The sequence below is a fragment of the Talpa occidentalis genome, unplaced genomic scaffold (genome assembly GCF_014898055.3).
Source record: "Talpa occidentalis isolate TD23 unplaced genomic scaffold, MPIMG_talOcc4v2.1, whole genome shotgun sequence".
In the NCBI taxonomy this organism is placed as follows: Eukaryota; Metazoa; Chordata; class Mammalia; order Eulipotyphla; family Talpidae; genus Talpa; species Talpa occidentalis.
In genome coordinates, this window is record NW_026555331.1 from 46,658,756 (window position 1) to 46,730,844 (window position 72,089).

The 72,089-nt window shown below is 35.6% G+C and overlaps 1 protein-coding gene and 1 pseudogene across 1 annotated transcript; both read right to left on the reverse strand.

Annotated features, from left to right (window-relative positions):
* Positions 1-9,338: 9,338 nt before the first annotated feature.
* LOC119240442 (40S ribosomal protein S29-like) lies at positions 9,339-9,576 on the reverse strand. Its single transcript, XM_037504881.2, has one exon. The coding sequence runs from the start codon at positions 9,548-9,550 to the stop codon at positions 9,380-9,382; it is 171 nt and encodes a 56-aa protein (XP_037360778.1). The 5' UTR covers positions 9,551-9,576; the 3' UTR covers positions 9,339-9,379.
* Positions 9,577-17,036: 7,460 nt separating this feature from the next.
* Positions 17,037-56,221, reverse strand: LOC119249632 (suppressor of cytokine signaling 5-like; annotated as a pseudogene).
* Positions 56,222-72,089: the final 15,868 nt, after the last annotated feature.

Sequence of the window (72,089 nt, forward strand, 5' to 3'; positions counted from 1 at the left end):
TTTTTTTTTTTTTTAAAGATTTATTTATTTATACAAGCGCTGGGTACAGTCAGACGCGCGGGAGGGTGAGAGAATTCACCAGAGCCAGAGCGGGAAGCAAAGCAGGCAGAAGGACCGAAGTACACTGCTGAGGGGAGCAGCGGGCGGCAGGAGAGGTCTGCGCACCATGTGGGACCCTCTTCCGTTGGCCGGGGAGCAGCCAGGGATCGAACCGGCGCTGCAGAGGCTGCGGGAAGCTTCGCAACCCAGCGCTCAACCTCTGCGCCACCGGGGAGGCCCTGCTGTCATTGTTTTTTTATACTATTTATTAACTACATGCATATAACATTTGCATACCAAATTTTAAACAATCACCATGTAAAAATTTGGAAAACAAACTAATTCAATTTCCTTGCTCATTCCCTGGTTCAATTATCAGTCTGAACTAAATTTCCTCTCCATTTATTATAAATTGATTAATATATATTCATTCAAAAAATATTCATTGATACCCTATGTGCCAGCATTAGATATGCAGAAAATAAGACAGCAGAGTCCTCTGACCTAATAAAGTTTGAGAAAATTGTTTGTTGGAGAAAATCGACATTTAATTAATTTCAAGTATGCTGAGTGCTAATGAAAGGGAAACACAAGGTTTTGTGGAAGTGCAAGGCTAGTCAGGGTACAGAGACCAGAAGAAACATGGAAACAATTAAATGATAGAAACATGAGCATTGACCAACCAATCCTTAACCTTAATTTTCAAACATCACTTTTTACATTCTTGGCTGGGAAAAGCACTTGTATAATTTTGGAGAACGATGGTATCCTGGATGTTTGTTCTGAGTAGATTAATAACTTAAGTTCATGGAGCAAAAATCATCCTGATTTATCTATAATTATGGCATCGTTAGAGCAGTCTGATAATGAAACTTTATCTACAGTTGTCCAAACATCTTGGGTCTAGAAATAGCTGTAGGTCTCCAAACAAATCATTTCTAATTTTTATGTGGTAAATGTAATGACAACTTGAGAACTAGCTTCTAAATGAATAATGTCAGAAGATGTATCAGTGTTTCTAATTTGTGCTCTTCTTTTTCATTTGGCAGATAAACATTTTCAATGGAAATAATGAAATCAGTGCAGACAAGGCTGCTTTTATTTAAAAAGAGGAATGAAAAGCATGCTTTTTAAACTAGAGAATTGGCAAACAAAGTCAAAGGTTTTAAAAGATCTGGCTGTTCCTTACTGATTTAAAGGTATAGATGTCTAGAATTTGGAAAGCCTACTTTAAGTATTTTTTCAAATATGAAATTATGACAAGGCTTGATAATTCTCCCTTAATCACTATCAAGATACATAAACCTTTTGCCCTACTTCATGTCACAAGAAAATTCTTCATGTGAACTCTGCTTATGAGTAGAATTCTATGACAAGTCACATTTTAATGAAACAATATGAATGGTTGGATCTCTGTATAATACATGATTTAAGAAATGATTTTGAAGTTTATTCTAATGACTCAGTTTACCAATTTACAATATTGAAGCTTTTTATGATTTACTTAATAAGCTAAATTATTATGGTCTAGTCAAAACATAGTAGATAAGGATAGGTTTTGGTGAATTTCAAGCACTAGAGATCTCTTACTTATCCTACACCATCTTTAATTATACAATAATTCTATATATAAGATCATTTAAAATTTTCAGTTAATTGTAATTTGTATGTGTGAGTATATATGTATATGTAATCATATTTGTGATTAAGAGACAACAGCATTAAAGCCAAATTAAAGAATGTGCTTTTAACAACAAAATAAGGATATTGCTAGAATCAAGTAATGATAACACCTTCCATGGCAGAAAGAGAATGTAGTCTGAAAGTGCTAGTTAGAAACTGAGATCAAGAGATGGCAACCATTTCAACGATGAAGAGGAAATAAATGTAACTTGGGACTAGAATCCAGGTTTTATTATTTATTTATTTGTTCCACAATCATTAACTTATTCAGAGTTTGATATTTGCCATGCACTTTTCATATTAATCTGAGGAAACAAAGAGAGATGTATATCTCAGTTCTTGGTCTCTAGCCCTGAAATCTATAGTGACTCTACTCATCCTTATTTCAACCCATCACCTTTTTCATAAGAAAAAAACGATGTAAGTACACAATAGAAGAAATTAAAATAGGCCTGGAAGGTTAATTTGCAAAACTATAAAAAATACAACAAAAAGACAAAGAGCTGGAAAAGAGGAAAGAAAATTAGAAGGCCCATTTAAAAGGTATAAGATCTGGGTAATATGACTTTCAAGACAGAACAAGAAAATATAGCAGATCGAGCCTTGCAAGACAAAGGATACACATTTCTCTATGGAAAAGAGTTACCGAAGATAATGGAATAAATTAACCATATTATTTTGAAGTTAGGAATAATACTTAGAAGCAAATATATGCTTCCAATCTCTCACAAAAAAAAAAAAGAGAGAAAGAAGAAAAGAAATATATATATAGTACTAGGAATGAGATTTGCTTCAGAATTCTCAAAGCTAGATGTTAGATTGATAGGTTAATGTATCAATATTCTGAAGGAAAGTGAGATCTAATCTACAGTTTCATAATCATTCAAATGTTATTCAAGTAGAGGATAGAATTAAGAATCTCCGTACACAGAGATTCTGCACACAGTCTTAAAAATATTCTTCCCACACACTGTTACTCACAAAGCAAATCTATTAAATGCCTCATAATTAAGAGATAGCAAACCAAAAATGGAAAATGCAGAACACAGATATGAGGTTCAATCAGGAGAGGTGAAGGGAATCCCCAGATGATAATAAGGGCAGAGAGTAGCATAACTGCTGTGTCCTAAGCATAAAGAGATCCAGCCAGGATTTCAGCATGTTTATAAATGCATAGATCCTTATAGTTTAGAACTTCACAGCCATACCTTCTATTCTCCTGAAATGAACAGATTGGCACAATGAAAGCCGGTGAATCTCTTTTATCCATGAAATACAAAAAAGATATTGTTTTGCTAAGACAGAATAAGAAGGATAAAGATAATACTGGAGATGGCTTCTCACTTCTCTCTTCACAAGACTTCAGATCTTTGAAGACTGTAATTCAGAAAAAAACATAAATTTATTTATTATCTAATAAATAAATAAATTTATTATTATCTAATAAGAGTAATTATCCTCAAGACGGCACATGTTAACATATGCCTAAAATGCTCCTGGTAAATATCTAAAAAGCTGGTAACAATGATTTCCTTTAGGAAAGAGAAATGGATGGCTGAGGGAAAAATTTTAAGGGAATTACTTTGTACTTACCAATGATAATTTTGAATTTTGCACCGAGAATATGAATTATTCAAACAATGAATTAAAATGATGGCACTAAAATGTATCCTCCCTCCAGAGCCTTTAATTTTGTTAAATATCTTTGATGTGTTCACCACTTCCATGTAAGCAGGGTGATGCTGGTCCATACCTAGTTTCAAGCATGCCTGAGCCTCTGTGTCTTCTTTGCTATTGTAAAGTAATTCAGAAAAGGAGGTTTAAAATACCTGAGTGTAATAAAGGAAAATATACAAAATCAATTTAATTGGAACATAGGGGTTTCTCATATGGGGTATGACAGAGGAAGTTATATGTGTACCAAAATAATTTAAAATGCTGGAATAACTTCAAGCATTTATAATTTGCAAAATATGTACAAATTTTTTTAAGGGGTGGACAGTTATATTTTTTCACAGGAGACACAAAGCTCAGCTAATGGATTTTCATTTTCAAAAGTTCTTGTGTTTTTGTTTAGGAATCAATGTAAAACTCATTATTTTCCATTTCACTTATGCTAATTTAGAGAATTTTTTTAAATAAAGAAAACCAGAAGAAATGTGAAAATTGATAATTAAGCTTAATCCTGTTCATCGGGAAAAATTCGTGATGACTTGAGTTTCATCCGTTTTATCTTGACACAACTTTGTATCATTGAAATTGAAAGATCACTGTTAGCATTGACCAAAAGTGCTCTAAAAATGGTTCCTAAACAAATAGCAAATCTATGCATATAGCTTCATAATCTTTAATACTTTAAATTTTATACCATTAAGACTAGTTGTGAAATGTTCACTTGGGCAGCACCTTTACTACATATGGAATGGTGGAGAAATTAACAAAGTCATTACTGAAGTCTAGTATGCAAATTTATGAAGGTTTCAATATTTTTCTACAAAAAAATTAAGAGATTTATTTTGTTAACAGACTTTGTACTACAAGAATGTCTAAAGAACATTCTTCAGATAGAAATAAAAGGATAACAGACAGTAATTTGAATACCCATGAAGAAATAAAGAATACCAAAAGCGAATACAAAAAATGTATGAATGTATTTTTGTAATATTTTTTTCCATTTGGTTTAAAAGACTACTAAATAAAATAAGAATTATAAATCTATGTTGATGGGCATATAATATAGAAGCACAAAGGAGGTAGATGGCATGGAGTTATATTGGAACAATTTTTTATACTATTAAAATTAAGTTGGTATTAATCAAAACTTGATACTGATAAACTAGATGTTAATTTTAAGCCTTAAGGCAAACATTAAAAATATAATTCAAAATATGTGGGGATTGAAATGGTATACTAGGAAAGATTTGTTTGTAAATTTTAAAAAGTAATAGAGGACAAAGAATTAGAAAAAGATACGATACATGGAAATTGAATTGCAAATGTCAACCATAAATCCTATATGATTAGTAATTACATTCACTATAAAAAAAATAAACATTCTATCTAATGGAAAAATTTGTGGATTGACTGGAAAAAAAACCCGATCCAAACATCTTTTTAAAAAATGACACATTGGGGCCTCCCTCATGGTGCAAGGAATTAAGGCTTGACCTATGAAGCTGTTTGCAGCCTCTGCAGCATGAGTTCGATCCCCCGACCCCCCACCAGCCAGGGAGCAACCCACATGGCGCAGCAGACCTCTCCTGACTTGTCCGCTGCGCCCCTTAGCAGTGTATTTCAGTCTATCTGCCTGTTCTGTTCCCTATTCTGACTCTGGTGACTCCTCTCACCTCCCACACCTCTGGCCTGTAACCTAGCTCTTATATGCATAAATAAATAAATCTTTGAAAATAAATAAATAAATAAATGACACATTGTAAATTCATTGTATGTGGAAAGTAAGAGGATTGAAGCAGACATACCATAAGAACGGTAACACAGACAATAAGAAAATTGGTAGGGCAGAGCAAATATCAAACGGAATGTATTTTATTTTATTATTTTTTTAATAATACTTGCATTTTTTTAAAGATTTATTTTAATTTATTTATACAAGCACTGGGTACAGTCAGAAGGGAGGGAGGGTGAGAGAATTCACCAGAGCCAGAGCAGGGAGCAGAGCAGGCAGAAGGACCGAAGTACACTGCTGAGGGGAGCAGCGGGCGGCAGGAGAGGTCTGCGCGCCATGTGGGACCCTCCTCTGGTGGCCGGGGAGCAGCTGGGGATCGAACCGGCACTGCAGAGGCTGCGGGCAGCTTTGCAACCCAGTGCTCAACCGCTGTGTCACCAGGGAGGCCCAAATGGAATGTATTTTAAGACTAATATTGTTTCTAGAGACATATAAAGGCATTTATAATGATAAATGGTTGATAAAATGGTTAATTCATCAGGAATATATAGTAATTACAAACATATGCATCTGACAGTAGAACCTTATATGAAGCAAAATTGGGCACAATGAAAGGAGAAACAAACAGTTCTCTAACAGTTGTATATTTTAATACCCTGCTTTCAATAACAGAACAAACAGAAGAGCAATGAAATGGAAACTTTGAAAAACACTATAAATCAACTAGACTTAGAGATATCTCTAGAACATTCCATTCAACAGCAGTAGAATATACACATTCAAGTGCATGTGGAACATTATCCAGGATAGACCATATACTAAGTCATAAATTTATTTCCAATAAATTTATATCTTTTTCTTTTTCACTGAGGTATTTTGACATACAACATTCTATTGGTTTCATGTGTACAACATAATGATTCAATATTTGTGTATATTGTGTCGTGATTGTTACAGTAAGTCTTGTTAACATCTACTTGTTACCACACAGACTATTTTTCTTTTGTGATCAACTTTTAAACTTTACTCTCTTAACTTTTAATATATAATACCTTATTATTAACTGTTGTCACCATGCTACACCTACCATTCCCATTATTTATTTTATAACTGGAAGCTTGTAACTTTTGATTACTTTCACCCATTTCAACCTCCCTCCTACCCACTGTCTCTGGCAACCAACAATCAGTGGTTCTCTATGTCTATGAACTCATTTTTTTCACACACACATATGTATGTACTATGTATATTATATATAATACATATATTACATGTGTATTATGAATAAAATACACCACATAAGAGAAGGATCACATGTCTGACTTATTTCACTTAGTATAATGCCATGATTAAGGTCCATCTGTGTAGTCTCAAATAGCAACATATCCTTCTGTTTTATGGATGAATATTATTTCATATATTAACTAACTTTTCTTTATCCAATCATCCATCAATGAACAATTGGTTGATTCCATATATTGGTTATTATAAATAATAAAACAGTGCATTGGGGGTGCATATACCTTTGTAATTTTTTAAAGATTAATTTATTTATGCATACAAGAACTGGGGTACAGGCCAGAGGCGTGGCGGGGCAGTGAGAGGATTCACCAGAGACAGAGCAGGGAACAGAACAGGCAAATGTATTGAAATACACTGCTGAAGGGAGCTGCAGTTGCGGCAGAAGAGGTCTGTTGTTCCATGTGGGACCCTCGCCGGAGGCCCGGGGATCGAACCGGCGCCGCAGAGGTTGCAGGCAGCAGCCCAGTGCTCAACTGCTGCACCACCAGGGGAGGCCCTACACACACTGATTTTTAAGGGTGCATGCCTGAGACTTACATAATGTACTACTACAAAGTTACTTTAGCAACAAAATCTTTTTAGAAATCAATGGTGCTGCTGGGGACAAAAACAGCCATTTAAATATGTTATTTAAAGTAATAGAGACTTTTTTTCTGAAATTATCACTGCCGACAGTGTGATACAGGGGACTGGCAAAAGTTAAAGGTTTGCTTTGTATGTGTGTGTGTGTTTTAAACACAGTTATTAATTTTCTACTTAATGTGTCTCTTTAAACCATGTATGGGCACTGATATGATGAATGACTTAATTTTTCATTCTTTTAATTGCTTCTTATTCTGAAAATAAAAAGGCCTAAGCTCTACTTTCCACTGTGATTTTATCTTTGTGTGAGTAGTGATTTGAGAATGACCAGAACAATCAAGATATAGCTGCTGTCTCAGGAAGCAAATACTGTGAGACCAGGAAAAAAGCATGACCTAGAGCTTCTGTAACAAAGTACCACAAACTGGGTTTCTTAAAACAACAGACATCTATTTTCTAACAACTCTGAAGAATAGAAATCAAAAGTCAAATTGTTGACTTGGCCTTGTTCTCACTGCAGCTTCAAAGGGTGGATCGGTCTTTGCCTTTTCCATCCTCTGGGGGTGGATCAATCAGTGGAGTTCCTTTACTTGCAACTGCATTGCCTCTGCGTGACTATGTCTCTGTGTCTTCTGCGGATTCCAGTCATTTAGGATTAAGGGCCTACCCTATTCGTCTCAACTAATTACATCTGCAATGACCCTTATTTCAAAATATGGTTACATTATATAGTGTTGGGATTTCAACATAATATTTTGGAGGACACAACTTACCCATAAAAATGCATCGTGGCATTTATGAGTTCTTAGATTCAAGGGCCTTTGGAAGTCTGAGCCCATCAAACAATTGCCACTTTACACTTAGAATTTTTCCCTTTTATCATTACAATCTGTAATCCAAGCAGATTTTATATTATTTAATTATAAAATGTTTGATTAGATATTTGCAAATTGTATGTTAAAGTGTGTGTATTTGTGTGTGTGTGTGTGTGTGTGTGTGTGAGATTGATCTTAGCAATACAGTTTAAAATATATATATGTTTGGTGGTTCACATTTTTATTGGCAGATTAGTACCCAAATAAATAAATGGTTGGTTATAGGTGCTCCCTGGTAAGCCTGTTAAGGAGAGGGCTGTAAAGATCTTATCTGTGTTGTGACTGTGATTGTGTAAACAGGACCTGGCTTGATGATTGTTAATGCTGTTCCACCTAGAGTGGAGGCAGAGCCTGTTTCTAAAATCTCACACGTTGCCAAGAAAATTCCTAGTGCCCCATGTCCACTATCAGCGTGTACAATTCTTAGTTTATTAATAAAGACTTCTCCCCCCCCACATAGTCTCTAAGTGTTCAATCTTATTTTTGTTTTATTCAAAATTGATGAGATACAGTGAAAATAATGCCCATCTAGTGGGAAATGGATCTCTTAGAGTTTTGCTTTAGAGTATAAAAAATTAAGCTTTAAATCAGACCAAGATAGTTGCCCTCCTAACTGACCGTGGTTCTGTACTTTGTGTGTGTTACTGTGATTCAGTGTCCTCACCCTAGTGTTGCTCTCCTTACTCTGCTTCCACCTAACTTTTCCCTTTCAGGAATTTCTGTCAATTAAGGATAAACACATGGAGGAAGAAAATAACAGCAATAAGCACAAAATCCTAACAGGTTTCCTCATTAAAAGATCTAGTAGAAATTTAAGCAATAGAGTATCATGACAATTGCATAAATGTTTCCACAATGGAAACATTTATGAAAGGGACACTTTTTCCCTGTAATTACTATCAAAAGTAACAGAGTTCTGAAATTTCTTTGAAGATTTTGGCTTTATTAATAATATAATGTCCTCAAAAATACCTCAGTAAGGCCTCCCTGGTGGCACAGGGGATAAAGACAGTACTATCAAGCTATCGCCCACCACTGCAGCATGAGTTCCATCCCTGGCCAGGGAGCTAACCCACATGGTACAGTAGATCTCTCTTGCCTCGCACACTGCTCCCCTCAGCAGCTTATTTCAGTGGATCTGTCTGTTCTGCTCCCCACTCTCTCTGGTGAATCCTCTCACCCCCTGCACCTCTGGCCTATACCCTAGCTCTTGTATGCATAAATGAATAAATCCTTTAAAAAAAACCTCAGCAATTTTCAAATTATGGTTTTAAGTGGAGCAACATTGTTATTTAGCATAAATTAGAATAGTTATGTATTATGGTTTTAAGTGGAGAAACATTGTTATTCAGTATAAATTAGAATAGTTATGTATCTCTTCTATATAGTCTTTTTTTCACATTAAAACACTCATAATTGAAGTATTTTATGTACAAAGAGCTAGTTTCTGCTTTATGGTAGATTTCTCCACAGCCAATTCAAGGAAGATCATTTAGTCCAACATAATGAAGCCTATGTCTTTGGCGTACTGACGGAAACACTGGCGGCACATGTTGAGTCCATATTTCCGGATTAGGCCGTGTCGGTTTGAGCAGACTCGGCAAGAGCGAGAACCCTGGCCGAATTTTCTCGGGTGACTCCAGTAGAGCTGCTGGTGACCCATCTTGCTTTCTCGGAGGCAACGAGGCAAAAAGGCTCTTCTATATGTCTTTTGGTCAGTGATATATGCAACCAATTGTATTAAACTTAAAATAAACATGTGCATTTGTAGGAAATACACAGACGAGTAAGACAGTTACTGACTCCACAGAACTCTAAGTCATACTTAAAATTATATTGATATAATACTACAACAATCTGATTTTGATAGAAATGAACATAATTTATGTCATGACTGAGTGTACAAACTTCAAAATATTTGCTACACCAGTTTCAAGAACACATAGTGTTTAATGGAATCACTTTATTTAAAAGATGATTTTATTTTTAAATAACAAAACTCATGCCTACCTCCATTCTCCCCATACATATTTATGAAGGAAAGAGAAACTCCTGTCAGTTCTCATAAGAATGACCACCTGAGAAAGAATCTGCAAACTGTATTTTACTAGAAATGTTTCTTACCTAAAAATGTATGTATTAAATACATGTTAGTTAAATTTGTTAATACTTAATTAAATTAATTATTAATTAGATTTAAGCAATATAGTATCATGGGAAATCTGGGAAATTTGCCACCTAGTTTCCCTCTTCTAGAGGCATGTTCTATAAGAGTCAGAATGTTATATACCCATGAGTTTGCTGACATTATTTATGTATTTATTTATTTACTTATTTTTAAAGATTATTTATGCATTCGAGAACTGGGGTATAGGCCAGAGGTGTGGAGGGGCAGTGAGAAGATTCACCAGAGACAGAGTGGGGAACAGAACAGGAAGACTGACTGAAATACACTTTTGAGGGGAGCAGCGGGTGAGACAGGAGAGGTCTGCTGCGCCATGTGGGTTGTTCCCTGGCTGGCTGGGGATCGAACTTGCCCTGCAGTGGCTGTGGATAGCTTGATAGGTTGTGTCTCAATCCCTTGTGCCACCAGGGAGGCCCTGACATTGTTTATTTTATCCATAATTTGTAATCTTCCTCTAGAAAATAAAAACATACTATGTGCATAATATATAATAAATAACATGTATTCTGTTACTTCCTTAGCATATAAAGATTGATGTTTTAAGATTATTTTGAAAGAGGTTATCTTTAGTTAAATACTTTGGTTGTATTTCACTATTACTATAAAACATACTAACATATCACTCTGTTTCAGTAGTCTTCAGTTTTAATTTGTCTGAAAGCTACCATTTCCTTGTAGTTCAAAGAATGAAACAAATCAAATAAATAGTTGAATAAAATATTTTGCTCATCATAAAAATACAGGGGATCAATTATTAGGTCTCCTGTTTGAGGGCAGAGGAAATTAATATCTATACAATACCTAGAATTGTATACTGCTGCAACTGAGCAGTTGTTCAGTAAATACTATAAATTAAGTGAGGTCATCAGCTTATTTATTTTAGATATAGAAATGAGAAATCCCTAGCAACACCTATTGAATTAGCCATAATCACAGCAAAAACTGTAATCTAGCACAAGTATGTTTTCAGTGACCAGGGACAGAATGTTTCTTCTGTAAAGAATCCATCCACAAAAATCACTGAATATGTTGTGTGGTACCTATGTTTGGCCTAAATCCAATTCTCTTTCTTTTCTATTTCATGTTAATTCTATTCTACCTAACATCACTTTTTAGAAACAATTTTTACATTTGTTACATTCTTTATGTAAATATCCACACTAGTACAGAACAAACTTTTTCTTCTAGATTTCATACTTTTTCCATTTGAAGAATTATTTTCATATGTCACTCAGAATTTATCCATTCTCCTAGATATGCATTTTTCCTGCACATTTGAGCATTATAGGAAGATAAATTCTACCCTTGATAATGGTAGCCTAGTCATTGAGTCATATAAAGCTATTATTCCCACAATTTTTCAATAGTGAGTGTATTCTGTGGGGGTGGAATCAAGATTTAAGTATACCATTTTCCTACACTCAAATTAAGTTCTTCTTGTCATAGAAATTGACCAATGAAGTGTGATGCTGCCCTTTCAGACTCCATTAAGTTATTATGTATAACATTGGTCAGAAAAACATTGTGAATTTTTTTCATTTAAATTGTTTTCATTATACTGCTTCAAGATTTAGTTTCTTTATTGCCCTCTGGTGGTGGGTTACTTCAACTACATATTTAGAGATGCGGCATAGCATGTTTTTCTGAGCTAAGTAGGTATTCAACTGTTGGGTCTAAGCTGAAGAGTAGTTTTATCCCTTAGTCAACATTCAGATTTAATGAGATTTGTTAAGGAGGTCACTAACATGAGTGTTGGAGTGTCACTAATATAAAATATTCTTTTTTAATCAAATAATCATAGCTCATGAAATGCGATTATTTATCCTTTCTTGTTGGGGATAAAAGGCTATAATTGAAGACTTTCTTCATTTAGACCATTTTGTTTGAAAATATAGTTAAATTAGGGGTTGCACATTCCAAAATATTTTTTCAAAAACAAAACTCCACAAGTAAATCATAAGTATAATTAATTTTACCTTAATTATAAATGTCAATCTTCGCTGAAATATATACTGAAGTTTCAGATCTTTTTTTCCCTTCATATCTTCTTCCTTCACAACTGAAATACGTATTGAATGCCTACTATGAGTTAGGGAGCTCTGTGTGTTGTTGGTAAAGCTGAAATTGGACTCAGCAGAGGGAATTGCTGACTCTGAGTTGATGAATTTTCTTTAAGGGTGCAGAGCGAGGTCAAGCCTGTCTCTATGCTCCCCAGATTTTCACTGTCAACTGTCAATCTCTAGTATTTGAAATAACTTCCACAGTCAGAAAGTGAACAATATTCCTACAACCTACTACCATATTATATGAAGGAAAATCTTTGTTGGTAGCTGATGAAAAGGTGTATGAAAAGATAGTTGGCATGGGACCTAAGGGAATAATCAAGCTCTGCCAAAATTTGGAGACCTCATATTTTTGGAAAATTCACTGGGGCTAGTTTATAACTCTGTTCTGACAACAGAAGTAATGTCAGATTTGAGCACCAGGAATGAACATCAGAGAAAAGTCTTCTTCCAGCTCTTCAATTTTCATGTTTCTTTGCAAAGTTCAGCATATTTTTAGAATAAATAATTTTTAGAATAAATCATGACTATTTGTCTATAAACTTTCTGCTTTCTTTTTTTAATTTTATTTTTATATTCCTCATACAATTGCAACCCCCTTATTTTGATCCCTATCCCTCCTTTGCCCGCCCCCACCCCCCATGCTTTATTTTTTTCAAGGAAATGTTGACCTTGCTTCTATCTGTCGTATCACAAACATGCCATTGAAAAACAATTTCCTCTTAAATCTCTCTATGTGAAATCCTATGTACCTGCTAACTAAAAGGTACTAAGAATTACGTTTGATCACTTTATCAAAGTTTACATAAAATCTTTCCATTTCTAAAATTTCAAATAGAATTCCAGCTGATTCAGAATGGGTTATTTTCTTCAATAATAAGAGCTGAGTTAGGCCATTTCTTGCCAGTGGGATCTGTGCATAGAGGTTGATGTCTGATGTCCTTTGATCCTCACACATTATCCTGGATGAATATGTGGATAGGAGCGCCCCTGTGGCTCAGCCCACCTGATGAAGGTTAACAGCATGGCCACTTTAAATCTTACACAGCCAATTGCTGACATCTGAGGCCTCCTATCAAGTTTACTAGATCGTCCACAGCAATTCTACTACATAATATAAAAACACTGATATTGAGGGCCTCCCCGGTGGCACAGCGGTTGAGCGCTGGGTTGTGAAGCTGCCCGCAGCCTCTGCAGTGCCGGTTCGATCCCTGGCTGCTCCCTGGCCACCGGAGGAGGGCCCCACATGGCACGCAGACCCCCACCTGCCGCCCGCTGCTCCCCCCAGCAGTGTACCTCGTCACTCTGCCTGCTCCACTCTCCGCTCTGGCTCTGGTGAATTCTCTCACCCTCCCACGCCTGACTGTACCCGGCGCTGGCATAAATAAATAAATCCTTAAAAAAAAAAAAACACTGATATTGAGCTTAGGAAAGCATTTTATTTCAAAAACTCTGTACTACAGCCTGTGTAAAATGTGTGAACAATTACATTACAAATGCTAATATAAGTTACTCTAAGTAAACCTGCTTAAAGGGGTTGGTTATTTCAGAAGTTGTGGTCATTGGCATTGTCAAAGTTGTTAACTGAATTCATTAATAGCAGCAACTATCTTCTGCCAACGTATTCTTGGGGAAGCTTATTCCTTTGATGCTAATTTCCTTTATGAATATATAGGCACTATTATTGGCTTTTCCTTTCTCTATTCAGTGCACTGTTGCAGTTGTGTCCTCGCAACAGCTGGGTATTTATTACTGCTGTCAGCTAGAATCTGGGACAAGGAAGGTTAAAAATCAAAAAGGTAAACAAATGTTAGAGATTTTTATCATACAACTGAGGTGTTTTAATCTATTATCTTATATAATAAGTAAAATTGAAACAGGGATCTGGGAGCACAAGCTGAGGGGCAAGAACAGCCCTTCCTACCATGGAACAAGGGGCCGGAGCTGCTGGAAAAGTGGTGGCTGCGCACACGGCAGTTTGGATGCCAGAAGCTGCAGAGGGTGCGGGCATTTTACTGTCTGCCATTAGATTCCTCACTGGTGCTCAGGCTGCAGGCAGAGGCCGTAGTGATGGCGGGTGGCAGTGGCTCCTCTACCATGCTGCCCCTGGAAATGTAGCCCCTGAATCAGGGCTGCAGGGAGAATAGGACCCTGCTGAGCCAGCTCCAGCTTTGTGGCTCCCTTCAGCTGCAGGCAGTAGAGTGGCCATGGAATTCTGGACTGACATGGCGGCTCCCAGAGAAGCCCACCCTGCAGTGCTGATGCGGCCTCCTTTACTAATCAGGTGAGAGCTATAAGCTAATTAGTGCTAAATGGCCAATCAACCATAAGATTGAAAACGGTCCAATCAGAGTTGTAGGTGGTGGTGGGGGAAATGGGAGGGGGAGGCCAGAAAGAGGATATAAGGCAGGACAGGAACCAGCTTGGGCCTCTTAGAGGCTCACAGGAGGATGCTGTTTCTGACCTCCAAAGAAGAAAGCTGCAGCCAGAAGCTGACCTGCAAAGAAGAAAGAAGCTGAAGAGTTTTGCAAAGGCTGGGGGCGGCAGCTCTCCAGGCCTGCCATTGACTTCACTTGAAAGGAGCATCAAAGGCCTCAGGGCCTGGGGTCTCAAAGAGCTATTTGTTGTTGATGTGGGCCAACAACTCTCAAAGAACTGTTAACGCTGGTGTATCTATCTTACACTACCTCTGGTGACCAGGTGACCAGCACTACTGGTCAGTGCTGCCCAGCATTGTTGGCAGGTGACCGGCATTGTGTCTGGGTCACCTCTGAGAGCTGTTGTCTGGCACCACCTCCAGTGCTGCTACCTCCATTGCTGTCCGGTGGTGGTGTCCACCCCAACCTTCAGACTATTGCTGTGGGCTGCTGTGGCATCATCTCAGCAGCCCCACCTGTGAGCACCTATAGCTTTCATGAATTGGATCCTGCTTGCCCAGGCACCATGAGCTCCAGGCCCTCATTGATGGGACACCACCATCTTGGATGAGCAGCCTTTTCTTTGGGACTTCTGGACATTGTGGACACTGTCTGAGGTGAGATAGCCTACTTGTGGCTTCAGAAATGCTTTGTTTCTCCTGTTTGTAAAATAAGGCCTATTGTTGCTTCTTGAATGTAAGTGGACTTGGAATTGTCTGCATAGGTGAAAACCCACAGACAGCAACCTGTCATCTGCCTGGGCACTATCCTTTTAACACTCTAGCCCTGTCTTAATGCTATTTCAGTTACTTAGAGTCTAGTCAATAAGAACTTGTGCAAATGCAGGAAGCATCTATATTTTCATATAGTTAGTGTGATTTTCCTTGGTAGCTCTATATTCTTTTCACCTGCAACAGGAGGTGCATCAAAGCAGCTTTCTCTTTTCCTAACAGGTTTTTCTTATTTGAGACTTTGTAAGACTCACACATATTAGGCAGTGTAAGGCAAGGAAGGGATAGAAGAGTCATGAGAAGACACGCAAGATAGATAACATTTCCTGATTGCATTGCTGCCTCCTTTAGCGAAAACATCAGCATCCTGATCTTTGTACCCCACTAATTAGCACCACCTTGTCATTCTTAGGGAGCATTGATGATCATGCCAGAAACTGTGGTTACAGCTTGTACAACCAAAGCACCCAGGAAAGAAGCAAATATTCTTAATATAAAATGCTTATTCAATTTTAATTAGCCTTTGTTCCCTACAAGAAGTTTATTTCTGCTTTGACAGAGCAACTGAACTCAGAATCAATCCAAACCATAAAAAGGTTAGCATATCTCAGCTTTCATTCTTCCGTAAGATATGTATGAAAATTAAAGTTATTATCTAATTGCTGCTGTTTGGGATGCCTGAAGCCCATTAGCTGAACCAGTTAAAGTACAGCGTTAATGAGGATATTTTTCTTGTTTTTTTTTTTTTTTTTTTTCCTACCACAGCATGAGTCCTCATCCCAAAGTGTGCCCAATTTACCACAATGCAGGCAGGTGGAAAAGTATGTCTGTCTCTAGTGAACTCTGAGGCCACTACAAATATTTATCTCCACAGTTACGACTGATGAGTCTGTAGGAAAAAAAAAAAACTCATTTTGTAGAAATACAAAATACAAGTTGTAGTCTTAATTTCACTACTAGAAAAATGTTTTCAGTCAACCAACACCAGTAATTTTATTGGTCTTCTAGTAATTTTGGCAGTGTTTACAATATGAAGTGTTTCCAGGAACATTTTCTAGAAGTAGAACTCAGCCCCAACTTTTGAGAACTTAATACATGTCTCAAGATCAAAGTTTCCGTGCAAAAACCTCTATCATAAGATGTTAAGGTTTTCTTTCATACTAGTTTCCTGATGACACCAGTTTACTTTTAGGTGTCAGAATATGGTTATGATGGCCACTTGGGGAGGAAGTAGTTCTTGGGTAGGTGTCTAGTGACTATCACTGGTAATAAAATACCCATTAATTTCAGGGACTTGCAGTTTTCTTCTAAATGAATAAACTTAATAGGGCTTATGTAGCAATTAATTGAAAAGTAGATTTAAAAACCTACTTCTGAGCAATTTTCTTAATGTAATTATGGGTCATTTCTTTCCAATTGCTATCTCTTTTTGCAGAAGGAATCCCAGCACTTTGAACAATTAATACAGCAATCTTTGCTGTTTCTTGAGGAAAGAGGTTACCCTTTCTTTGGTGGAACTTTAGTTTGTAAAATAAAACTTATTAAAACCAGATCTAATGTTGAAAGGGGCAGATCAGTATCCTCTTTCGATTTTCCAGACTGGGTGGATGGATATATGTGGTTTGCTGTGGCTTGTGACGGGGTGCAGCTTAAGGAGATTCATTACCTGCTGTGTCATTTTGGCAAATTTAATTTTAATAGTAGATTGTGTTCTGCAAAAATACCATGGTCATTATTTTACTAATTATTAACTCTAAGGCTGCCATTGGTTCACTTTCTTCGTTGGATCACGAGCCTCCTCAACACTCTCTACCTCGATCTGAGTTCCAAAGCAGCAACAGGTGGCAACTGCTTCTGATTTCTGTAGTGAAAAGTATTCCAAGCCTGGCTTCATCACTTATAATTTAATCTCTAGACCTGTTGATAATTGACATTTTGCTTCCAATTTTTCCAGAGTTCTTTGCATTTTAAGAGAGGATTGTGTCTTAAGTAGAGGGAAGTGTGGTGAAAAGGAAAAACAAAAAAGCATACTTGGAGGCAGGGCTGAAATGCTGTAGGGTAAGGTAAAAAGTATCAGGCTTTTCTGCCCTCCCGCCATTAGGATAGATGATGGAACCCTGCAGTCCTGAATGCATACCTGATGGCGGGCACCAGGAGTAGGGTGTGGACATAGTAGGTGGATACACCTGGGCTAAAAGACTGGTTTTTATAAGGGTGCTGCAGCAGAGTGTGGTGTGGTGGTGCGGTGTCGAGGGTGAAGGAGTGCAGTGGAGTGTACGGAGGAGTAGGCTACCACAAGCAACGGTAAAGAGCATGTGGCTGCTAGAACCGTTAATAAACCTACCCAGAATGGGTTGGTTGCGTTACAAATGCAAACCACACAGAGGTGATTGCTTGAGGTGAAAGTAAACCTTCCTGAATATTGTCAGTAAAAGAAGAGGAAGGCAAGCAAATAAATTGTTCACTGAGTGTATTCTTTGAAAGTGTAGGATTTATAAGAAATTTTAATCTGCAATCTTGAGTTCCTTCTGTGTTTCCAGTGTTCTATCTTATTTAAGAATTATGGACACTATGTAGAAAAAGAGACTGAGGCTCAAAGACTTTAAGCAAGAGATGGGGTCCAGAACCATTGCAGGGTCTATTATACCTTAAGACCTGCTCTTGCTTCTGTTATTCATCTAGTTAGGTGTGTGTTTAGGATACTAGAAAGGTTAACTCTTTTTCAAGAGGCTTTTAACGTAGATTAGATAATATGGAAGTACAACTCACAAATAAAATGCTTTAAAGGAGAGCTAGAGCAAATGCTCATCTTTTAGTGTTTAAATCACCTTCAAGGTTGGGCCTCCCCAGTGGCACAGCGGTTGAGCACTGCCTTGGGAAGCTGCCCACAGCCTCTGCAGTGCTGGTTTGATCCCCGGCCACCGGGTGAGGGTCCCACAAGGCGTGCAGACCTCTCCTGCCACCCGATGCTCCTCTCAGCAGTGAACTTCATCAGTCTCCCTGCTCTGACTCTGGTGAATTCTCTCACCCTCCCACGCTTCTGACTGTACCCAGTGCTTATATAAATAAAGTATAAATAAATCTTTAAAAAAATCACCTTTAAAGTGTATTTTTGATACAGCATGCCTATGTTTCTTGCTATTTTCTTATTTTCCTAGTTCCTTTACTTAGGCCTCCTTTCTTTTTCTCTTTTTCCCATCTGACATGTTTATGGTCTCAAAAGTAATTACTTCTTAAAGAAAGTTTTCATGGATACTAAATGCTACCTAATGGAAGCCATAAGCATAGAGTCTGCTAGCATTTAGAGTGGCATAATACATATGCCATGTTGAATCAAATGGGAGAGAAGGTTAATCATTCTTTTAAATTGGCAGTGTTGCTGGAGGTGGATTAATATGCTTTTTAAATCCCTTATGTGCTGTAAAGCTCCTTGATCACAATCACTGTGTTCCTGGTTTAGGTTTTGAATTAAAGGTATCTCCTGTGGTCAGCTGGGCCAGTTCCCTTAATCTCTCTGGCCAGATCAAGTGATAGTTTTCTCATTTTAATACATGGCTGCGTTAGAGGGTACGCTGACTATGCCAGGTAATAACTTGGCACCCAGAGAATGAAAGAATCTTTATTGATAATTACACATTACTCTTTTCTTTCTGAATATTGTTCTTCCTGTATAAATGAAGGAATACTATGCAAAGTAGAAAGTTCTCATATGCCTGTGGAGTGCCCTTGATCTGTCAGCACACTGGCAGAGCAGGTTTTGTCCAGACACCAAAGAACAAAATGTGAAATTGGCACCAGCCAGCCTCTCCATCGCGCAGGATACCCCTATTTAAATTTGACAACCAGAACATTTTACAATTGGAAATTCCTGTCATCTGGTTTTCTTTAGTTTCTACTTTGGGAATGAAAGTTTTGAGAAGCTTGGTAAAAAAGTCTGGACTTGTGATGATGAGGCAGAACCAGATCTATCAAGTCATCAAAACCAAATATTGACCAAAGCTTGCCATTCCCCCAGGTGCTATACTAAGGAATGAGAGCCACCTCAGATAGTGGCCCTATTCACTTGCTGTATTTATTTTTTCTAAATGTAACTGAATCTCAGGTAAATATAATACATTGATTGGAGCTTGCAGTAATCAGATCTCACTGGGCTGATCCTTTCAGTTCCCAGAATTATTTTTCTCTCAAGTAGTAATTTTTCCAGTGCCATGGAACCAAGTCTTTCCTTTCTATTCATTTAACATTTTATCATTGTAGTCTTTGCTCCATTTTTAAAATTCATTTTGGCTTATTTAAAAAAATAGATGTAATTGACATAATATATTTTTTCAGGTGTACATCATAAAGATTTGACATTTGTATGATCTGCACACTCTAACTTCTACCACCCTAGATTCTTGTGATAAATTTTTAAGATGTGCTCTCTTAGCAACTTTCAAATATATGATACACTGTTATTAGCTATAGTCACCATGCCGTATATTATATGCCCAGGGTTTATTTATTTTATAGTTGGAGGTATGTACTTTTTAACCCCCTTCTTCCATTTTATTCAACCCCCACCATCCTTGCTTCCTTTGTTTTGAGTGAAGAAACTAGCATAAGACCCAAGCATATGCCTAGGTTTTATAAGTGTAGATAGTGGTATCAATACAATGTAGCTAAAGGCCAGTTCTGAATAGGTCAAGTATAACAGGGTATTTTTTTAAAGATTTATTTATTTATGCATAAAAGAGCTAGGGTGTAGGACAGGAGAGGTCTGCTGCACCATGTGGATCAGCAACCTGGTAGGGATCAAACTCATGCTGCAGTGGCTGCATAGCTTCATAGTGCTGAGTCTTAACCCCTTACGCCACCAGGGAGGCGCTGACAGAGGGTACTTTAAAAGTCATGTAGAAATGATTGAACCTGGTGCAATAAGGAATGGAGAGCTTCTAAAAATCTAACAGGTTGATTTAAAAACAAAACAAAACACGTGTCTGGCAGTTGTATACCAAATAAAGTATTAAGGGATGCTGCTGTTTCACGAGGACCAGTGAAAACTCCAACTTTGTAGGTTGCTGACCTGCATGTTTTGAGTGCATGTCCTTAATACTAGAAATTAAGTCAGGGTAGTCTCCAGTCATTTCAAATAGATATTCATAAAATATTGGTAAAATGTCTTTTTTCACTTTACCAACATTTGCTGTACACCTAGTATGTAGCAAGCACTGTGTTTATGGTCCAGAGATAAAAGAAAAATAAGCCAAGAGGAACTCAAAGGTAGTGTGAGTGATAAATAAATGACTCATTATAGTCAAATGGAGATACGCTATTCAATATCTCATAAAACATTGGGGCCTCCCTGATAGCACAAGAGATTGAGACACAACCTATGAAGCTGTCCGCAGCCACTGCAGCACGAGTTTGATCTCTGGCCAGGGAGCAACCCACATGGCACAGCAGACCTCTCCTGTCTTGCCCGCTGCTCCCCTCAGCAGCGTATTTCAGTCAATCTGCCTGTTCTGTTCCCCACACTGTCTCTGGTGAATCCTCTCACCCCCCACGCCTCTGGCCTGTACCCCAGCTCTTGTATGCATAAATAAATAAATCTTTAAAAAAATAAATATCTCATAAAACATAACTTTGTAAAACAGAAGTAGGATCAAGTAACCCTGGCTGGGGATTTTGAAAAGTGTGCCAGTAATGAGGAGACCTTTGAATTGGGTTTTGAATGTTAGTGAGAGTTTTTCAAGTGGAGGAAAGGTCAGGGGCATACCAGGTAGAAGGAATATTCTGGCATAAGAACATAAAAAGCATAAGAGATTGCAAACTTTTTTTTTTTTTTTTTTTGCCTAGAGCATAGGCTGTGTGTTATTGAATGGTAGAAAATAAAGGTAGTTTGGAATAAAACTATAAAGTGCCCCATTTTCCTAGGAAGAAGGATAGGTGTTTTCCTATTTTTAAAAAAGTTGTTTTAGAGACAGTAGTATACGACTTTGAAGAACACTAAAATGGAGCATATGGCTTACTGTTTGAAATTTCTGTATTTTATTTTCTGGGGTGGAGATAGTTAAAATCCTTTAACTGGCAGGGATCAAACTCATGCTGCAGTGGCTGCATAGCTAAGTCCATCTGGTGAAAATGTGTGACTGTTTTATCTTGGGAACTTTTACCTTACCTTTTTCTATTTAAAATGCAAACTGTAATCATTATGAAGTTTGGGTACCAAAATATGCCATCATATTCTTGACATAATAGGGAAAACTGAAAAATTACCTGTAATTTCATGAATTTAAATGGGTGCTGTCTCATTTTGTCATAGATGGACCCATTTGAGGCAGATTGCATAAGAATCTGCTGAGTGACTGGTTAAACTTAATTCTCCCAGATTCTGATTTATCAGGTATGAGGCAATTTCCAGGAGTAGGATACTCAGGTGATTGTAGTTTACAGCTAAATTTGGAAACCATATTGTGTTCTGCCAGGAATGCAAAGGTATCATAGATACCATGGTCAGAGAGTGGGAAAAGATTTCCTGCTAATTCAGATCCTATAGGTGGAATTCAGAAGAGAGTTCAGAGTTCCAGTTGAAATTATTTTCATCCATGCATCCATTCACTCAATCACATATTTATCCATTTAACAGATATTTCCAAACATGGCACTAAATTATGGTGGCACAGAAATATGAGGTGTTATCCCTGCCATTAGAGTTGATGGTATGTATAAGTGATAAGAAGGGGATATAATTGAATGTGCTAAGTGCTATATCTAGAGAGAAGCAATAGGAATTTGTAGTGAGGCCTTGTGCAGACATAGCAAGAACTAGCTTTCAGAAGACCAGGAAGAGGGTTCTCACCAAAAATCATCTGATTGGCACTTTGATCTTGGACTTCCTTTCTCTCTAATCCTGGAAAAAACAAATATTTGTTTTTAGGTCTTGGAGTATGTAGTATTATGAGAACCAAGTAGACTAACACAGTCAGTTATGTACCTTGGAATGTATAGGGGATAAGCAAAGATTACGAGACAGATTACATCTTGAACAAAAGGGTAAGGACACTGTGGTGTTCACAACTGTATGTAGTTTGTTAGAGAAGTTAAAAAGAGACAGTCAAACTACAGTTCTGAAAGTGGATATGTTTTGGGGTTTTGTCCTCATAAAACTAGCCTAGAAGAGTGGAGGATACTTTATGGGAGAAGTTCGATGTGGCTTCCTCTCAGAAATATTACAATTGGTAATAAGTGAAAGGCACAGCACTGAAATACAACAAAACAATCGTAGGAAATCATCTGCAAAATGCTCTTGTAATAAAAGGGTGCTATGCATAAGTATAATAAAATATTTTGAATTTATTTAAACACTACTTTTTATTATCAAGCACTTTATTAGCATGCATTTTTTAAAACAAATACTCAATTTCCATTTAAGCATTAGAATCTGAGAGTGTTTTGACATTGCAAAAATAAATCATTTCAAAAATAAGAAAATAGTTTAAAATTTTGATAACATGGTTGTGAACCATTTTGCTTACTCTAAAATTTTATTTTTAATCCTAATTGGAATGTATGCTGTCAAAATTTGCTATTTCCCATGACTTTCCAAAAAACATGCTTGTTTTGTTTCAGGTTTTACCTGAAAATAATCTGAGTCCAGACTTTTGTCTCTTACATTCCTAAAATCTTTAATGAAGTTACTGAATAACTAGCACCACTTTCCCACATTAGATTCACTTTGGATGAAGAGTAAATTCAACATTTTATACAACTATACTAGACTATATTGAACTCAGAGACTTAATCAGCGTGTCACATTCTCAGTCATATTCTATAGAGCTTTTTTTTTTTTTTAAAGGAGTTTCCTTTCTTAAAAGAAAGGTTTCTCTTCTTTGAGTATTTTTTTCTACTAGAGGGTTTGCTGCCCGAGGGCTGACCCACCTAAGGTCCCTATTATTAACATCTGTATTCTGTATGCTGGGTTGGGGGTTCTTTTCATACTTAACAGGAGTGTCATACTGCTTTCATGCAGTTTTTTCTTTTTCTTCTCTATCTTAAGATCATCCTGTTCTGCAACTTTGCTTTTTCCCGAAGTCTCCCTTCACCACTTAATGTGGCCTGGTAAGTCTACAGAGTGGAGCTGAAGGAACAGTAAAAAGTACAAGAACTAATGGTGCATATGTCCTTTTGAGAATTTTTTTTCCAAGTAAATACTTTTTTTTTCCTTTGGGAAATATTCCTTCTTTCCCTCTTTAGATCTTACAAAAATATTCCATGAGGCCTGTCATTTAAAACTGCTCCTGGGACAGATTACAAACTATAAAAGCTCTAGGAAGAAAATTTGAAACACAAGGTAATGTGTAGAAAGACACAAAGTAAGTGGCACGAAAACTCCAAGGGTTTGGATGCTCGGTGAAATACCCCAAAGATTGCTCTTTTTAGCATGTCTTTTGATCTGAAAAGTCAAACTATATCTCTCGGCTAATAACACACTTTGAAAAGAAATTGCCATGCTTACTGGTTTGAGCTAAGGTGGAATGAGTCGTGGGAATGGGCCATAGCACAGTTTCATCAAGATTTTAATCGTGGCTGAAATGCAAAAGAAGGTGAGACAAAGGAAAATCAACCCTGTACACAATGAAAGGCAAGATATCTGTTACCAAAGAAGCCCTCTGCAAGTTGTAAGAGTTTAAGAAGATTTTAAAAGTAATGTCCCTTTTCCAACGTTTTCCACCTCTGCTATCTTTGGCAACTTTTAAAAGTGAAAAAGACAACTGAAGTTGACAGAATAGGAGCCACTACAAATTTTTAAAAAAGCATAAAACAATTGTTTAAGTTTTCTTTAGTTTTGTTCTAAATTGAGACGAATGGTGTATGGCATAGGGTGGTGAAAGAACTTATGCTTTAGAAATTGAAAGACTTGGGTTTCGTTGCATTATTAACTCTCAATTATTATATATATATATATTTTTAAAGATTATTCAAGCACTGGGTATAGTCAGAAGCACAGGAGGGTGAGAGAATTCACCAGAGCGGGGAGCAGAACAGGCAGACTGACGAAACACACTGCTGAGGGGAGCAGCAGGTGCAGCAGGAGAGGTCTATACGCCATGTGGGACCCTCGCTGGCACTGGGGATTGAACTGGCACTGCAGAGCCTGTGGGCAGCTTCGCAGCCCAGTGCTCAACCACTGCACCACCAGGGGAGGCCCTCAAGTTTTAGATTCTGATTCTCAATCTCTTCATCTGGAAAATAGGGATAATTATAACTCACATGAAAAACATAGAAAATGACATAAAATACCTGCAATATGGTATCTGGTCTTGGTAATAGAAACTATTGTTCCTTTAACATTTTTGAGAGCTATTACTATCTGGGATGTGTTGTGATATTGGATTACTAAAATAAGAAATGAAGAACTACTGTATAGAATTTCTTTATTAAAATAAATGCTTTTTATGTAGAGAATGCTTTTCTTAGTAGTGGTAAGCATGCACTTATTAAAACAGAATATTTTAATTTGCTCTGAAAGTACAATAAACAATACCATAAAAGAAGAGGAGCAAGCATTTTTTTTCTTTGCTTTTTAATTGCTTATTTTATTAACAATTTCCTACAGTTCAAGATTTGACTAGGGAGCTTAAGGCTTCTTTATGGTTAAGCAAATGGTCAAAGGCAGAAGGAATAAAATTATAAAATGTGAAAAAATATTGTGAAATATTGCAAAGATTATTTATTTTAATATCTTGCACTGAAAGAAACAGCTAATTTAAAGTTAATTATAGTTGTGGTAACACATATCTGAAGAGAGATGATCTTTTTCTTTTTTAATTGAGGTAACATTGGTTTACATTGTTTGTTTTGGAAATTAAGGACCCCCCCCACCATGATGTTACTTAGAGCTCCCACCACCAAAGCATCCATAGTCTAAGCATTTGATTTTACACCTCTGAGTCATAGGAAATATTGTAAATCAAATGTTACCTCAATAAAAATATAAAATTATAAGCCATAAATATATGTGATACATAGTTTGCATGAAATATGAACAATGTGTGGAATCATGATGACATATTCTCAGCTGTAAAATTAGAAGTGTCCCTGAAAGTATTACTGAGATGGGAAATCCATTTGCATGGGAAAACATGAAATCCCAATAACAGCTAAATAAATTAATTTAAACATTTATGGTCTTAAAAACTTACTGAGACAAACATTAAGTGTCAGAGAAGCTAGCTACTAGAGACATAGATAACTTGTGGATTATGTGTATTTCTCAGAATAATACAAAATGAATTCATTTCAAAAAACAAAACTGAAATCATATAAATTTTAAACATAGCAAAGAAAGGTAGGATGATATATACTATAAAATATATATAATACATATTAATTTGTAACTGAAAATGCATGATATTCTCAAAGACAACACTATGCAGACATTGAAAACTGTTATGTTTGATATGACTAAATTATGCAAATAACTTTCATAGCATTTTTCATTTGTTTAAAAAATCATGAAGTAGAATATAAAACTGACTGCAGACTGAGGAGTAATCTCTGTATATTTATTCTACTTAAAAAATCTAGAAGGTGCTGGATATTGTACAGAATTGGGATTCTTGAAAATCCAATTTTGTTTCTAACTGGCTACCTTTTAAAGGACAAAGCAAGGCCAATGGAGATTTTAGAATTAATGTTGTAGTTTGATAGTCTTTGCTGATAATTTGAACCAATGAACATGACTGAACTATTATATGTACTACTTTTTTCTAAAGGATTTTCATGTGAAAGGTAGGCAAAAGGCCCATTCTACCTACTTCTGACCCTGAGGCCAAAACTTAATTGTGAATATTATTTTCAAGTTGAGAAACTGGCTATGCATTTCTAGATATGAGAAAAACACAGTTAAAGAAGTGTGTGTGTGTGTGTGTGTGTGTGTGTGTGTGTGTGTATACACATAGGGAAAAGAGAGAGGGAAAGATAGAGGGATATTGGAGAGAAAGGACAGAGATCAGCATATTAGCTGGATATTTGCTTGTGTGCGCACAAATGTTTTCCAGACCTTCTTACTTGTCTATATTTCTTTCTAAGAGTTTGGAATTACAAAAGGCAGGCATAGTAAGTCCTTATAGCTGCTGGTTTAACTAGATGTGCTTGCTTTGATCAAACATAGCATTTCTGTGTTCCTTTTTAGAGTACGACAAGAAAAGGAGAAAAGACTGCTCACAGGTACATTTGTAATTTATGTTTACAAATGAGAAAGTCATTAGATTTTTATAATTTTCACTTGCCATTCTCTTCGCAGCAAGTACCTACACAAGTTTTTATTCTTTGGTTCTTGTTATGGATTGAATATTTATGTTCCTCAGCAAAATTCCTAAATTGAAATCTAATTCTCAGTGTATTTGGAGGTGAGCCCTTTACAGATAATTAGCTCATGGGGGTGGAACCCTCTGTATAGAACTAGTGCCCTTATAAGAAAAGACCAGAGAAATAGCTTAGATCTTTTTCTGCCTCATGAGGAAATAGAGGGAAATTGGCTGCCAGCCACCTGGAAGAGGGTTCTCTTCCTAAACCCTAACTAAAAGCTGGCTCTCTGATTTTGGACTGCCAGTCCCCAGAACTGTGAGAAATAAATTTCTGCTGTTTATAAACCAACCAATTGATGGTACTTTGTTATATTAGTGTTATTGTTTTGACATTTCCTATGGCGTCTTATTCTCTGCATTCATTATGAACTAGTCCCAATGAATCACTCCCTCCTTTGTTATGTCTGCTTCTATCCTTGGGGGTTTGTACTGACTATTACCTTTACTTAAATTGTTCTTATCTCTGAGTTTCACATGGCTTATATCCTTGATACTTTTAGGTCTTTGCTCAAATATAATTTTCTCACTAAGGCCTCTGTGATGACTGTATTTAAAATTAAATCTTACTTTTATTCTCTATGTAATTGACTTTAAATAGGAAGGTTTTCAAGTTCAGAATAAACTGTTTTATACGTGTTTATCTTTTTTCTCCTTTAAGAGAATTGTTTCATACTATAAGCTGAATTTTGTACCTACTTCTGAGAAGTCATGAAAAAAAATTTTTTCATAAGAACATTTGTATTAAATCCAATTTGTATTAAATCCAAATTCAATTTCTCTCTCATATAAATATTCTCATGTATATATATATAACATATATTATATATATAATTATTAGATGCAAGTTAACTTGCTGACCTTTAACTTTAGAAATAAAGTTAATACGAGAACATCTAAGTATTGGAGTGTGCCTTCCCCTCTTCAAAGACTTTTTTTTTTTAAAAGATTTATTTATTTATTTATACAAGCACTGGGTGCAGACAGAGACACGGGAGGGTGAGAGAATTCACCAGAGCCAGAGCGGAGAGTAGAACAGGCAGAGTGAAGTACACTGCTGAGGGGAGCAGTGGGCTGCAGGGGAGGTCTGCGCACCATGTGGGACCCTCACCCGGCGGCCAGGGATCAAACCGGTGCTGCAGAGGCTGCGGGCAGCTTTGCAACCCAGCGCTCAACCGCTGCGCCACCGGGGAGGCCCTCTTCAAAGACTTTTGATGTCATTATCCATTTGGAAGTGTCCAAAATGTATTGATAATAGTAATTGTAATGGTTATAATATATTTTGTCACCATAGGCTACATATTTTTAATATATTTTACTTTATTGTTATGAATTTAATGCCAGGAGATTGTATTATGTCATTTTTACAAAAGAGAAAAATGAGACTAAGGTTGTTAAGTCATTTGACCAAGGTGACCCAGCTGGTAATTGACTGTCAGATTGTCAGGGTTTTCATTTTCATTTGCAGATCTATTTCCATGAAATGCTCTTGCTCTTAATTAGAGCACTGTGCATCCACTCTATGGAAGGGAATATACTATGGACTCAAATGAAATGGATCAATTAATAATATTAGAGTAATAATATTGAAAAATGAAAACATATCTGTATTCAATTTAAAGAAAAACAAAATGCAAAGTCTTTTGTCCATAGATTTGAGACTAGCAGCTCAGGGGTCTGTAAACCACAGACTCTATTTATTGATGACATGACCTACAAACTTTAGCATTTGACAGGCAGAAATACAGCTCCAGATCCAATGTTAATGTAATAAATTTAAATGCTACTAAACATTACTTTGGTAACTGCAAACCAAAGGTCTTCAGTCATTTGCATGAAATGTATAAATAAAGGTTGTGACTTACATGTTGTCATAGGCGTAAATTCAGTTTACTCTTTCTAAAAGGCAGAACTTGGCTATGAACATTAAAGATGACTTGTATGACCATGTTAATCTTTCCACCTCATATTTCAATTTTTATGGGAACTTTATTACTCAATAATATATCTCCAAGCTCTCCTTTTGTAGCTCTGCTGCCCATTACTTGCCTAAACTACATTCTGTCATTACTTATAGCAGTTTTATGCCTCATATACTGCACAGCCCGTGATGGCTGTCTTCCTAATAAATTCTTCATCACTTTCAATATAATCATCTGCATTGCAGCTTCATTAATATCCTTTCATTCAAAGATCCAGGTAGGCAGCATCCCGCTGAGTAAAAGGCTTTAAAAAAATTAATTAGGCCACAGGAACCTGCTTCTGGGCTTTAGTCAATGTCATGATATAATGCAGTTACTAATATAATACTGGTGGCTTTTGAATAACAGATTAATTAGGAACATCCTTATGTGCAGGCATAAATGGAGTATTCATGACATGACTTTCACTGCAACAATAAAATGCAAAAACTCAATACTCAATCAAGTTTAAACCTAACCTTGTTACCTTGATGTGTGCATGTTCTGAGACTCAGGACCACTCCATGGTGGAGGCTTCTAAAGAGCCTCTCATCACAACCATGTTAGAGCCTCTCCATTTAAAATGAACTTACATGCCCATGGCTCTATCTACTATAGCAATTGAAGGCACTGTTCTTCTGAGCTTTACCTTGTATCTTGGATATCATGATTTATTTCGGTCATTATCTGGGGCAGGCTCCCTTATCACCTAACTTCTGTTTGAGCTGAGAACCCATACTCCCTCATCCTTTTTATATTTTTACAGGGAATATCTTGATGTTGTTTGGAGAGGATGCCTATGCCATTGTAATCTAGAAAGAATATTCTGAAATTGTTGACTCTCATAGTATGTTCAATTCTAAATTAGAAAATACATTGAGAAAATGGAAGTTCCATAGGGAGGAAAACCTGGAAGTGGAGAGGTAGTGACATACCTGATGTGATAATACTTGTGAGTATATCCAAACTTTCCAAATTATAAAGGGATTTTTTCATTTAGGAAGTCAGTGCATTTTATACTTGCACACCAAGTTTTAATGCTTGTTTAAGGGGTGAGTTGGCAAGGAAAACCCCATTTAGATTTTGTGAAGCTTAACTAAGAAAGAATTTTAGCCAATTAGGTTATACTCTAATTTAAAAATGGGAACGTGACATCAGCTGTCAACTTGATAAGTAAATTGTGATATAGTTACACAGTGGGATATTTTACAGCAATCACAATGAAGATACTATATATATATATAAATATGGATTGAGATCACAAATATAAAGCTGGTTGACTTCCCCAACTTCACTTTCTGGATGTAAGTAGAATCACATAGCATGACTTTTTTTTTTAACCTGACTTTTTTGACTTACTAGTGTTTTCAAGATTCATATCATTGTTTATAACAGTAGCTTGATTCTGTTTAATGCTTAGTTTTCTCATTGCTGAGAATCACATCGGATAGAGGTACTATGATTTATCTATTCACAGATGTTTGGCTTCTTTTTAGTTTTTGACTGCTATCATGAATAAATATGCTGTAAAAGAGTGTATAAATTTTTGTATGCACCTATTTTTTTCCGTTCTCTTGGATAAATACCCTAGACTTGGATGGCTGGGTCCTTAGGTTAGCGTATGTTTAATTTTAGAAGGAACTGCCAAACTCTTGCAAAGTGCCCAAGGTGCTATAACATTTCATGTTCCCACCAGAAATATATGTGAGCTCCAGTTGTTGCTGTTCTTTGCAAGCTTTCTGTATCATCTGTTTTTCGTTTGCTTGCTTTTTAAGCCATTCCAGAAGCTGTGTATTAGTATCCTATGTGGTTTCAATTGACATTTTCTTAATGTGTACAATCATCCTGAGCATCTTCTCCATATGCTTTTCTGCCATTCATGTTCCTTTTTGTGGTAAAATATCTGCTGACATGTTTTGCCCATTTAAAAGTTGTCTTATTAGTTTACTTACTTGAATAGTAAATGTTTATTTTATATAGAAATTATTTAATAGATAAGTGACTTGTAAATATTTTCTCCCAGTCTGTGGTTTAACTTCATTTTCATAAGTGTCTTTCAAAGATTAGAAGTTTTAAATTTTGAGTTCAATTACCAATATTTTTTCTTTTGTTTTCTGACCTATTTCAAGTTAATTTTTATACAGGAATAGGTAAAATGTGCTTATCTTATTTTTGCATATGGATGTCTAATTGTTCTAGCACTCTTTGTTGCAAAGACTATACTTGCTTCTTTAAATTATCTTGAAATCTTTGTCAAAATCAAATGACTATCTCCTTCTGACTTATTTAGCTCAGCATGATCCTCTCCAGTTCTATGTATGTTGTCAAAAATGGAAAGAATTTATCTTTTTTTATTTTTTAGCTGAGTAGTATTCCATTGTGTATAACACTGGATGTATTCTCTATGTGGAATAGAGAAACAAAGGATAAGGAAAGAAAACAACTAGTAACAAACTCTAGAAATGTGCCTATAGAATTGAGGCTATCAGAGTGGGAGGAAGAGGGTGGAGAGCAAAGTGTGAGGAAGCATGATGGACTATGATAGAAGATTATGGGTGCCTTGGTGTTGGGTGTAGTGTGGTAACTTACACAGGCAGGGTGTGATCCTGTACTCTAAATCATATACAATACTATCAACTAATGTTACCTCAATACAAATAAATAAAAGTCAAATGACTATATCAATGTGGCTCTACTTACAAACTCTCTTCAATTCTATTTCACAAATGCATCATCTCCCCTGTTTCTCCCATCACCCACCCATGGACCATTACTGCTTGCAACCATGGTCCTAGAATAGTGTTCGGAAGGGGAAGGTGAGGTTCTCGGTTCACATTGTCTACACTGTCTTAGCAGTGCCTGTGTGCCTAAGGATTGTGGGGAGTGGCTTGTTAAGAGACCTTCCCTCTCCTTGTCTCTGTGATATGTGGAAATCTTCCGGGGGTGAATTTTCTGCCCTTTCACCTCTGGTGGCAGGTGTCTGCTCTGTAGTGTCTTGAGTCTAGGGTTTTTTTGCCATAAGGTTCCTGTTTTTTTGCTCTTTCCAGGAGCTTTGGATCTTTCCTTGACTCTTGTGAATAGAAGGGAGATTTCCATACTTCTACCCAAAATGCAAATTGTGTTATCCCCGGTGGTAGTTGAGCACCTTCTGCATAATGGTTGAGAATTTTTTAGTTATTATTTAAGACATTACATTCTTTATTTTCTTTTGACATAAAAGTATTAATACTTTTTTAAAAAAGATTTTATTTATTTTTGTGTAAAACTGGGATATAGGCCAGAGATGGGCAGGTGAGAAGATTCATCAGACAGAGTAGGGAGCAGAACAGACAGATATACTGAAACTCACTGCTGAGGGGAGCAGTGGGTGAAGCAGGAGAGCTCTGCTGTGCCATATGTGGGTTAGCTACCTGACCAGAGATTGAACTCAAGCCTTCCTGGTGGGCCCTCATGGTGTTAGCCCTGAGACTTAACCCCTTCGCCACCAGCGAGGCCCGATACTTTATTTTTTAAGTATAATTTCTTTATTTCAAACATCTGAGTGTTCTAAAAAATTCTTATTAAACGTAAAATTTTTCTAATAAAATTGTGATTTAGAATTTTTAACTAAAATACCTTTAATAATATTAGAAAGGAACATACTCAGTCAAAAAATTTATTTTCATTAAGATACTAGAATTCTGTGTGTCTTATACAAAGAAGATTTGGTTTTATTGATAATTTACTTTGTATTCTCTTTTGTTTCTGTAATTTCCTTCTGTTTCTATATGTTAGTGTTTTTTTTCTTCGTACTTTATACAATGCATTGTTCATGTTTGTTCTTTTCTACTGTAAGTATTTCAAGCCGTGTATTTATATCATTTTAAATGTATCAATATTAGTTACTTCTAATGTTTGTCTTTTTGTTTTACTATTTTTTTCTTTTTTTTTTACTCTGAGATATGGTATGGGTCATAACTTTATGTGTATAACACTCTCTGACATCACTTTATGAGAATAAATATATCAGAGTATGCTTATAATGATCCCAGATTCACACAACTCATATCTAAAATTGACATCTCTTCCTAAACAATACAATAATTCCTACCACTTTAATTCCTATAACTTTCTTCTAACTTGCAATGTCAACTATTTTAACCCCACCTTATTTTATGAACCTTTTCATTATTACCATGTTAAAATATGAATGCTCAGATTTATAAAGATGCTTACCATTTTCTTCATTATGATTTCTTTAATATGCAATTTTCTTGAGTTTTTTTCCTTCCCTTAAAATTTTATTCTTTAGAAATTCTTTGGTTAATATCTCTTATTGGTCAATTTTTTCAGGTTTTTTTTTTCCCTGAAAGGGTCTTTATTTCACTTTCTTTCTGTAATGATAGTTCATCTAAGTGGATTCTAAGGTATACTTAGAATTTATCCTTTTTCTGAGTTTTGAAGATTGTTTCTCATTGTGTAGTGCATTGTTGCTGTTGAGAAGTTGGCATTATAATTATCTGTGAGTAATCTAGTGCTTTTAAGTTTCTTGTTAAAGTTTTTTATCTTTGCTGTTTCCATTATGCATATGCGTGTGTAGGAAAAAAAAATTCAGCTTGGGATTTATTGTGTCAAAAGATAATGAATCAAAGGATACCTATCCTATCACTTTTCAATTTTGGAATATTCTCAACCACTATCTGCTTTAAATTCAGCCCAATTTTCCTTTTCTATTTTCTTGTCTGGGATGGCATTTAAACTACAATTTTCTCATATTGTACTCTATACATTTTAACCTCTTATTTTTTGATGGTATTAATGTAAAAGAAAATGTACACAAAAGCATAAGAAAGATTTATGAGATTGATATGGCTCAAAGATGGTTACATTATAAAAAGGGTGTGTACTGGGGTGTCATTAAGATGGTGATATTTGAACAAGATTCTAAAGATATGAGATGTGAAAGGTGGGAATATCTGGATCCATGCAGACATGTTAGCATATGCAGTTACTGAAGTGGAGTCAAAATAAAGCCTGTCTGACCCGAACATGTACGTAATGAGGAAGGAAGAGAGAAAATGATGGTGAAGTTATGTAGGGACCATTGTGAGGACTGCCACTTTATTCCATTTGAGATGGAACTATTGCAGGGTGTAAACAGGAATCACCAGATCTGACATATATATTAAAATGATCATCAGAACTCTGCATTTAGAATAAGAAGTCAAGAGCCCCCCCGTCCCCCCACCGCATTTCTGTGGCAATGCAAATATAATGATAAGCCCTTTTATGTGCCTACAATTTTCATGACTTTATCTTTCAGTTATGGAAGTGAATGGTGTGGCTTTGTTCTCTTTTCAGCTTTTAATTTTATATATTCATTGAATTTCCTATTACCATTTACTAATTTGTACATTTCTGCCATTATTATAAGATAGCCTTTGACTTTAGTAGAGTTCTATTCTTCCTCAAAATCAATTATTTATTTTAGCTTAGATTTCCAGCTTAGAATGCTATCAAGAAATAAAGTAAAATAACACTGTATTTCTTTTAAGTTCACTATGCCATTTTCTTGTACCTGTGTTAATATATGTTTAAATGCAGCTGCTACCTGTGGTGAAACTTTTCTCAATAAAATTATTCATAGGAAGCACTAACAGTTAACAAGAAATAAAACTGAACTTTATTATGAACTAGAAATCAACAGTCATAGACTGACAAACTGACATTGATACTCAGAGACATTGTTACTAAAATAGAGGCATGTTTGATACTTGGATTAGGACAGATTTAAAACTAGTTCTATGATTAAAAGTCCACAACTAGGGGCTATGTTCAAAGGACAATCTATTCTTTTGTTTCCTTGAGTTTGAGGAGCTTTTAATTTTATCAATATGGAATATTCTTCTGTTTCATATCCATTATATATGCTAATGTCTTTCTGTTATAGGACAGGGAGAGGGGCAGCCCAAACCCTGCAAACCTGCCTATTCTAAATGGGTTCTGCCATCCGCTGCATCAACACAAAACATATGAGACTTTAATGGGAAGGAACTTTAATAAAACTAGGAAACAATAGAGGTAAGGCAGAGTCTAGTTTCTAAATGAAGCACCCAAAGTTACCCGTCCCCTCGTGGGTAAAACTCCATCCAAATGGGATCGGCCCAGAACAAGGCCCCAAAGCCTGCCACAAGTCTAAAGCATCTTCCAGTGGGGACCCACAGAAAAGGGTCAGAAACAACCAGACAAGCCCAGAAGGAAAAGAGCAAAATCAACATCAAGATAAAAGCTGCCATTGTCACCTCCCCATGGGTCTCACCCACATCTGTGTCACCCAGTCCACGACCAAAAGACAAGTGCAGTTTCTTCACATGTCTCTAGGCTCCACACGCCTCCTCCAGGTCTCCTGGCTCCATCCTGCTTCCTTCCTCAGTCTCTTCTGCAGCTTCTCCTCTTCCTGCTCAGCTCCACCCTCCCTTGGGTGGGGCAGGGAACCTCCCCCTTTCCTGGGGACCACCCTGTTACATTTCCATGGAATTTTACTCCTAGATATTCCTCATTCTCATAAACAATTTTTCTGAGAAATATGAAGACTTCTATGTTGTCATAGAATGATTGCTGACCCAGAAGCCCTCCAGCTATTTCCTTTACATACAGGAAAAATGAAGATAGAGAAGAAATAGAACTAGAAAATTTCTACTTTTATCTCCTTGTCACAAGTTTTATTCTCTTGCTGAAAGGAGAGCTGGTGATTTGAATTGTTGACTTTTCTATAGTCTATATTGATGTTGGACAAGCAAGAGAGAGAGATGGTCTGTATTCAGTAACCTAGAGTGGCTGCCATATGAGATGAAGCAGATGATAGAGCAACAGAAATTTTTTTCCACAGAAAGCTGAAGGATCATAAATCTTACCCCTTTAACTGCAACTTGGTCTGTTAGGAGAATGCCTGCTGATATATAATGTGAGAGAATAACTGATAACATTTATTTTCACAAAAAGTAATCATAAGTAGAACTAACTAGGCACCATAGTTGAATATGAGCAGTACATCCTAAACTGGATTAAGCAAAGAAACCAAGATTTAACCAAGAATCTCAAATACTCAAAACTAACTCATTATTCCATATAACTTAGAATCTTGGGAAAAATGAGAAAGGTGGCGATTGTTGAGTTTACAATGCATAGGCCATAGCTCTAAAAGCTGTGTAAGTATATTACTTTATACGCCCTCAACACCAACCCATGAGGTATGTACTGTTGTTGTTTTATAAAGATGAATAAATTCTGACACAGAAATTAGGTAATCTGACAAAGATTTGAACCCAGTGGTATGACAAACAGGGATAACCTGGATTTATATGAAGAAAGAACAAAAATATGAACTGTCTAAACAGCAAATGACCTGAGAGTTTAACAACTGTCAATGTGACCTATAAGCTTCAGGATACGTGCTGTCACAAAAATCTTGGAGAGAAAACAGTCTCAGAGTGTTTTCAAAACCTGGAAGGAATTTGATTCACTGATATCTGAGGTGCAGAGACAGACATTTTAGAGGACAGCTTTTTTTCTGTGTGCGTGTGTTCATAAATATGTGTAAATACAGATACACATGTGTGTATGTACACATACTTCATAGTCTGTCCCCCCATAATGTCAATATAGCAGATGTAATGAAGAATGGGAGAATAGGGTACTGAAATGGCTAAGATAGTTTTTAATATATAATATTTAATACATCAATATTTTCTTATGACTAAATAAAACATTTCATATTTACAATGAAATTAATCAAAATTACAAAGTAAAAATTTTGTGATCCAGGAGTCTTAGCCAGATTCCAAGTTGTGAATTGCCACATATGGCTAGTGGCTGTTATAAGGGACCAGCAGATATATCTGTCACAGCAGAGTGACTCCTAGTCATTCACTGGTAATTGTCACATTATCTTGTTAACTTAATCTTTTTTCTTTTGTTTATAATTTTCTCTGTCAGTATGATGGTTTTTCCAATCCTTATTCCTGCCAGATTTTGTCTCTTTTTATTTTCAGTTATGAAAATATTTTCTTTTTCCTGGCCAGGTAGAAAGTTTTTTTTTTTTTTTTTGGAAAGTAAATCAGCTTGGTAGCCTTCCTCATCACCAAGTCAAAAACTATGATATTAATGCCATTGAAATTAATGGACATATGTACAGGTACATATTAAACATATATTCAAAAGGGACTATATGTTCATTTATACATTTTTTCTTTTTTTTTTTTTAAGATTTATTTATTTATACTAGCACTGGGTACAGTCAGAAGCGCGGGAGGGTGAGAGAATTCATCAGAGCCAGAGCAGGGAGCAGAGCAGGCAGAAGGACCGAAGTACACTGCTGAGGGGAGCAGTGGGCAGCAGGAGAGGTCTGCGCGCCATGTGGGACCCTCCTCCCATGGCCGGGGAGCAGCCGGGGATCGAACCGGCGCTGCAGAGGCTGCGGGCAGCTTCGCAACCCAGCGCTCAACTGCTGCGCCACCGGGGAGGCCCTTTACATTTTTTTCTATTTGAGGAAATCTTGTTTGAATCTGTTGTATAGCAAAATCATTTTCATGATTAATAATTGTTATTAAATAATTTCACTTATAAAAGTGAAAAAAACTGAACCTTTGTTACAGATCCACTTTATTTTAATCTGTAGTCCTAAACTTATTGAGGAAAAGATGACACTGACTATGGAGTGTCATGTCCTCTATAGATATAAAATAATTTCTAATTAATCATCAGTGGTAACTAGAGCAATTGATAACAATTTCTCCTTAAGTCACTAGTTCTTAACATAGTGTACATTAACATAGTGTTATGTTAACATAGTCTTAACAGTGTACATAGTGCCACATAGTGTACCTTCAATAAGTGTTGAATATAACAAGATTGATGGTGTTGATAATTTTTAGAAAAATTTTCTGATAAATTATAAATGTTCTAGAAATTGATGTTTCTCTGTTAAAGTTATTAGCAATGTCATCATTGAAATTACAGAACTTGTTAGAAGTTGACAAAATCATTCAGTATGTAATTGACTTAACTTACATATAAGAACACTTTTTTTCTAAATTATAAATATTGTTTCTAGACAAAATATTGTCATCTAATTAGTTAACAGTAACTGATCAATAAGATAAAATGACAACAGATTAACATATTTCCTTATTTGTTTCAATGAATAATATTGCAAATTATTTGTGGAGACTATTCACTTTACTGAAATACAAGGGTTCAAGAATAGGTTTGCCATATTAAGTGTATCTCAAAATGTGAGTTTCTCTATTTTTTTTTTAGCAAGAACTTTAGTCAAAATCACATTATTTTTTCTGTATTTATGAATTTTATTGTTATTTAGATTTTAGACTGCTGTGGCTTAAAAAAAAATGTCATGCTTATAATTTCATAAATGCTAAAGGAATTATCCCCCCAAGAAAAATAAGAAAAATTGTTAATGAAATACAAATCCCTTGATTTTTGATTTTTTTACCGTTTGTGGACTGTTTCATCAGCTCCACATCACTTTATTTCAACTCCATTTAGAAACAGTCAAAATGATAAACCTCTCTTAGGACTGAATGGAAACTTTTCTAATCTTTTACTTCTTTCTACCTATAACCCATCTACTTCACTTTTTTATTTTTTTAGATTTATTTTTTATTTATACAATAGCTGGGGTACAAGCCAGAGGCGCAGGAGGGTGAGAGGATTTACCAGAGACTTAGTGGCGAGCAGAACAGGCAGAGGGACCCGCAAGCACTGCTGAGGGGAGCAGCAGGTGAGACAGGAGAGGTCTGCCGCGCCATGTGGGAATCTGGGAATCTCCCTGGCCGGCCAGAAATCGAACCGCACAGCTTCACAGCGCTGTGCTCAACCTGCTGTGCCACTGGGGACGCCCCCATCTACTTCACTTTTTTTTGGAAATATTTTTTTATTTATGCATACAAGAGCTGGGATACAGGCCAGAGATGCAGGGGGTGAGAGGATTTACCAGAGACATAGTGGGGAACAGAGCAGGCAGATGGACCGAGGTACATTGCTGAGGGGAGCAGTGGGCCAGTCAGGAGAGGTCTGCGCTCCATGTGGTTTGCTCCCTGGCTGGCTAGGGATGGAACTCGTGCTGCAGAAGGTGCTGATTGCTTTGTAGTGCGGTGCTTAACCCCTTGAACCACCAGGGAGGCCCCTCTACTTCACTTCTTACCCCTCACTTTAGGTTTATTCCAACAGTAAATGTGACGGTTCCATTTTTAAAGCATTTCAAAGAAGAAATTCCTATTATATTTTGTAAGTCTTTCTGATATTTAATTGATCTCAAGATCATTTTTGAGAAAAGTAGATTTACTAACAGAAGACATGGGTTTTAGACCAACTTTGAACTTTGTTATTTATATGGTCACATAATTTCACAAAATGAGCAAAATAACACTATCTCCTTTCAAACAGGATTCATGTGCAAATTATATATATATTTTATAGTGTTTTCCAATTTTAAAGAGAATGTATTATAATTTTAATACCATTACTCATGTGACTTAAAATTCTCAACTATTTCTAGTTATAAAGCATCCTAATGACTCACGTTTATGAGATAAGAAATCTGGATTTAAGAAATAAGCTATTGCTTTTTATGTAAACTAAGTAATAGCAACATCAAAGGAAGCAGAATTTGTAAAATCTCTTCAATTCACCATCAAATGCAAAAGCAGAGCTCGTCTACTTCCTGTTATCTTTGAGAGGCTTATGTCTTTATAAGGAATGTTTCACCAGCGTGATTGTCTTTAATTATTTCTGTTTGAGTAACAGTAACTAATAAAGCAATCCAGAGTGTTACCAGGCTCGGTGGGAGAGAAAATAATAGGGTATCTTCACATCTTCTGCTTAGAAATCATATCCTCTGTTCTTTTGTTTCTTCCTCTTTTATTGTGGTGTGAAGAGTAGAAAGAAAAGCTCCCCTCTGCAGGGGAATTCCTACAGAACCAGTAACCTGGCTTTACTCTGCCTTTTAGAAATCATCGCAGAGTTTGGAGCAACGCTTCTTAGTTTAAAATGATATAATGCACATGCATGTATATACACACATATAAAAACACATGTACATACATATACACAAGGGGTGTGTGTATTAATGTTATTGTGAATTTGAATTCTTTTTGACCCCCCGAGTTTGCTTGAAAAACTTGAAGGAGGAGGAAGAATCAGAGGTAACAACTCCTGTGGCTGACTCAGGTGGCTAAGATGGCACCCTTCTGATTGTATGATACTTCAGAGAGATCCCCTTGTACTGTAGCAGGGAAAGAGGCTCTTTTCATTATAAACAACAACAATACAGTCTTCCTTTATCAACAGCATATAATGAAATGTTAAGATCATTAGGAAAAATGAATCCGTGAGAAGAGTAAAGTCTTTTTTTTTTCTTTTCCACATACCTTTTCCTTTTGATTATTAAAAAACTGAAAGGGGCCATGTGCTTTTGAACTGCCAAAGGGGTGAGGAACAGAGGAGGGAATATTTTCAGAACTTCTGACGGTCTATTAGAAAAGGCTCAGTGTGCGGGGGTAACTGTCCTTTTCTAAACTTTAAAGATTTATTTTGACAAACAATTAATTTATGGTAGGAAATTTGGAAGCAGGGGTCATCAAAAAATTTCTTTTTCTAGCATTTCAACAGGAAAGTATGCATGTTTTTCTGAATTAAAAATATAGCACCCCCCAAGGTAAATGATTTTAAAAAATGTTTCATCCTCTTAATATCCCAGATACAATTCATGTGCTTGTGCTATTATCAGTCTGATAACCAGGAATTCAATACATCTGTCTAAATTAGGGATTTTTGTACTTTCATTTTGTTCTGTAGTTTATTTGGAATGTATTTTCTATATACATATTTTTACAAGCTTTAGTTATGCATACAAGAACTGGGGTGCAGGCCAGAGGTGCGGGGGGTGAGAGGATTTACCAGAGACAGTGGGGAGCAGATCAGGCTGAGGGGAGCAATGGGCAAGACAGGAGAGGTCTGCTGTGCTATGTGGATTAGCTCCCTGGCTGGGGTTTGAACTCAAGTTGCAGTGGCTGGTAATAGCTTGATAGTGCTGTGTCTTTAACCCCTGTGCCACCAGGGAGGCCCTATTTTCTATAACTTGTGTGTATCTTATTGCCCAGGAAGTGTTTTGCTATCTTTAGTGGTAATTAAGGGAAAAATGTAATGACTTTTAGCAGGTTTAAAAAAATTATCTTAGAATGAGTTAGAATTAAAAAAAACAAGTGTATTTTAGAAAGATAAAGTATATGAATGGGTATAGATGAAAAATAGATAAAGCAACCAATGAAATGTATATGTTCCCTCATTTAAAGATATGCAAAAGTGTAACAATATTTATTTTTTTTTGGTAAAGATTTATTTATTTTTATACAAGAATTGGGGTTCAGGCCAGAGATGCGGGGTTTGAGAGGATTCACTGGAGACAGAGCAGGGAACAGAACAGGCAGATGGACTGAAGTACACTGCTGAGAGGAGCAGTGGGAGAGACAGGAGAGGTCTGTCCTGCCATGTGGGTTTCTCCCTTGCTGGCTGGGAATTGAACTCGTACTGCAGTGGCTGCAGATTGCTTCATAGGTTGCATCATAACACCTGTGCCACCAGGGAGGCCCCAGTGTAACAATATTTAAAAATATAATTGTCTACATTAAAGATACAGTGATAATTGAGAAAAGTGAAATAAAATGAGATATACTCTTCAATTAAAAAATATAGTACTGGGCCTTCCTGGTGGTGCAGTCAGTTGAGAGCAGCACTGTGAAGCTGTTTGCGGCCTCTGCAGTGCCGGTTTGATCCTTGCCGGCTGTGGAGATGCCCACATGGTGCAGCAGACCTCTCCTGTCACGCCCGCTGCTCCCCTCAGCAGTGTATTTCAGTCAGTCTGCCTGTTCTTTTCCCCACTGTCTTTGGTGGATCCTCTCACCCTCCCACACATCTGGACTGTACCCCAGTTCTTGTATAAATAAATACAAATCTTTAAAAAAATAAAGTATATTTTTATTTGAAGAGAAATACATACAATCCTTTTTTTGGCCATTTTAGTTCAATAATTATTGCATTCTAGTTTATCATTTTCTCATGAATATATGGTCTACTTGTTTTACTTAACTTTCAAAATAAATCTTTTTGTCAATATTTTATTTAAAGACATTAATTTCCTGATTAGTTGGATAAAAACACGTTTTATGTAGAATTGAAGTCAGCAGTTCACACTATGAGGGGTGGGAGTAGGATTAAATATCATTCATTTGAGTTGAAATCCAAAACTATAGACCTAGATTTCAAATGATATCTTCTCCTCCCCACCAACAAATATTTGCAAAAACCTCAAGACATTCTGAAGTGATCAGTTTCATTTAATTCTTAGTAAGATGAGGATTTTGATTCCTTCATGAGGTTAAATTCTAAAGCTGTGGTCCACTGTGTCAAGTCTATAAGAAACTTGACACTGCTTTTTGTCTCAGTTCTAGTTGACCAGGAGGATTGCTGCCCTATTGATTAAACCAAAACAGAACAGCTATCCTCACCATTGCTCAAAAAGAGAAGCATGCAACATTTTTGAGTACTCTTCTTTGTCATTTTATCTGAAATATTTTTTTGACTATCCTATATGGAGCAGCCTTTTTTCTTTATAGTATGTGTTGTGACATCTATATAATTTTTTTGTTTATTGTCTGCCTCTCACCTCTACCCCCATTTGAACTCCAGAAACACAGTCTTTTAGCAGGTGCTTATTACGGATTCATTACAGGCATTAAAAAAATATTTGCTGGGTTAATGAATTCATTTCCAAATTTCTTTCTATAAATAGTGCAAAAGTTAAAATATATTTGTAATAATCTTCATTGGAAATATAAAATGATATTTTAAGAATACGATTCTATTTTTATTTCTACATTTTTGTATTTTTAAAAATTTTATATATTTTTACATTATTTTTCATTTTTGCACAATGTATGCATTTCTGCATTCTTGATACAGATTTCATATTATTTTTCCTAAATTTGTTTGTATGTCAGTTCACACCATCAATGATGAAGAATGCTTATTTGTCAGAACCTATCTTGGTACTGAATAGAAAACTAAATTTAGGTATCCAATTTATTAATAGAAAAGGTACTTACTTTTAATTTTGCATATTTGTTCTTAAATGTTCCAACTTAATATAAATAATTCAATGAAACCAAGAATGCACTTTCCCCTTCTTCCATACAAGTAATACTTGGTCCTTTTATCATAGCTTACAACATTTTTAGGGAAGGTCTATTACTTTTCCCCTAATAAGAAAATTACATCATGATGTTTTGCCAATTTGTAACATTTGCTTTTTGCAATATTACTGCCAATATAGTCTGATATGTCCTCCTACTAGAAACACAAAAAGTCAAATAAAAAGACATTCTTTTCAAAGCAAAGCTATGAGTCCATCCAAGATGGTGGCAGAGTGAAGCCCTAAACCCCAATGTGAAGGTATTTGGAGATGGGGCCTTTGGGAGATTATTAAGTTTTAATGAGATAATGTGATGGGAATCTAGTTAGAGGGGATTTATTAAAAGAGACACTAAATCTCTCTGAACACATTTTAGCTTTCAAAGTTAGTACTTTCTTTTTTCTTATGTTTACACTGATTTTTATTTAAATTCATCTTTTATCCTTTGAGTATATATTAGCGCATTAATGCTAAGGTTTTCGGATATTTTTATTGTTTCTAAAGATTTTCTCCATCACTTGTAACTATTTTTTTAAGCTGCCTATTTTGCTTTGAAATCTTTATCTTTGTAAAAATATTCATGGGAATTTTTTTACATATGCACTGTAGATATTGAGAATTTGCAAAATGATTTAATAGTTGTGTTCCAGGCTCTGTAGTTTACAGAATTTAAGTATTAAGTCATATCTCTATATTATCATCTCTGTCATCTTTGGCTCTGTTTTTATTGACTTATCTTCCTCCTCATTAAACTAACTTTTCCTCTAACCAAGAAAATATTTCAAATTTGACAACATATTACTTCCATGATTTTGTTATGGTATGTAAAACTTTATCTTCCCAGAAGATTTTGCCTATTCTCCTTTTAGATTTGAAAAAACAAATTGCCATTTTATGAAATGATTGAGGAAATATCATGTGTTAGTAACTGTGGGTGATTTCTAGAAACCAGGGTCTTCAAGTTGGGGCTCTTAATCATACAACTACAAGGAAAGGAATTCTGACAATAACATTTTCTCCATAGTTGACCTCCAGAAAATATATAGATCAAATTTGGTTATAACCTTGTGAGAGCTTGAGCTGAGTATTCTCTAAGACATTCTTGGAATCTTGACGCAAAGAAATTATAAAACAATAGTGTGTGCTGTTTTAATCCATAAATTTGTAGTTATTTATTACTAGCACAGAACCAAATCTGGCCCCTTCATTATTTAGGTTTCTCATTTTATTTATTTTTTTAAAAGATTTATTTATACAAGAACTGGGGTACAGTCAGAGGTGCAGTGCTGGAGGGTGAGAGAATTCACCAGAGACACAGTGGGGAGCAGAACAAGCAGATGGAGCAGCGGGCACGGCAGGAGAGGTCTGGTGTGCCATGTGGGATTCTCGCTGGCCTGCCGGGATCGAACCCGTGCTGCAGAGGCTGTGGACAGCTTCATAGCACTGCGCTCAACCTGCTGTGCCAACGGAGAGGCCGGTTTCTCATTTTTTTTATAGGAAATGTTCTTGAACCACAGTTTTATTTTTATTTATTTTGAAGATTTGTTTTTATTTATGCATACAAGAACTGGGGTGGAGCCCAGAGGTGTAGGGGGTTGAGAGGATTCACCAGTGACAGTGGGGAGCAGAATAGGAAGATTTATTGAAATACACTGCTGAAGGGTGAATCACAGTTTTAAAATATTACTTTTCTTCCAATGTTTTATTTTTCTTCAAATTCTCCAATTGTATATACATTAGGTTAGCTTTGTTTAACCTGTATTTCAACCATTTTCTTTTTCACCATTTTTAAGAAAAAAATTAACCGAACTATGTGTATTAATATTAAACATATCATGTTTGATGGGCCTTTCAGCACAGTGTATACATGCTTATATAAATTTAAATATTTAAAAATTTACATTTAACATATGAAAGTTCTGAAATATATAGGAGCTTAATACTTTCTATAAAACATTTAGAACATCAGTTTGTTACAAGCATATAAAACATGAAGTGCTTTCTTGGAGTTTCAAGTTACTTTTTAAAAATAAGACATTGTTTGCATATATAATTCTTCTCTAATAATCAGTATGGACCTCTTCTTTTCCATGAGGTTGATTTTCCAGGTGCATTATAAACTCAAAAACGTGAACTAACAGTTATGCAATTTATGTCCTAACAACTTAATTGCACATATGCTTTAAAGGTTCGGATGAAGTTCCCAAACGTTTTGGTATATGTTCTTCAGGCATTTTCATTAAAAATAACAGAAATTATAAGTACCTTCAGTCCCCATATTGCTTTAAATGGAAGTCATTGGTTAAAACTTTACATTTGGGCAATTATTACTAATTAAAACGGAGCCCAAACAAATAAATGATGCTGATGTATTAGCTCAAAACACTTCATTAAACTTGTTTCTGATGCAGTGGAGTCTATTTGCTTATTTACTATATTTACTATAATATGTCATTGGTTATGTCAATTTTTTACTTATCAAAAAATCAATAGGTTTAGTCATTTCTCTGCTCATTTTCTGTTATCTACAATTATATAGTAATTTACAGTAATTCTATGTAATGTTTCACAGTATATATAATTATTATTGGAAGGATGTCTAGCATTAAATTTTGAATTAGCATACTCAGAATAAGTCAATATTTGACTGGGCAGTAATTTTGCATTAACTATGGTAAATGTATTGTTTTATACAAGAAGAACACCAAACATGTTATTAGCATAAAAAAAGCAGCCAGAAGAGGAAGCAGAAACATACATAAGCAGTCAAAGAGTTAGAGCTGTATACAAATATAGTTGGACCTTTTTTTTTTTTTTTTTGGTAGCCTGGCAACACCATTGGGATGTAAAATAACGTCCAGTAGCAGCAGGTAACTAAACTAGGGAGCACTCACCAGTGGTGCAAATCATAGTAATCATAGTAATAAAGAGACACAAAGATGGATTTGGCTATTGTAGTGCAAATGTTTAGGACAGAACTGTAAATTCATTCTTCAGTAAGAAGCAAACATTAGAACTTGGTATTTCATCCAAAATAGTTTACTCAAGTAGTAGTGTCTACTATTCTAAAATACTAAGCAAAGTTATTTACAGACATAGAGTTGTACAGGACCTTTTAGAAATGCAATTTAGGTCTCAGATTTTCCATTAAAAATATCTAAATTATGCCATAAATTACACTTAAGCAATTCAGCTATGAGAGTTTACAACAAAGAGATAAATGCTATCATCCAAATTATTATGGTTTAACAATTACCTCAAATAAGCAACCACTGTAGTTATTATCAGCCTTGTTTGGCTGATAGTCTCATTCGTGGTTTGCAAGCTTATCCTGTACTAGAAAAAGGTCCAAGCTTAATAAATCAACAATTAGACTGCACAGATTAACTTAAAAATCACATAGGGCTACACTGTAGCAGCTATTCCAAATGTATTTAAAGTTAAGCACTCATTAACAAAATTAATATCTAAGACCCTTAAATAAAAATCTAACTTTATAGGTATAAAATTTTAAGAACTATTTAGAAAACCATGTTTAATTAACAGTATCTTTGCAGAAGAGAAAAGGATTCTGACTCTAAGCTATTTCAATACTTACATGAACTGCATAATGCCTTCGTGGCCAGAAAATCACATTTTTCTAAAAGGAAAGCACATTTTTTGAATTTCCTAAAGCTTGATTTATAGTAACTACAGACATCAGTACTTTCGGTAGGTTATAGAAAAATTCTTAGAAAAAATAATTTCAAACATTAGTCACACTGTTGAAATACTCATCCAATATTAATAATGTGTTCTTCAGTAAGAAATTGAATTCATAGCAAATGCCCCAGAGTTGCCCCACTCAACCATTAAAAACCAAGCTGTCAGCTCAATTGGCAAAAAATGTTTTTGTATTCTTACTGAATACCTGTAGCTATATCCCCTCTTGTCTCAGTAGGCTCCATGTTTATATGAGTAATAGCAGATCCCATCTGACAGATACTAACACTAAGCTTCCATACTGCACTGCAGAAACCTATCACTGATATGTGTGCTTGCTGCATGCGTGCTGTTTGATGCAAATAAAAGCAGATCTAGTTAATGTCCTCTGGGGGCAGGAGAGTTTACTTTGCTTTGACTGGTTCTGTTCTCATTTTGTTAAACAAAAAGTGAACTCTTATTTATAGTGATTCACTTTTTAAAAAAAATCCTATAACATTTGGTGGCAAAGGGAACCCATCATTTCCATACTAGATAATACATCTGCATATGACTGCACAGTAGATATATATTGTAGGATACTGTAGCACTAATTATCAATATAGTAAGCAATGGTTCAAAAAACAATGCAGTATTTATAATGTTTCAAAATTCCTGTTACAGTAGAAGAGTGAAATACACATTGATCATGAGCATCAAAACTGAAGTTGTGATTCCACTGTCAACTCAGGCTTTCTGGGGTTTATTGTAGTGACAGAGGCTTACAGAGAAGAGGCAGTTCTGCACAGTCACTGAGGAAAAATGTGCCTTGGGTTTCCCTTTAAGAAGGACTTCTGCTCCTCAAGAGTCTTTCATTCCTAATAATAGCCATTACCTGTAATCAGAAGTAAATCAGGCACCAGACAGTGTATATAATTAATCTGAGTGTAGACTTTCCAAATTTTCTGTCTACTAGTAAGGGTATGACTGTTTAGAGATTCTGCCTATGTGACTGCAAATAGTACGGTTGTGTCCTTTTCTGAGTCACAATTAGCTTGAGGAATTGTACAACTGTCCCCACTTTTATCAGTCATTCCAGAAGCTAACTTTGATGCCAGTTTATATAATAGATTAACCTGTGCAGTGATACCAAATGTTTATTTGCATATCAGGATGTGGAGAATCAATGTCCTCATTAATACTATGCCTTCCTTTCTAAGCTCATCTTTTTTTATCTTCTCTAAGAAAACAAGTGTGGGTCAAATGCATCAAAAATGTTGCATATAGAATTAAGGTGCTGTATGATGATGTTTAATCAAATGTCATTTTTGGACTAAGTCTGAGCCAGTAAGAAAATGGCATTTCTCAAGCATTCATAAAGATATTTTTTGCCCACTGCTCCCCTCAGCAGTGCATTTTGTTGGTCTGCCTGTTCTGTTCCCTGCTCTGTCTCTGATGAATCCTGTCACCCTCTCGCGCATCTGGCTTGTACCCCCATTCTTGTATTTTTCTTTTAAAAGAAAACAGGGACTTGGACTGCTTGTTACAAGTTCTTATGGGAAAATATAAGCTCACAGTATCCTGCAGTTTCAATCTTTGAGGTCAACTTCCTGGCGCTCTGCAGACTACACTGTCCATATCAGCTAGGAGCTGAAGCCTTATCAACCTCTTTCTCCTTTGAAGTCCACTTCCAGTTCAGCTACATGTTTTATCATTATCCAGTGACATCTCTGTCTGTAGAACTGGAAGAAGTGTTCTATCTTCCCAGCCCAGGGAGCATATGGAGAGTAGGAATCTCTTCCTGCAAGGCTTGTTCCTGGGTGACACCTGAATCATTATCCTTTCTAATGCCTATTTCAACATGCTGAGGAATTCCATGACAAAATTTTGGTTTAAGAATTCTTGAAGAATTCTTTGAAGGGCTTAGTCCCAATCATAGGGACTAACATTTTCTCTTAAGGGACTGCTTTCTTGCTGAGGACGAGTCTCCTAAACTGATGGGAGTTCATGTCCACGTTTTCACTTAGTCTTCCTCCCTTATGACTGAAGAGATTTTGACACCAGTATTTGGAGTTATTCCACCTTTACCCCCACTTTATCCGATGATTATATTTAGTTAATGTGCACGAAGCAACCTGATCCAAGGACAAGTACGCCCCCACCTGCTGGTTGGGATCTGTCCCACTGCCAGAGCTAGGGAGTTCAGTCTTGCTTCCTCTGGATGGAGCCTGGGAATCTCAGCTCTTTCAGACAAACCCCCCCAGGCCCTCACCCATTTCCCCTGCTGCCTCCCTCTTCACTTTTTTCCCCTTCCCACCTTTGGCCATTTTTATTTTATTTCTTTGTTTTTATTTTTATTTCTCATTTTTATTCTGTGCTCTTTATTAAATTTGTTTTCAAACTTATTGGTTTTGGGACATCCTGTAATTTATTTTTTATTTCTGTCATCTTTTTATTTCTGATGTTGTTATCTCATTTCATTTTTTAACATTTTAATTTGGGGGGTTACATGTTCCACTCACCTTCATCCTCCACCAAATCTTATTTCAGTTCTAATTTTATATATTTGTATTATTAGTTCTTGAATTGCTGATTTGTTTTATTTTGGTTTCAAATATTTCTTTGATGATACATAATAACATTTTCAGTGTTCTGTTTCTTTTGCTTTATTGTTTTTTAGGGGTAGTTTTTTTTTATTATTTTTTTAAAGATTTATTTATTTACTTACACAAGCACTGGGTATAGTCAGAAGTGCCGGAGGGCGAGAGAATTCACCAGAGCCAGAGCGGGGAACAGAACAGGCAGACCGATGAAATACACCGCTGAGGGGAGTAGCGGGCACGGCAGGAGAGGTCTGCTTGCCATGTGGGACCCTTGCCCGGGGGGCCGGGGATTGAACTGGCACTGCAAAGGCTGCGGGCAGCTTTGCAGCCCAGTGCTCAACCACTGTGCCACCAGGGGAGGCCCATTTTAGGGGTAGTTTTTAATTAGCTGAGTTGTTTGGATTTTTATTTCTTATAAAACCAGTAATTTAAAATGTGCATTGATTAAATTAACTAAGTTAAATATGCTTTTAGCTAATTTGATGCTATGAAAATTTAAAGTAGCTTGAATTTAAAAATTGCAACAGAAATATGTAACTGTACTTTGATTCCTTGATACCTTAAAGAAATTTCTAGATCAGTGTGATATGGTTCTTATGAAATAAAGACAACTAAATTCTCATCAACTTTTCTATCAACATAAGAATTGGTTCTAATGCATATCTTTCAACTTTAATATTAATGTTACAATCTTCAATAGGCTAAATATTAAAGTATTGGATACTTTCCAGTTTTTCACCTTTAAGATTTCTAATATTTGAGATATAGCACTTTTTTGTATATCTGTATAAGGAAAACACAATCTGTTGTCAAAATTTGAAAAGTGTAAGGGAGATCAGTGGATGAACAGTAACGACAAGAAATATGATATCCATAGTTACAGGAAATTTCATTAACTGATCATTAAACTTCAAAAACTGAGTAGGGAGAGAGGGGCTTAGTGAAAACTTTATTCAGTGACTAAATGTTATCATCCTCTAAATTATTTTCACTTTCCAATGCATCTGATTCTAACATTATGTTTGTCCTGAGTGGAAATATTTTTCTCTAATAAAAGAGCTTCTGTTTCAAAGGCTGGAGAATAAGAGTCAAAAAATAATCTGATATAGTAATGGGCCATAATTTCAATGGTTTTACTGGCACAGCACAATACTAAATTTGCTTTTGAATTTCTCATTGAAGCATGTTAGCACTGAAATGACTTAGAGTGAATTTTAACACTTTACTGATTTCCTATTTGAACTTTTGCTATTATAATAGGAGATTGACAACTATTTACAGCTGTGATTATATTTGATACTTGGGTCTTATTTACTATTAAAATGTTTATCATTCCTTTTTAACAATGTAAACTCAATTCATAGAAATTTAGTGTTTTCATCATAATGTTAAAGGAGAATGTTTGTAAAAGAAAAGTTTCCATGGCCTTATCTTTTAAATATTTAAATCCTAGATTTTTTCAAAATTGTGACTTATTCTGGAAGATAGTTGTAAACTTTTTAATCTCCTTTCTGAAGCTTTTCCTTTTATGTCTTTTTTATTTCTTTCAACTTCTTTCAACTTTCTGTGTTTTGCAACTGGTTTTTTGGAAATTACTGAAAAAAATGAAGGAATTATGTGCTTTTCTAAATTATTTTCAAAATTGGAAAACAAAGCTATAAATTCAAATTTTGTATAATGTGTTTAGTACAAATGTGTAGACAGATGATAGAAAAATAGAAAGGTGATATGTAGACATGTACATTCACACAAATAATTTTAAGAATTAATATTATCAAAATTATTTTCTATGCAAATTCTGTTTACTTTCTGATTATTGTCCATCTGTGTTGGATTTTTCTATACTTGACTATTTAGAATACCACAGAAAAAATGTTGTTAATGGAGAAGTATGTGAAGCAAATTTGTTTCGTTCTAAAAGTTTTATTTCCTGAATAGAATGGAATTAAAAATCTTTAACATTTCCTTTTGCTTGAAGTGAAAAAACATCCTCTTAGCTAGAGTCTATTGACATGAAATATCCCTTTTTATTTTCTGGAATGGACTGTAAGGAAATCTGTATCTCAGGAAGTGTGTGTGTGTGTGTGTGTGTGTGTGTGTGTGTGAGAGAGAGAGAGAGAGAGAGAGAGAGAGAGAGAGAGAGAGAGAGAGAGAAGGTTAAGGAATACTATTGCCGCTTACCAGTAAGCTACTAGACAGAAAAACATATAACTATTTTTTGCTGAAGCCCTTATAACCATTATGGAACTTCACTGAACTACAACCAGTTACTTCAAATAATATATATAAACAGCATGCAGCAATACTTGAGCTTGTCATTTTTAATTTCTATACTCAAGCATCTATATTTTAGCAAAGTCTCAGCTCACTAGCACACTGAGCTATGTAGTGGATATAATCTGAATCAAAGCACAATTGCAAAAATGTCAAACATGATGAAAAAGAGAAAATCACTACAAAGGAGAATTCACCACAGTAACTCTTTGCAGTTCCCAACACAGAGGCCTAGTAGCCTCATCAAAGATACAAGAGATGGAAAAGGCCCATTAGGTCATCAAACCTATCCCCTCACCATAGAAAGAAAATGAATTCAAGCAACCCTATCTGCTGGCTTCAAACCAAATTCAGGATAGAAAGACCCTGCTGCTGCTCTTGATACATTATTTCATGACACTGGATGTCATTTATACAAAAACCTGAAATGAATTGTCTGCCCCCAGCATCCTGGAATCACAGAATAGACTTTTGAGAGCGGGAAGGTACCTGAGCCCAGCCTCCTCATTTTATAGAAGAGTAGTCCGAGGGCCCGAAAGGTTAAATGACTAGCTCAAATCCACAAAGCCACTCACAGCTGGACTGGTATAAAAACCAAACTTTCCAGAGCTCTCCAAACTATTGCTAGCAAATAATTCCCATTTTGGGGGGAAAAAATTCTTGATAAAAATCTGTTCTGTACAGTATACCTTATACATTTGGATTTGACTTATTTCTTACAATGACCTCATTTAAAATTTTCTAACTTTGAATTGGTCAAATCTACGTTTTCATGGTCAAAATTCTAATCCCCACAGTTGATAGTGACTCCAGTAAGAGACATTTAGTTGTTCACCAATTTCCTCTTCTCTGCTAGGCTCATGGCAATCTATAGAGATATAATAGTTCCTCTGGTTGACTGTCCATAGACTGGGAATGACAGTACCTACATTGAAAATTTATGTCACATTTTTTCCTCATCCCCTCCCCCACAAAAAGCCATTGGAAGTATTCTGTGTAAAATAGATAGATTTTAATATTTTACCAGAAGAGTAATGAGAAAGATAAACGTCCTAGGAAGAAATTTGGATTTGCTGAAGGGTTTTGTGCCAGGCTTGTTTTAGGATGGAGTGCAACATCAGATATCTGCCATGTCCACGCAGGTAAAATGAGCAAAGACAGTTAAGTTAGAAGCCATGAAACTCAGAACCCAAAATAATAGCTGTACTTAGCTTTGGAAGACAAAGACTTGTGCTAATTCAGATTCAATAGACACAAACATTATCGTTTTTTCAAGAGGAGCTAGACTGTCTAATTTTTATGAGAAATATCCTGATTTTTGAAATACTGTTTAAGTTAAATTAAACAATTCTGCAAGCCAGACATGGTTAACAAGTGTGATGGTATCACAGGCATTAGTGTATTATATGGTACTGTTCTAAAAGCCATGTTAATTGCATCCATTAAAGTTAAGAAAAGTCAGTCATTACAATTTGTGATTAATTACCTAATTAAAATTAATAAAAGGAGAAGTTGGATTGTTAGATTCTTTAAGCCAGTTTATACAGCATACCATATCTCATGCAAGCTCTCAAAGTAGATGGAAAAAATATTTTAGTCATGCCTTCAGTGTCTTATTTGTTTATAATATTTGTCTTATTTGTTTTTACTCTTATATTTTTAGGTTTTTTTCTGCATGATTTTTAATGTTTTCAATGTTTTAAACTGACGAAACTTTAGTTTAAAACTAACGCTGAGTGTTTAGGTATTACCTGCATTGTGTTTTAAAATTTCAAAAACACATGACATTAACTTGGATTCAGAGTTAGATTTGTGATCAATTTCATTCAATTGATAAGAAACCTGTTTTCAGTGGTTTAGAATTCATAGATCTCTTAGCCCTTCTAATTGCACTTGGAGTTTGGGGGGTTATATAACCAGCAGCTTTGGAACTGTAGCACACATCAGAAACAACTGGCAGGCTTTTTAGAACAGATTTCTGAGTTTACATTTGCAAAAAACATCTTTGAACATAATGGTTCATTAGCACATCAACATTTCCTATGGTAATACTTGTTAAATTCTGATTTATCATACTGCTGACTCCTTTTCTTACCCAAGCTTTTAGAGAAGTGTGTGTGATTGTATGAGTGCATGCACGTGTGCTGGCTTATGTGTGTATGGTCTTATATTTGTCTTTAAATCTCCCTTTGTCTTTTTTCCTTCAATTTTTTTCTTTTAATTTTTCCATAAATGTTACTGGAACACTATGTTTGTGTAAGAATTAGACAAAAAGTACTGCCCGGGTCTATTAGTCTATTTATTCTGTCACATGATTGTTTTAGTGTTGTTTGAAGCACTATTTTGGAGCCAGACATAATCACATTCTACAGTTCCTCACCTTATTAACTGACAGAGCACTGTTCCTATTAGACAATTGATCCTGGGCAGATGAAGCCATTAAAAACAGTACTAATTAGCTGAAGAGGGAAGACAGTAATGCAGGCTGCCTCACTTCCTTTTATGCTTAGGGAAGTTGATGTTCCAGACAAATAATAATTGATATGTAGTCTGCCTTAATTGTGGTTGTTAACAGCCAGTATTATAATGACAGGCTGACAATTTCTGTCTAGCCTATTGTATGTTTATTTCAGAATCCAGGAACCCTTGGGTAATCTTTTTTGGTTAACCTGAACCTCAGAGAATGCATTTTATAATATCCCTGAAATCAAAACTCCACAGCTAAACCTTATGACTCATAAACCTAAAGCTTATGAGTTATTTGGTACATATCTTCAGGTGTCAGATGTTTATCGTGGAGAAATATGGTGTCTGAAACTATGTGGATTATTCGTAAGGCAAGTTTGAGTGAGAAAGAGTTGAGTTGCGAAAGAATGAAATACAAACATATACTCCCTGTCTCTTAATCTCTCTCCCTTTATGTTATTTCCAAGAGACAACTTTAGATATAGATACTAATTTGACTATCAATTATCATGCAACTTAGCGTTGCATTACTAAGGAAGTAAAAATTCTTTGATTCATTTCACTCATAATCATAACAATTTTATAACTATATGTAAATTTAAATTTGTCTTGAGTTTGGGATACATTTGCTAAATGTCTGATAAAAATCTCAATATCCCTTTCATTTTTAATATTTTATGTTCTCAAAATATTAATTTGTCTCGAGTATACATTGACCTTTGTTTCTAAGTGTGAAACTATTAACAGAAGCATGCCAAGGTAAATACCAGCCTTCTTTCCCAAAGTGTTTTGTGAAAAGCTTTCCTTCTTTATTCTTTTCACATAAGATATGCATAAAAAATGATGGTATTTGTGTGTCACTATGGGGTCAAAGAGTTGTGCTCTATTTGGGACCACAAAATCTAAGGGGATTGACATGCTGGCATCTTAACCCCTACAAGATCTTTCCTGCCATGGAATACTGGTGAGAAAGCATTAGGTAAAGTGCATTGTTGGAATAGCTGAAGTTGACAGGATCGTAAAAATAATTTCCCCTACCTTACCAAAATAAACACATTTCTTTCCCAAGTCTACATCAAACTAAAATAACTATATCAAAGTAAAAAGTTTCTCCACAGCAAAGGAAGCAATTGACCTTTGAAAGGACAACCTATGGGATGAGAAAAAAATATTTGCAGACCATATATTTAATAAGGGGTCTATATCTAATAATATATCTAATATATTTAATATCTCCAAAATTACTAAGGGACTCATTAAATTCAATAACAAACCAGCTTGATTAAAAATGGGCTAAAGAGTTGAATAGACATTTTTCCAAAGAAGACATGCAAATGGTTAATAAGTAAATGAAAAAATATTCTCACCATTACTAATCATCTCATCTTGCAAATTTTGTGGTTTGAAAATCAAAACAACAATGAGATAATACCTCACATTTGTCAGGATAGCTATTATTAACTAATCAACCAATCAATCAATTGAAGAAGAAAGAAAGGTAAAACCAAAAGATAAGAAATATTGGTGAAGACATGGAGAAATTAGAACCATTATATACTGTAGTCAGTAATGCAGATTTTCTTGTTTTTTTTTTTTTTTTACCTAACATTCTCTTATTGTTTCAGGGTTCCATATTACAGTTAGTACTCAAGTCTCTGAGGTTTCTCTTGGTTGTGACATTTCACAGACTTATTTTTTATCACCTTGACAGCTTTGAGAAGTATTGGTCATATATTTTATAGAATGTGCCTCAGTCATGTTTGTAGTTTTTCTCATAACTAGACTGGGGTTATGGGATTTGAGAGGAGGATCACAGAGACAAGATGTATTTTAATCACACTATATCAAGGGTGTTATGATTTTATACCTTAGTTACACTATATGGTGGGGTTTCCCCACAAACACCAAACAGTACTCTGACACTAGCTGAATGTCCTACAATTCAACATAATTCTGACACTATTTACCCAGAGATATCACAAGTCTCCACATGTTGAAGGCTCAATCCCACAGACTGCCCCCACTTCAGATGCCATCCCCAAGTCCAGGTTGATACCTATGCTTTTGATAGACAAACTATAAATTTGCCAGAACTCCTTCCTTGTGATTAATTAATTTGATTTATTTGCTAGAGCAGCTCACAGAACTCAGGAAATCAGTTTATTCACAAGATTGCTGACTTATTGCAAAGGATATTAGAAGATGCAAATCAATAGCCAGATAGACAAATACATAGAGAGAGGTTGGGAACTTTTATCCTCCAGGACTCTGTGGCCAGCGGAGTGCATGTTGGAAGCATTTTGGTTCACCACCTGAAAGTTCTCTGAATCCAGTCCCTTTGGGATTTTGTGGAGCTTCATTGCAAGGTGTGCTTGATTAATTGATTATACAAATCTCTAACCCTTCTCTCTTTGCCAGAGACTTGGGGGTAGGCCTGAAAGTTCCAACCTTCCAATCAGAGGGTAGACATCATAGGCAACCAGCCTATCTTGGATTTCTGGACTACCTCAGTGAAACTCCTTCATTTCTTACATGTTCCTACATTTATATACACATTCTTGAGACTGGTCATAGACACTTCATGCTTATTCCTCCATGAGATCACATCCAATCACATACTTCAGGTGTTAAAAACGTGCATAATAATTCATTGTGAAACCTAGTGTTTGTATACATATTAGAAGTATTTCAGTATATGTGAGCGTGTATATTTTATATGTCCACAGTTCTATGAAAGTAAAATCTCAATTAAGAATCAGTCATGAGCATTTTACAGGGGGGTATAGGGGAGTAAGATCAAAACAGGGGTGGGAAGAGCACAAGGGACTATGGTGATGGTACACAGGTGAATTGGTGGTGGAAATTTCATGGGGACTATAACCGAGATGAGAAAGCATACATTGTACAAAGATGAAGACTGATGTACAAAAATATATAAAATAAAGAAAAAACAGTCATGAATATCATCATCAGAGAATCATAATATCCCAAGATGGAAATAACTTTACAAATGATCTATTCTCTATACTCATACTCATTCTGTTAATAACACTCCCACCTACATACTGCTGAAATACTTCGTTTATTTTAAAAAGCATCCTTATGTTATAAAGATATCTAAAATTTATTTTAATCAGACATGGTAAGACAGACATGGAAATGACTGTCATGAAAGTTTTTATTCACAGATGCCTAGTTAAGTAGGGTTTATCAAACAGGATCACATGCGGAAGGACCAGTGATGGTCAGGAGGCAAAACTGAGCAAGAAGGGACAGCATGACCGAGAACCTGTGGTGGTGACTTCACAGGAAAGAATGGTGAGGCCTGTTTAGGTGGATATATTGAGTAAACTTATGATTTGATAATTTGAATACTTTAGTGGTCACTGGACTAGAGGGATGGCTGCTAGTTGTCCTGTAACTGGCAACAGGGTGATTTAAGTTATGGTGACTATCGGCTTGGTGTATGTGAGAATTTAATAAAAGAGATAGTTGGAAATGTGGCTTCTGGATTGCTTGGTTTGTATCAAAGTTGTGCTTGCAGGGAAGTTGTTTTCTATCTCTAGGAATTAGTTCTAGGAAAGCATTCTCTGCAGGAATAAGAACAGAGAAGGGCCGCCCTGGTGGCCTAGGGTTTGTCTCAGTGCTACCACTGCAAAGACCTGAGTTCGATTCCCACCCAGGGAGCTGACCCACATGGTGCAGCAGACCTCTCCTGTCTCACCTGCTGCTCCCTTAGCGGTGTATTTCAGAAATCTGTCTGTTCTGCTCCCTACTCTGTCTCTGGTGAATCCTCTCACCCTTCTTCCCTACACTTCAGGCCTACACCCCAGTCCGTCTATGAAAAGATAAAATAAGAAATCTTAAAAAAAAGAAACTACAGAAAATAACAGTAAATACAACTCCAAAGCAACCTCATTTCCTGGATATTTCACTGGTAAGTTATGTTCTTCCACGGTATAACATCTATTGTATTTTGTTACCAATCATGTCATTGAGTAATTATAAAATGCAAAAATTTCTCAAAATATTTAAGCTTAGTATTAATGACATAAATATTTTCAATAGTTATTTTGTTGTTAAATCTTAAATTCAGTGTATTTTCATTTTTATAGCTTAGGGGTGAATTTTCAAAATTGAAACTAACTAAAATATTCTCTTTGCAAGATTTTTTTTCTTTCGAATACATAAATAATATCCAAGAGAAAATGTGTGTATCTGAAAGTTCACAAAAGTTACCAAGAACAAAAATCAGTCCTACAAAGGCCAGAAGTCCTAGAACTCCCAGGCTGAAGAATTGAGATAATTAGAATGTTTTATGATGTAAATTTAATCCAGGCTATTTTACTGGTAACTATGAAAGCAAGAAATTTAGCAAAAATGTCTGCAATAGATATCCCATAAGACATATGAATTAAATTGTTAAGATCCAAAAAAACTATAAGAATTAAAAAAAAAATGCAATAAAGAGCAAAGAGTGGTTGCTGGGGTCAAGATGAGTTTAATGCCACTGCATGGGGTCAGTATTCATTATAGTACTAGAAGTTAATTAGAGAACAATTCATTTACTTTCATTTGTTCATAATTATCAAATTTACTGATATAGGGCCTCTCCGGCGGTGCAGCGGTTGAGCGCTGGGCTGCGAAGCTGCCTGCAGCCTCTGCAGCACCAGTTCGATCCCGGGCCACCAGCAAGGGTCCCACATGGCGCGCAGACCTCCTGCTGTGCCCGCCTCTCCTCAGCAGTGTGTTTCGTCAGTCTGCCTGTTCTGCTCCCCGCTCTGGCTCTAGTGAATTCTCTCACCCTCCCGCACTTCTGACTGTACCCAGTGCTTGTATAAATAAATAAATAAGTCTTTAAAAAAAATTTACTAATATAAGTGCTAAACAGAAATGGGGCCTAGAAAGAGCCATGACTTTGGTCATTTTCTTTCTCTTATCATCCCCTCAGCCTGAACCCCCATGACAAATGCCTTGAGTCCCTGAAACTAGTAGGAAGTTGCTACTGGTGCTTCTTTGCTTCAATTTCTGTGTCTTTCATTGAGCTGCTGGTGTCAGGGAAGTGAGTTATCCTCAGAGAACTTGGTACTAGGAATCAGAAACGAGTGTTCTGGTTACTTCATCAATGGACCCTGGAACAAATCACTTAACTTCCCTGAATCTCAGCATGATGGAGAATGAACCATAACCAATTAATAATAATTAAACACTATTTGCTAGGTACTGCGTTATCTTCAGGTGTTCAGAAGTGAATAGGACATTGTACTTTCCTCAAGCTGTTCAATCCAGCTTGGTAGTCAATCATGCAAATGAATAGTTATATGACCTTATAACAAATACCATTATAAACATCCTACATGGAGGAAATACAAATTAAAAATGAAGCAATTAAAAAGTGACATGCTTTTCAACATTCAGGCAGTTCATACTTGGACTTTATAGCAGGAATTTAAGAAATAATGCTTATTCCAAATCGTTCGGTTTTTACCTGTAGCCAATGATTATTCACTAAATAATTTTATAAAAATTGTGTTTGGGAAATTTGGTAGTTCTGCAGAGGATGCAGTTTGGATTAGGAGGGCTGGATTCTTGAAGATAAGGTGTTAAAGGGACTATTTCCACCGTTGAATAAAAATACGTTGATATATTTTAGAGATGTTGCAACTACTTTGAGAGGTTTATAAAGATTCTGTGAAATAATATAGGGGAGTTTTAAGCCATGAATTACTTTCGTAAGATTTGATTACAATGTCCTAACATTAAACCTTCTTGTAAGATAGTTATCAAATAGGGAGCTAAAACCGTCCTGTTTGAATTTCTGTGTATGTTGCCACATCTTTTCTCTGTTACTGTGTTCCTAATTCATTTATTCAAAACCAAACTACCTTTTTGTGTATGTCATTTCCTTTTGCCTTCTATAGAGTCAATTTGCTAAAATGGGTTTGATTGCCTGATCTGGAACAAATGTGTACCCGTGGATGGTTGCCTATGTGTGAAAGGGGTTGTCGGGTTCATGTGACTGATACATACAATATAATTACAAGTTGTGGATGATAGAAATTTGTCCAAAGAAGAATGCTATCTTCTCAAACTGAATTATGATATCAAACTTATCCTTGGTTTAATGTCACTTCTTGACATCACAAACAAAATTAGTCACTCTTCTCTCTGTTCATTGTGTGTTGCTATCATGCAGGATACTGCATTTTTAAATTCAGTTATTCAACTGAATATTGAATGCTAACTGCTGTGTCAGTCATTGTTGTACACAGCAGAAACACATCTACACATACACATACATTAATCTATAGTGAAACCAACATACCAGTCCATATTCTCTTTCAGTTTATAATTTTAGATTATGCCTGTTTGTTCTTTCTTTGGATACAGATAGTTTTACCTGTCCTTTCCAGTATTAGAATGGTGGTGCATAATATGTGCTAAATATGTATATTACTTTATAAGTAAAGGTATAAATAAATTTATTTAAATAAAATAAACCTACAGAGCATTTTAACTGGTTGAGCATAATATAAGTGACTGCATTAGAAACAGAATAAATTAGATTGTTCCCCTTACCTTTCCTGATTTCATATTTGCCTTTGGCAATTGGTGATTTATTATTAAAGAGCACACAAAACTTTCATGTAAGATCAAATCTTTGTAAGATAAATCTTTTAATCTTTCTTTGAACTTTTCTCTAAAGATTTATTCAAAATACTCAGAGCTAGTTTTGCCTTTTTTTTTTTTTTTTTTTGGTGGTAATGCCCATATATTTGTTCCATCAATACAAAAATATACATTAGGATTACTAGCAATAGTGTGTTAAGTAATTTAATTGAATCTAGCATTTGCAGTGAGACTGGTCATCTTTTGAGACATAACTTAGGTAACATTAAAGTAAATGAAGGAGGAATACGCAGGGTTTCTACACATTATGACAGAACGAATGAAAAAGAAATAGCAAGAGAGAAATGGAGAGGAATCTGAAGTGCTTATAAATATTAAAAAGAAATTAAAAGACAAAATAAGATTGCATTTCAAATGTTCAGTGCTAAGGTAGTTATTTCACACATTTTGACTTGGAAGAGAAAATATATCCCCAAACAAAATAGGAAGAAACTATCTTAGGTCATTCTTCAGAGAAGCCTTCAATTCAGATCAGTTTATTGTGCTCTCTCATGTATGAAGCCTGCATGTGTGTTGCAAATATGGTCAGACAACCTGGAAAATTTCTTTTCCAATATTAGCTCTTTTTCTTGCCCTGCTTCACTTTTGGAGGCCTTTCTGAGTAGTTTTTCTTGATCTATTATGAGAACTCAAGTGTTTTTTAACAGACAATGAAATAAAATAATGAATAAGCATTTCTGAGTCAAAAATAATTAGCTCATTGATCCTCTGGAAAATACTACATTCTTCACATTTGTTGAGCAGAAATATAAATTATTCTCTAAAGAATTAAAAACTCTTGTTGGTAAAGTCTAATTTATTTCCCTCTGATTACTCTTGGTCAGGTCAGGTTGGAGAACTGAGCATTTATCTGTAATACTATGAATAGTTTTTGTGAGAGATAGAATACAGCATAAAGTGGTCATATTTTAATGAATAAATGAAAAAGAACATTTGTTTTTTTCTTTTAAAGCAATAAAAAAGCAAGCGAAGAGTAAACAGGAACTCTGTGATACGTAATTACTTTTCTCCCAAAATTGTAAGTGGAAATTTGACTTTTAAAAACATTTATTTGGTTATTTTCTATATTAAGAATAAATAAGGTTCGCTGTGGTTTTGAGAATTATTTGCAGATGTGTATACTGAGAATTAAAATGCTGTAGTTCCCAGTACAACATTGAATTACTCATTCATCAAAATTTTATTGCATCCTTGTTATGTATCAAACACTGTTCGGAGCATTTGAAGAATAACTTGCTTATGTTACTAAGGAGTTATATTAAGTAGCAGGATCAAAATCTGTATATGATTAACTATAAAATAAAGTAGGAATATTTTTGACAGACACATAAAAGTCATGGTCTACATGCAGCCCATCAAAAATTTTTGCATTTGTTGAACACTTAAATCATACAGAGACAATTTCATCTTAGTTTATCAGATGCTGGCATTTTGATTTTTTTTAAACTTATTTTAAGAAATACAAAGCTACATATGCCTTTAAAGTTCATTTCCTAGTCATTCCTCTATGTTGTTCTTAAGGCTCACTGCTATCCTGAAGCTGGCATGCACCCTTCCTCACCATGTTTTTGATGTTTATTATATATTTGCACTCTAACACAACAATGTTTTGGATATTTAAATTTTCTAAAATAAATTGCAATATTTTGTTTCATTTTGAATTTTCTCCTATAATATTGTTCCTTCAAGCTAGTTTTCCATTCTCCCCAATGTGTTTTGTTCTGCTCAGGGTACTTTTGGTTAACTGCATACTTCATGTTTGACAAGCTCCATTCCCATTGCTTGCACCTAAGGACCTAACCTGGCAGTGAAAAAGAGTAGATATTTTGATAGCTTTCACCTCCTCACAAAATATATATTAATTAAAAATGCAAGACAAGGGCCTCCCCTGGTGGTGCAGTGGTTGAGTGCTGGGCTGCGAAGCTACCTGCATCCTCTGCAGTGCTGGTTTGATCCCCGGCCACCAGGCGAGGGTGCCACATGGCACGCAGATTTCTCTTGCCGCTCCCGCTGCTCCCCTCAGGAGTGTATTTCGTTGGTCTGCCTGCTCTGTTCCCTGCTCTGGTGAATTCTCTCACCCTCCCGCGCTTCTGACTGTACCCAGTGCTTGTATAAATAAATCTTAAAAAAAAAAAAAAGGTTTAAAAAAAAAAGGCAAGACAAAAGTAATTTTATAGTAGAGAAGCTTCACGGTTATCACTTGAATCAAATTAAGTGAAATTATCAACCAAATTTAAAATGTATGCTGAGAGGATACAAGATGAAGAATTAACACCTCCTCATGCCTGAGATATTCCTAATGAAATAATGACTCTATACTTATGGAACATCAGACAGTCTTAAATTAGGAGACACCGTACACAGTTGAATTGCTGGAATATTCAACACTGTCAAAGTCACTGAAGTCCAGGAAAGACTGAGGAACTGTCCCACAGTAGAGGAGACTAGAGACTTGAAAACTAAGGGCAATGTGCAGTTTTGGGCATTTGGAAGAGTGAGTAACACCTGAGTTGAGGCTGAGGATTAGTTGGTAAATGAAATGTTTGTTTTTTTCTAGTGAAGTGGTTATGTAGGATAATTTGTCTGTTTATAGGAAATAGGCACTAAAATATTAGGTTGTGATAGAATAACCAGGTGGCAAGTTATTCTCAAAATTTTTTGGGAAAAACAATCTTTGTATTATACTTACATTATTCTGTAAAGCACAGAAATATATTAAATCAAGACAGATGCTAGCATATGTGGCTCATTACATGAATTTTCATCCGAGGATCACTGCAACATCTCACTCATGTCCTACTCTACCAGAAGTTTAGGTGGATTTCAACCCCCGTAAGCCTGATTTGGTTCTGTCCCTTTGTGCAGTTCATAAACTATGTAACTTGACATGTTAACCCTTCATCAAAAGAATATGTTATTTTATGTGAAACTTCAGGTATAAAGGTATCTATATTAATTTATGAAAGAGTATATAAGTTAAAAATTATATTAAAATTCCCCATCAGTAATTAGTACTTCAATAGTCATTTACCTATAATTATGACTTTGGTATATTTAAATGTGATTTTCTAAGGTGAAAGTAGGATTACAAATTTTGCTGGAGTCATTTATTTTCAAAGACTTGTGTAGGAAATCAAAGTACCTATTAGAAATATTGGCAGTATTCTGTTTGCCATGCATTTGATTTGTTCAAATACATTTAATTATAAATATAAATTATACATACACTTTAGAAACAAAGTGTTTAATAATTTAAGGATTAACTGTGACTCAAGTAATTTGTTTAGTCTAATAATAATAATTTAATTGCAAGTTGTTCTGAGAAGTATACACAACATACAATAAATATTTATTATGTATTGAATGAGACAAAGATTATCAAAGAATTTAACAGTTTGGCAAACATTTGTGCATTAAAAGCTTTTATTATTTGCTAAGGCATTAATTTGAGATAAGGTAATTAAAACCTAACACAAATTCTATTTCTGTGTTTGTGGGTTTTTAGATGTTAGCTATGTGGGCATTTTATTATGAAATTATGTATGAATTAGAAAAGTGCAAATTTGTTTATTCTTCCTCATACCATTAAAAGACCATTTATTCCTAAAAGGAACATATACATCTTGTATTAAAGACTAATGAAACCTTGCAAGTTTCTACAAAGTTAAACTTGTTAGCATTAATCACTTAGTATTTAAAAATGATCCTGCAATACTTTGGTTTCTGGTTTTATTGGCCTTTTACTTTGTATCTAAAAATCAAATCAGATCTTTGTAATTAGAAATTAAAATGTCTAAGACTATGCCCTCAAGGAAAAATCATATTAGTGTTCATCCTGAGAAGCTTTTCCTTCAGAATTCATCACAACTTCTTGCTTCCTCGAGTTTCTTTCAGGTTCTTTTAAGTTGAATATTTCTGAATCCAATGTTGTCATACTCTCCATGAAGTTTAGGCAAAGAATTATGGAACCCTATCTACTATCATTGATATAAAATGTAAACTAGGAATCTTTTCTTCAGATTCCTCAAGGAAAATGCATAATTTACTTCAGTTCATCTTTGTATGTCTTTATCTTTACCCTTTTTCGGTAAAGTTTTGAGTGTATCTTTGATTATTTTCGTGGATACTTAGAAAACCAAATGTAGCATCAAACCATTGAGATTTTTGATTAAGTCTATGGCAAAACTGCCATCCAGAAATTTGTGCTAGTTACATTTTGAGCAATGAAGGACTATTATTCTGTAGACTTGTCAAAATATATTATTTTGAAATATTTCCATTTTAGTAACTGAAGAAAAGTATCCCTTATTGATTAACTACAATGTCTATTTTTGTCCAGCAAAGTTGACCTTTTATTTATTTATATTTGATTTTTGGATCTTGTGTGACAGATATGGAGTCCATAGATGAAAACGCTTGTTGAGATATGATTATGTTGAAAATATAGGACAATCTTGTCTTGTTGGGCATAATAATTAGTTTGGAAATATGCATGTGTGTAGAGAAGAATTAGTTCTTCCTAACGTGAACTTTTCCCTTTGCCCTCAACTTCTGATAGGTAATGTATGTTGTTCCTGAGAGGAAAATCTTTGTTTATGGAAGGGGCTGAATATATCAACCTGTAGAGTGGATGCTGGCTATGCCGGTAAGACAAACTATGTGTCTCAGGGTTAGTACTTTATTCCACATATCAGTTGACTTGGAGAATGACATCAACCACATGGGCAATCTATCATGATCACATAAGGGGGTCCCATTGATAATGCTGAGTCCCAAGCCTATGCTGATCTTCTCTCCTTAGCAATACCATGTGGTTAATGTCACACATTGGAGTCAGGAATGTAATACATTGTGACTCCACAATGTATTACATTGTGGACAATGTAAGCTTTGCATATTCTCTCAGACTCTGCTCAGTGCTCTACTTTTGATGGAATTATGTCTATTTCTTTTCCTTAATGAACTATAACTGTGACTATAGTAGCTTTCCACTGTGTTCTATAAGCTCTTCTGGCAGATTCCTGAACTTAATGGTGATTTGGGGAACTCCATAAACTTGTAATTGATGTCAAAAGTCAAGGTAGTCTTGAGGACTGTACTCTTAAGCCTTGTGTTTGACTAAGTCTGTGTTCTAGGAAATTTAAGCCTAAGCCTAGGCTGAAGGCTGAAGTCATTCTTGTGTCCGATTTTTTCACTCATGCCTAGTAAATAATAAATTGTACTGACTCTTCGTTAAAAAAAAAAATCAGAAAGCAACTTCTTTAGCTCCTGTCATATTCTATTTAGGCCACCATTATCTCTTAACTGGATTTTTAAATACACTTTTAATAGATTTCATTGCTTCTACCTTGCCTTATTAAATTCTGTTCTCAATACATCAACCAAAGAGATACTTTTAAAACATAAATCTGGTGTGATACATTGAATTACCATTCAAAATATACATTGTCTCTCTGTATGGTACCCTTCCTTCAAAGTCCTTTACCAGAGAGTCCCTGCTATGTGAGGATTATAGTTTTCATCCCTCTTATGTCTGCCTTGGTCATATTATTTGATTTGGCAAATGAAATATAAGTGTGGGTTACTTTTGTTACTGCTGAGAGAAGTTTAAAGAACCATCTCTTGATTTCATCATATCTCTCTTCTCTTTGCCACATCATAATAGTGTTGTCACAGATAAGTGTTGGCTTTTCATCCTGGATCTTAAAGAGAACACAGAGAGCTACAGATGACATGCAGCTGGCACACATTGGATAAAGGAAAACTCTATTACTAAAAATCCACCAAGATTGTTGGATCGTGTGTTTGTGTTAACATATTGAAAACTTATTGACAGAGAAATGAGCACTAGAAGTAAGATGCTGCTATAAGAATAATAACAAAAAATAATTTATGTGGTTTTGGTTTTAAGGAAACATGGGAGATGTTGAAAAAGCTATTATTGAAGATTGGAAAATGACAGCACATGGTATGCAGTAGTGAAATATTTATGTGTCAACTGCCAAAATCAGCAGGACAAAAAACATACCAAGTGAATGTATAGTTTGACGCGAAGAGGTTGGGGAACAGATGTCATTAGCATGTTTTAGTTGTTATTGGTTATATTAGACAAGATTGTAAAAGAAGGTGATGATCTGAGAAAAGAATAGGGGAGGGAAATTTGCAAGGACAGAAAAGAGGCTATAGACCACCCAGAAATTCTGAGACTTTCAGATTTGGATGATACAACTCTTTCTCATCTGAAAATGGGAAAAAGCTAAATTAATCCTAATTAAAATATAAACAAAAGCAACTATGGATAGTTAAATCTTGACCTGTAACAAGTACTATATCAACCATCTTTGAACTCAGGTGAAAGAAATCATGGTATCAGTGGCAAACAGAACTATAAAAACTCTTACTACTAAAAAATTAAGTTTACATATTTGTGTATTTCTTAAAAACTGTTGTGTACTATTATAACATAAAGCAGACTACGATCAAATGGATAAAAAGACAACTAAGGTTTTCAAAAAAAAGTGCTATAATTTATAGCACTCTCCAAGACAGAATAACTGCTCCTGAATTTACCTTCTTCTTGTATCCAACTATAAAATGTGCACACATCAAATTTCCCCCTTGAACCCCACTCCAGAAAATAGGACACACTGAAGTTTAATTCTTGAGAGAAGAGTAATGAAGATAAGCTTTACATTTTTTTTTTCTTTTAAATACCCAGTGGTATTTTTCCTGGGTGTAATGTAAGCAGTAGGAGACCAGGCAGATCAAGGTGATTAAGCAGAGCTGAGGAAGCAGAGATTAGATTTTAGACTTGATGAAGTAGTTGCAATTTCAAAGTAGGGACCAGGCAGGAGAGAGATGTATAGGAAGTGTGTATGTGAGTTTACACAGAGCTCCCACAGATCTTTGGTCAAGGACTGAAATGTTTGAGTAAAGAATGAATTTCTATGAAGTCTACCAGAAAACAGCTCTTGGAAAAGTGAGGGGTATTTTCTTTTCCTTCTGGCTTATTTCACTGAGCATAATTCCTTCTAGCTCCATCTACGTTGCTGTGAATGGCATGAGTTTATCTTTTTTGATTGCTGAATAATATTCTGTTGTGTACATATGCCACATCTTGATCCAGTCATCTGTTTTTGGGCATTATGGTTTCACTTATAGCAGAAATATAGGGGAACTAAATAAGCCATCAGTGTAAAAAAATAATAGCACAAAACACAACAAAGCAAAAAGGGACAATTATAAATCAGGGACATACTGCAGGGGAGGAGGAAGGAGAAGGATGGAAGGGAGGAGAGAGGAGCACAGGGGACTGTGGTGATGGTGCACGGGTGCATTGGTGAAGGAAACTCTATGGGGATTACACCTGAGGGGATGGGGGGAAGCAAATATTGTTCAAAAATGAACAATGATGTAAAAAATATAAAAAAGTAAGAGATATAAAAAGTTTATATAATTTTTTTTTTAAAAGTGAAAGTTAAAGATTGATACCAGAGGGCCTCCCTGGTGGTGCAAAGGGTTAAGTCTCAGCACTATGAAGCTATTTGCAGTCACTGCAGCAGGAGTTCCATCCCCTGCCAGGGAGCTAACCCACATGGTGCAGCAGACCTCTCCTGTCTCAACTGCCCTCTGCTCCCCTCAGCAGTGTATTTCAGTAGATGCCTGTTCTGCTCCCTACTCTGTCTCTGGTGATCCTCTCACCACCCTCCACCCCTGCACCTCTGGCCTGCACCCCAGCTCTTGTATGCATAAATAAATAAATTTTTAAAAAAGAAAAGATTGACACCAGAAACTGAATTTGTAGTTCCAGTCCAGCCCTATTAAATAAACTTTCCTTTGTACCTTGGGCATTCTTTTGAATCCCAAGAAAGGCTTTTATTTTGGAATAAAGAACATGTCCTAGGAATAGGTACAAGATTAATATAGACCTCGCTTTTAAGGGAAGAAATCAAACCTGAAAAGATTGAAAGGAATTGTGATGGGTTAAATTTTTTTGTCCTATCAAAATTCAGTAGATGGACTCAAAATTCACTAGATTAAACCAAATAATCTATAAATTTATTCAATAAGTTTGTTTAAAATATGTGTATTATAGTATATAATATGTATTATTACATAATCATAATACATTTAATGAGAATAAGTTTCAATTAAAAATAAATTTATTAAAATAAATTCAGATAAACCTGTCTAACCAGAAGAACAGAGAGTAAAACTTAAAAAAGAAAACCTTTAAGGCCTCCCTGGTGGCACAGCAGGTTGAGCACAGTGCTGTGAAGCTGTCCGCAGCTTCTGCAGCATGGGTTTGAGTCCCGGCTGGCCAGGAAAATACCCACTTGGCGCAGCAGACCTCTCCTGTCTCACCCGCTGCTCCCCTCAGCAGTGCTTTCAGTTTGTCTTCCTGTTCTGCTCCCTGCTCTGTTTCTGGTGCATCCTCTCACCCTCTCAAACATCTGGCCTGTACCCTGGTTCTTGTATAAATAAATGAATCTTAAAAAAAAAAACCAAAACATTTAAAACATTTGTCAACTGTGGTACAATATGAAGTGGCTTTGCATATGTGTAGCTGGAGAGGAGATGAAAGAGATTATAGTAGATGAGAAAGATGAAGCAAAAAATACATGAAAAAGTGGGCAGATGAAGCTACCCAGATGTTAAAGGGAATATATTTTGTAATATTCCTCCAGATGTAGCCAAAGAACATAGAATAGGAAGTTCCAGAGGAAGAGTCATGTTCCACAGAAATGTAACTACTGGGGGAAAAACCAGAGACTATTCAAGAAACATTCCATCCCTAGGGAGAAGTCCTTCTTTAAATATCTACTAACATCATTTCAAAACTTGGTGGACCAGTAGTTGTTGGTGCTTTGTCTTTTTTTCCAGATGGGAGGCTTTGTTATAACTGATTAACACCTCTTTCCTTTGTATAGTCCACATGATGGTAGTATGTATGTAAATAGCATAATTATAGATTGTAGGTCCTCAAGACCTATGCGGGTTCCATCATGAGAAGAGAAAGAGACTGTCATGAGTCTTGGGATTTTATTCTGATGTGATTGAAAAACACTTTTGGGATTTTCTTTCTTTAGGAATGAATGAGAATATTTGTATGCAGAAGGAAAAAAAGTAAATATTTTTGATAAAGGGGGATGATGGAATTAGATTTGATTATTTCAAATTCTCTCTATGGTGATTCTCACTGTTGAAAGATTTTATTTTGTCCACAGTAATATTCAGACAACGTGATTTTCTTTGGTACTGGCTGTACTTGTGCCACTTCTAAACAAAAACTGAGAGACATCACCTAACTACTTCGCCTTCTGTTATGACAACGGTGTTGTCCCAAATAAAGGTTTCTGAATTAACCTTGATATCCAAATGGAGAATTGCAGCTGATGTACAGCTGACAAGTAACAAGGTTGAGAAATAACGTTGTTTTGAATTTTCACTTTTACTGTTGTTGCCACAACAAAAGTTATTGCTATCTGATGGATATATCATATCCTGTCAGTTTTCAGTCCACTCCTTCCTATGGTTTCTCATTTCATCCAGAATGAAAGCTCAGTAGTTTACAACAACCTTCAAAGCTCAGCATAATCTGCCTTGTGAACCCTGCTCAGTTGCCTTCAAATGTCCCCTCAGTCTTTCTCTACTACTATGACTTCTTGACTTTCTCCAAACCATGTTTTCCTGCAAGATCTTCTTACTTGCTCTTCATTCTGAGTGCATCTCCCTCTCTTCATATCTCTGCATGACTTTTCTTCTTCCTTTCTTTAGCTGACTCCATCATCCTGAGTGTGGTATCTTACCCTAAATGAAATAACAGTTCCCACTTTCAGAATTAGCTGCCATTCTTTTGCTTTGTGTGTCTTATTTATCTAAGCAGTACTCATCACCACTTGTCACATTGTATGTCTAATTGCAATCTGTCTTCACTGGAGTATCAGGTTTTGAATGATTTGATATTTATTTTGTTTCATTGCTGTAGGCTTGTAGGAGTTCAAGAATAAAAGTTAAATGAATGAGCTATAGAGTTTGTGAATTAATATATGAAGGAATGAATTAATGCAAAAATAGAAATGATCTTGTAATGATGGTATATTCCTGACCATATTGGGGAGCTTTTAGAGGTGTTATTTGAGTTAAGATAGACCAATCAGGATGAATTGAAAAAACAATGACAATATTTTCATACTTACATTAGATTAGGGTGCATGTCTTTATGACTGCACAATAGTAAAGTTTTAATAAAAATAGAATCAGTAACTGCATGATACTGAAGCATTCTTGGGCTAGATGTAAAGAAAGAAAAAACAGTAATGCTCTTATACCTAATTTTTCCTACTTGGTCTGATTTTCTTTTCTTACTCTTTTCTTCATCTTTCTTCGTTCTGTTCCCCCACTATTTTCTCTCCCATTGTCTCTTCTATATCCATCTCTTTATTTCTATTCCTGTCATCTATTTTTAGCTTTTTAAAAATTATTTGATATATTCTTGGTAATTTGTGCTCACAAAGCACTGCAGTGTACCCAGAACATAATAGGTAACTCATCCCATAGCCACTTAATGATCAATGATTGGTATCCTTCATCAAGGACTCCATAAGACTTTAAAAGCTGCTTTTTAAATGTAATATTTTATTGCCTCAGAAAGCACAGCTTGTTTGAGAACTGTGGACTCTTGCTGAATTTCTGTTATTTGGATCTTCCAGAGATTCTAATATCCTTTGCTAATAGTGAAATATCTAACAATGTTGAAGCTATCTGGTTTCATGTTTGAAGAAGTAGGTAAAGTTCCCACTCAGCCTGGACTTGATTCACAGATTTTGTTTAGATACTTCCTTGGAATTGGTAGCTTCTGAGTCATTTTTAAGAGAAGCCTATCTGAGCACTGTGTCCTTTCTTACTGGTTGAGTGTTCGAGACTAGTCATTTACCTTAGATAGATCAGCATGACCATGTATTTGCATGTGTGTAAGTATCCAGTGTGCCTCCTCCAAAACCTTAATTCAAATAATAGGTCTTGAATCATTGGGGTTTTACCTTCTAAACACCAGTAAAATTACTTCTTGCAGGGACATTTAGGATACTTTCTGATACCTACATATTAGGGAAAATTGCAGTGATGGTATGTATCCATAGCTTAAACCAGAAATGGCATTCCATAGATTATTAAGTAAGTCATTAACTCTGCAGGTAATATTTTGAGATAGAGGACTAGAAAGCACAGTTGTCTTGAAACACATCTGGTAACATATATTTCAGTTTGGGTTTTTTAAAAAAAATAAAGCCTGAGACAAGGACATGGAAGTAATTTATTTGGGAGTCGATTCACAGGAAGGAGAGAGGGAGGAGTGTTGCATAGGAAATAACTCAAAGCTAATAAAACATATACTACTGACGTGATTACTACTATATGCAATTGAGGCTTATTTCCATCAGAGATTCTATGAAGAACTATGTAAAATACTCTGCAAATTGTCTCTCAGTAGGACAAGAGCCTGTGTGTTCATTTATTGTCTTATTACCCATTGTTTGA

What these genes read in the sequence shown, in the direction of transcription:
- LOC119240442 (XM_037504881.2), bottom strand. Translation starts at nt 9,550, where the DNA reads ATGGGTCACCAGCAGCTCTACTGGAGTCACCCGAGAAAATTCGGCCAG.